Source organism: Mytilus edulis, chromosome 14 (genome assembly GCF_963676685.1).
Source record: "Mytilus edulis chromosome 14, xbMytEdul2.2, whole genome shotgun sequence".
Taxonomy (NCBI): domain Eukaryota; kingdom Metazoa; phylum Mollusca; class Bivalvia; order Mytilida; family Mytilidae; genus Mytilus; species Mytilus edulis.
Genome location: NC_092357.1, coordinates 7,510,156 through 7,582,244, shown reverse-complemented (window position 1 = coordinate 7,582,244; position 72,089 = coordinate 7,510,156). Strand labels below are relative to the sequence as shown.

The window sequence follows — 72,089 nt, the reverse complement described above, 5'->3', positions numbered from 1 at the left end:
TACTTTTGATAACTATTAGCGGTGCACACAAGATACAAAAATGTGCATGTGTGTTTTCCCCTTTGAATGGTTTTACATTACTAATTTTTGGGGCCCGTTATAGCTTGCTGTTTGGTGTGAGCCAAGGCTCCGTATTAAGGGCCGTATCTTGACCGATAATGGTTTACTTTTATAAATTGTTATTTGGATGGAGAGTTGTCTCATTGGCACTCATACCACATATTCCTATATCTATTTGAAGTTTGTGTATAGTGAATATTGAGGTACTAAAGATTAAATACTGCAATTATAACTTAAGATACTGTTTTACCACAAAATCTTGAACAATAGATAATTGAGTGTTTATACATAAAAAAGATGTCAAATTATAAACCGATTTCAGTAGAAAAGTGTTTTTTAAAGAATTTATCAGAGTCTTTCAAAGATCTGCCATCAATAGTATATACCAATGGAACGATACGTTCCAGGTCAAAGACAACACACACAATATGTTTTTACGCGTTTAATCGATCACATTAACGTTACTCAATAAGAATGATAAAATAAAAGACAACATAAAAAAACATAGTTTGAAACCTTCAAATTTCTCGTTTTAAATCAATATAAATTGCATGTAAGACAACGCAAATAACATAATTTAGGCATTCAAACTACCCGTCTTAACTTAATTTAATACGAAAAAAAAAAACAAATACAAAAACAAACAGCTATAGTGAAAATGTCCAGTATAACCGCATAACATAATCTTCATAGTTATCGACAGTACACAATATCCAATCAGCTTATATGGGGAAAAAAGTAAAATCAATAAAATACTGAACGAGGAAAATTCAAAACGGAAAGTCCCTAGTCCAATGGAAAAATCAAACGACATAACACATCAAACGAATGGACATCAACTGTCATACTCCTGACTTGGTACAGGCATTTTCAAATGTAGAAAATGTTGGATTGAATCTGGGTTTATAGCGCTAAACCTTTCACTTGTATGACAGTCGTATCAAATTCATTATATTTACAACGATGCGTGAACAAAACAGACATAATTGGAAGTCATACTTATGTGCCTTACACTCGTAAACAATTGTGACTGTACTTCGAGTAGAATATAGAAACAAAAAAGTTCAAATACTGATACTTTTAGGGGTTTTACTGTTAAATTATCTCAGTTCTAACATTTATTCATATTTGTAAGGGCGACGTCTACAACAAATGATTAAAAAACTCTTAAACATTCAAGTTCCTAAGCCACTCTTAAAAGTTAAAACACCAAAGTAACTACGCGACTCTTAAAACACCCAAGTAACTTTGTCACTCTTAAAACACACAAGTAACTACGCCACTCTTAAAACACCCAAGTACTACGCATTTTGAATTCCATGTCATTCTACTTTCATATTTTTTTTTACTAAAATGACAAAGTCAAATAGCTGATCTTTAAAATGAAAATATATGAAAAAGTGTCAATTAATCTTAAATCTGTTCGAAATATTGTAATGCAAAATTATGACAATAAATTGTGTTAAATAATTATTGATAGTTGTAACTTATCCTTCACTTAACCTTAAAATTATAGAGTTGTCATGCAGATAAAGAGATAAACAATTTTACTTTTATCCGATGTTTATAGTTTGAGAATGCTCATCACTAAGTATACATTCATTTTTGGTGAACTAAAGTATTGCACGGAATTTATATTATTTGCGCTCTAAATCATTTTATCATGCGGATGTAGAAAGGGTGGGGAGATTAAAAAACAGCACAGATAAACAATTCTACAAGTATTTTATAAATTCGATGGGCTGAGAGATTAAAAAACAGCACAGAGAAACAACCCTACGAGTCTTTTTTATAAATTAGTAGGGCGGAGAAATTAACAAACAGCACAGAGAAACAACGTACAAGTTATTTTTTTACAAATTAAAAAGACGGAAGAAACGTGACGAGGATAAATACCAATAGCTTATAAGGTAGGCGGTATTTGTTTTTTCTTGTAGTTTTGAAAACCATTTTGTAAAATAATTTGTCACTTTAGATTTCATATACAATTAATGGTTACTAGTTTGTAATGTTAAGATCATGTAAAATCTAGCCTAAAACTGTTATATATATTTTTTCTAAATTGTATACACTATAGAAAACTGACGGGCAATGGTCAGTTGAATTAATATCATCATTGATGAACAACAAAACCTTTCATTTAAAAAAAAAAGTATAATCTTGAGTGAGGTAGTCAAATCGAAATGCAAATGTCTTGACCAAAATTATGTGCAAATGCACCTATTTCATTATTTTCATTTTCTGTCAGGTATATTTTATTTGATGTATAATACATTGTATTTTCGTAAAAGTTTTGTAAAATGTAGAAAAACAGAATATTTTAGGTAATTTGTTGATTTTACAAATTCATTATTTAATGTATACTTTATAGAGCAAACTTCACGTACCTACGCAAATGGTTCAAAGAATTTCTTTATTTAAAAAGAAATCGTTTTATCCCATCACTTAATCACAAGATATGAAGATGGAGGCTATCATTCTAACAGATTTAACACGACACATAGACGGAAGCCAACATTTCAATATTCAAGAATGTCTTTTTTTTTTTATTATTAAAACAAATGTTGTTCATCTTTTAAAGTATCAAAACATGGAGATGATTTCAATATCTATTTTTTTTTTTTATCTTCACAAGATATGGAGACAAAGGCCATAATGTCAATATTGGTGCTACTTTTTGTGAGATACTCAAATGGTAAGTGTCACAAATAGAATTATAGTCAAACCTACTAGAAGTCAGACATGTTATAAATATCACCACGCCTTTGCAACAATGTCTTCATATGTCATGATTTTTTTGTTCCCATTCATATTTTACATCATTTTAAAGGTTCATCTGTTTATAAAGTCAGTTGACTGTTATTCAAATAGTGACCTTTACATACAGGTTTGACTGTAATGAGCCGGATAAGTGATTTAAGGATCATACAATAGATATAAGAAGGTGTGATATGAGTGTCAAAGAGACAACTATCCATCCAAGTCACAATTTATAAAAGTAAACCATTGTAGGTCAAGGTATGGTCTTCAACACGGAGCATTGGCATACAACTAACAGCAAGCTATAAAAGGCCCCAGAAATTACTTTCTTTGTAAAACCATTCAAACGGGAAAACCAATGATCTAATCTACATAAAAAACGAGAAACGATAAACACTTATGAACAAAAACAACTACTGAACATCAGATTCCTGACTTTTCATTGAGATATTGTTTACAGATTCTTTTTAGTCGCAGAAAGCTGGATGGTTTCCTAACTTCTACTAGCCAAAAATGATGAAGAAAACAAAACCATAACCAAACAAATACAATATATAAAGAAAATGATGAAAATAGACAAATGATCATGGTGTCAGTAGAGTTACATCTTTCCGCATGGAAAAACATTTTTAAAGCATGTCAAAATATATATGTTTTGTAGAATTATAGATTATGTTTAATCAGTGAAATGTGTATGACCATAATATACACATACAACTTCAAACAAATACTCTATAGAACAAGTAAAATGAAGTCTCGAATATATTCTATCAATATAAATTACAATCGAAAGTGGGTCAATGAAAATAGAATTTTGGTTATCCACAGTGGTAAAATTTCTGGCGAGCGTAGCTATTCATTATTTATTTATTTTTTAGATTTCATCAATATAATAATTTATTTCATTTTTATATTCTTATTTGTGTTTCCTAAATGTTAAACCCTACCAAGTGATATTTCTATATTTGGATGAAACGAAACATGATCATGATGAAAACAAGGTATAATTGTCAATGAAAAAATTGGCCAACAAAGACCCATCTACAAAGATGAAAGAAAAAACTACTGCTGTACCCCTATTTTTGACCTTTTTACCTATTGTGTCTGTTTCTTTTGTTCACGCATCGTCGTCAATATAATGGAATGTGATGCAACTGTCATATAAGTGTCCAACATGTTCTAAATCAGAAAATGCCTATGTAAGGAATATGACAGTTGTTACATATTCGTTTGATGTGTTTGGGCTTTTTATTTTGCCATTTGATTAAGGACGTTCTTTTTTGAATTTTCCTCGGAGTTCATTATTTTTGTAATTTTACTTTTTATTATCCTTTTCAGGTTCTGATTTCAAGAGAGTTTGTTATTATACAACATGGTCAAACCAACTTCAAGTAATATCAGGCAGATTTTACATCAAAGACATTGATCCGTTTCTGTGTACACATGCCGTATTTGCATTTGCTAAAGTTAATACAGATAAGCTTCGACTTGAAAGACTGCAAGTTGATGATGACAATGGGCTCCAGTATTCCGAAGCGAGAGGAAAACTTTACGATTTTACAAATATGAAACAAACAAATCCGAAATTAGTGACACTGCTTTCCATTGGTGGTGCAACGTCGTCGGAAGCTTTACATAATGTAGCGGAGACACCCGAACGACGAAAAACATTTGCTAAAAATTGTCTTATCTATTTACGTGACCGGAATTTTGATGGCTTTGATATTGATTGGGAATACCCTGGAGCATTTAAGGACAAATTTACAGAATTACTAAAGGTAAAACAATTATGATAAAGTTATAAGCATGAACTTTTCCCAATTGACCAATTAGCATAACTTTTAATACTGTTAATATGTTATTTAAGAAAAGTAAACATTTTTAATTTTTGAATCAATTTACTAGTAAAATTATGATTTTAAAGGAAATTATCTAATGTTGATTGTTTTGTATATCATCTGCTGTTGTGATTTTATATTGTTTGTATATTATTACTATCTGAATACTGATGTGTTCGAAGAAAGTCCATATTTTATCTTTTGGTGTATTTTCTGTTGAGTCAGTATAGTTTTTAACACTGTAATATTGTTCACACAAAGCAACGCTTTTCCGTTATAAAGAGACTATACTACTGTTGACTTTATTTAAGCAACCCCTTATTTTATTGATTTTGGATATTTTATAGTGTGTCTTTTTATGTTATGATATACACTATTGTTTTAGATAAGGGTGAAGATTTGGTACCTATAAAAAAGTTTAAACCAGATGCATTTGTTTGTACCTCTCCTAAGTCTGGAATCTGATGTTCATTAGTTGTCGTTTCTTGATAAGCGTTTCTAGTTTTTTGTATAGAGTATACCATTTGTTTTCCCGTTTGAATCCTTTTATACTAGTCATTTGTTTTAGCCTTTTATAGCTTGATGTTCGGTGTCAGCTAAGGTTGCGTGTCAAATATCGTACTTTGACGGCCGATAATGTTTTTTTTACAAATTGTGACTGAGATGGAGAGTTCTCTCATTAGCAATTATACCACATCTTCTTATATCTAATTATTTTTAAAACGTCAATAGGCAATGCGTTTGGAGTTTGAAAACGATGAAGCAATCAGAACAAAGAACAAGTCAAGATTGGTACTTTCTATAGCAGGGGCTGCAGGGAAACCCAACATTAAAGAATCCTACAATGTTACAGAAATTGTCAAGTATGTATTTACGCACTTATGGGAAGGCAAATAAAGGTAACCCCAAACTATTCTTAAGTCCATGAAAATGTACCATAGAAATACAGTGTTCCGAATACCAAACAACGCTTACAGTAATATGTGCAAAGTTACTATTATCAAATAAGAAGATAAGAAAGGGAAGACAAGACGGTCAACATATGGACTAAATAAAAAAGTATTGTATGAGGGTTTCCCTAAGCACACTTTTTTGTATGCATACAATGCCTATTCTTAAGTTTTTATTGACCTATATAATAATGCATTGCATTGGTTTTTAACATATGAGAATTATCAGATGTGGTATTATTGCCAATTAGGCAACCTTCTACAAGTGACGACATGACACAGAAAGTAACAAGTATAGGTCGATGTGAGGCCTTCAAGAATTGGCAAAACTAATACCGCATAGTAAGCTATAATAGGACATCCATTAACACATATATTATTCAAATGAGAGCATGAAATCTGCTTTGAACAATAAAGGCAATAGTGGTATATAGCTATTTAAAAGTTATTAATAGATTGAGAGAAACAGATCTTGGTTACAAACTAAAAACGAGGGAAACAAATCAACTATAAAAGGAAAACAACAATAGAAACACTGAAATAAAACAAAAACAAATCACAATGCAACATCCATAGATGCTATTTGTCAAAAATTGCCATATTCCTGACTTGGTTAAAACAAAGTACAATTAAAACTTGGGATTAAGTTTATAACGGTGTAATATGATTTATTTTCTAACCATTACAAGAATATGAATACAAAATTGTGTCACTTAGAGTGTAATTAGTAACACTCCACAAGAAGATGTGTTACTAATCAAACTGGACTCTTTCTTTGTGGAATTAACCAGTCTTTACTCTTCAATCCTGTCTATTCAACGGATAAGCAACACATACCTTATTAAAGATTTTGACTTTGATAGGACCCTATCAGGATCGAATCAACCACCTCCCGCGCTAATGTGTGCACGGTACCACTAAACCAGAAAGGCCTTCTATTTGTAGGGATTCAGCTTGAAGTACAATATTCATAAATCTGGATAACGTAAAACACACACTCGTTTTAGAAATACGCCATGACCTTTTCAAAGAAAACATATTATTGTTGAATTTTGCAAAATAACTTAAAATTTGTCGAAACAGTAGAAAACTAAAGTAGACATTGCTACAAATATTTGTTACAGACATAAGATGAAAAAATTGCAAACATAATTTCATGTTCTTTTATTAATTATTGAATATGTAATTTCATTATTTCATTTAGTCCATGAAGAGACAGACTCTAACATGTCTAACACAAATAAGTTTCTTTTTACAGATACGTAGATTTTATCAACGTTTTTGCGTTTGACTATTTTGGTTCTTGGAGTAAAGTATCAGGATTTACAGGTTCTCTATTCTCAAGATTATCAGATCCTACCTATAGTCCTGAATTGTCGCAAGTAAGTTTATACAAGTTAAGGTCGTACAACAGGGCATCTGTTCTCACCATATTAAAGTATCGCCTCTCACAGTTCTTATTGTTCAGTGTCAGGTTTTACAGACCTTATGTTTTCAGAGTATTCAGATTTGAACTATAATTCTTAGTTTGTTGTACTAATAGTTTGACTATACCAGAGCAGAGTATTCAGATCTCAACTATAATTCTTAGTTTGTTGTACTGATAGTTTGACTATACCAGAGCAGAGTATTCAGATCTCAACTATAAATCTTAGTTTGTTGTACTGATAGTTTGACTGTACCTCTGGTATCTTCGCCCCTTTGTTATATACAAATCTTGGCATAGTGTTGTTACATAGCAAATTATCAGTTCAATATTCAAGTGATTGCAAAAAAATAAATAAAAGAACACGGCCCATGCCTCTTTTTAATACGTAAATTGCTTCTAAATATTTGCTACATCTCGTTCGGCGTTGAACGTTCCTGTTTAAGGTAAATCCAGAGAAGCCCATTGCATCAATTTTATAACGTGTTATTTTGATATTTTTAAAGTACCGTGTCGATACCTCTGCTGGTGGACTATCAGGTTTTTTTATTGTTGTTTTTTTTTCATATACGTCCTAATCTTTTCATCAGAATACATTATTAGGTCTTTCCATTTTTCGTGGAAAGATCTTTTGTTTTTCTTCTGCCGTCTGAGATGCTTTTTTGTTTTACAAGTTGTACAGTAAAAGGGGTTTCAAAACTCACCCTGTGTGACCGAACACTTATTCTAATAGGAGTTATCTACCCGCGTCCCCCTTTTCTTTTTATCGCTATATCTCTAAAACGGTAAAAGATTTTAACAAACAGTTTTCACCAAATTGTTTGTCTACTCTTAAGAATGATATGGTTTATTTTGTCTGAAGTGATCGGAAGACACCTAATGGGAGTTATTCCCTTTGAAAATTTAGAGGTTTACAGTGTTTTCATATGAAGTGCTTTGTTCCTTTGAAGGAAATTGAGGTCAAGGTCATAGGTCAGGGTCATGTTATAAATTTTTAATTTTGCTTGTTATCGTTATTCAAAAGAAACTGTTACAGTTAATGATATGATGTGTTTGCCAAATTACTGTTTACAATAAGGCGCAACTTCAACCTATTTCAGTCGAAGTGTTTTGGTTAACACTTATAGGAGTTTTCTCCCCTTATGTATTTGAAATCAGTATTTCTCCACAACCATACAAGTGATTGACCTCAGGTCTTCCAATTTGAGTTCACTGACCCATGACCTTGAAATTGAAGTCAAAGTTGAAGGTCAAGGTCATTCTATATTTTTTTTTAATTTTGCTTGTTATCGTTATTCAAAAGAAACTGTTACAGGTAATGATATGATGTGTTTGCCAAATAACTGTTTACAATAAGGCACAACTTCAAGATTAAAAGACAAATTGAAAGAGTTGGTATTACTTTGCTTCATAAAAAAGAATGGCCAACGTAGATACAAGTATCTTGTCTTAGGGAAGGATAAATCATACTTTGTAAAGAATCACTCTGATTCAAACAAAAAATTCTCTGAAACCGATATTATCAAGATGCTTGATTTCTTGATTGACAACATATTTGTAACGTTTGGAGGACGTGTTTTTCAACAGACTGTCGGCATCCCAATGGGAACAAACTGTGCCCCTCTACTTGCCGACTTGTTTCTTTATTATTATGAGGCTGACTTCATGCAGGAACTTCTTAGTAAGAAAGATAAGAAGTAAGCAATATCCTTTAACTCTACTTTCCGCTATATTGATGACGTTCTTTCACTAAACAATTCAAAATTTGGTGACTATGTGGAACGCATCTATCCCATCGAGTTGGAGATAGAGGATACGACAGATACAGTTAAGTCGGCTTCATATCTTGACTTACATCTAGAAATTGACAATGAGAGTCGGTTGAAAACAAAACTTTACGACAAAAGAGATGATTTCAGCTTTCCAATTGTGAACTTTCCATTTCTAAGTAGCAACATTCCAGCAGCACCTGCATACGGGGTATATATCTCCTAATTTATACGATATTCCCGTGCTTGCATTTCCTATCATGATTTTCTTGATAGAGGGTTACTGCTCACAAGGAAGCTATTAAACCAAGAGTTCCAAATGGTAAAGTTGAAATCATCCCTTCGTAAATTTTACGGACGCCATCACGAGTTGGTTGACCGTTATGGAATAACCGTTTCACAAATGATATCGGATATGTTCCTTACGTCGCAACTACAATCCCCTTCCCTTTCATGAATGTGACCTACCGAATTAGACTATTTACCGGATTTGTAATCACATAAGCAACACGACTGGTGCCACATGTGGAGCAGGATCTACTCACCCTTCCGGAGCACCTGAGATCACCCCTAGTTTTTGGTGGGGTTCGTGTTGTTTATTCTTTAGTTTTCTATGTTGTGTCAAGTGTACTATTGTTTTTCTGTTTGTCTTTTTCATTTTTAGCCATGGCGTTGTCAGTTTGTTTTAGATTTATGAGTTTGACTGTCCCTTTGGTATCTTTCGTCCCTCTTTTTTCAACATTTGTCAGTCAAAGTGTTTTGGTTAACCCTTATAGGAGTTTTCTCCCCTTATGTATTTGAAATCATTATTTCTCCACAACCATACAAGTGATTGATCTCGGGCCTTCCGATTAAAGTTCACTGACCTTACCTGACCTATGACCTTGAAATTGAGGTCAAGGTCAAAGGTCAATTTGACGTTCTAGATTTTGACCTTTGCTTAAAATTCTTTCTTGTTCATTATAAAACAATTAAGTCTACTGCATGAACCTATTAATCTCATTCTTATTATCGAGATGAAAAGACCTTCAATTGCTCTCTGAAGAATTGGTTTTTAATTGTTATTGGCATTCATTTATTAATTTTGTTAACTATAATCAAATCACATAAAAGTATTTCTACTAGTAACTTTTCTTTAATTGTCTAACTTCATAACCAAACCAAGGCCACATGCAACTTCCTCGTTGTCAGATATAAAGAAACTTGTAATGGATTTAAAAACTGCATGTTGATTTATTTTATGACGCTGTTTACTGAAGGATTAAAGTAGCGACATAAACAGTCTACGAATCGTTTGATATTATGTTATATGATGTTATCTGATGGTCCCAACTGAGTATATGTAAACCAAAGAAAGATATATGTATATAAAACGTTTGAAATAATATCACTTACGAAAGAGGGGCGAAAGATACCGGAGGGGCATTCAAACTCATAGATCGAAAATAAATTAACAACACCATGGCTGAAATAGAAAAAAACAAAAAAACAAATAATAGTACACACGACACAACATAGAGAACTGAAGGCTCAGCAACAGGAACCCCACCAGGTACTCCGTAAGGGTATCAGAGACCAAGAATATGTAAGGAATTTTGAAACTAGCATACCGACAACGCAATGTCAAGAAACGATTATCAATGGAAAGTCAAACTATTCTATCTTGAAAATGCCAAAGAGTCAACAACCCCACTAAAGTGCAGTAAACAGTCGAAGGCCACCAATAGGTCTTCAACGTAGCGAAAAATTCCCTAGCTTCAGCTAGCTCCTAAATCAAATGGTTTACTAGACCAGTGAAAATGGACGTCATAGTAAACTCTAAGACATATATATGCAGTGGCGGATCCAGAAATTTTCATAAGTGGGGCCCACTGACTGACCTAAGAATGGGCCGGCTCCAGTCACGCTTCAGTGATTCCCTATATAAGCAACCAAATTTTTTCCCAAAAAGGGGGGCCCCGGACCCCCTGCCCCCTAAATCTGCCTCTGTTTTGAACTTAACTTAAATAGAAAACAAGACTTACAAAGGTAACTTGGACTGGCGCAAAATTGCGGCGGGGTTAAACATCTTTTGTAAGATCTCAACCTTTGCCCTGTGTAGAAAAAAGAAAAACATAGCAATACGCACAGTAATAAAATGATAAAATGTTTGAAGAATGCTTCTGTAAATGATTTATTGTTTCATCGGCTTTTCGAAACAGGAACAGGAAGTTCTTCAAACGTAAAAAAAGTAACTCCGGAAATTACAGTTCTTGTCTATTCGTTTGGTGTGTTTGGGCTTTTATATTGCCATTTGACTATTGACTTTCCTTTTTGAGTATTTCTCAGAGTTCAGTATTTTAGGGATTTTTTTCTTTTAAATAGATACATATAAAAAAGGCGATTAGGTAAGAGTTGTCACTTGTAAATTTCTTCCTTTCAAAATGTAACGTAAATTGTTTCAGTTAATTAATTTAATTTAATTGTGATTTACTTCTCTATCTTTCCAATAATTGAAGGTTCAATATATGTTTTTGATATATTAAAAAGTAATATTAGTTCAACTCTTTGTTAAAAAAACTCCATGTCGATTATCAGATAAAACAGACACCTGCTATTTTATATCATTAATAGCATGACTACTGAAAAAAGATATATGCATTTAAAACGAAGAACATTGATTTTTACAATTGTTTATGTAGAGCTGGACTATACAGTACTGGATGAAAAAAGGAGCACCACCAGAAAAGTTAGTGATGGGAACCACGGCAACAGCTTTAGCTTTAACACTGAAAAGTTCATCTAATCATAACATTGGAGCACCAGTGATAAACAGCACTATTGTAGGTCCAGTAAGGAAAATGAGGGGCCAGTTGTCTTATTCTGAGGTAATTAATCCTTGTTTGAATTTTACTGTTAATTTTAGCATCCATTCACATGTTATACCGTACAACAGTTCAACACAAACTCATATATACTCATTCAAGTACATTCCGTCATTGTGTTATTGTTCTATGGGATTTTTTTACTTTCTTTTCTTCCATTGTTGCTAATGTGCTTCGTCCATATTCCTTTTAATGCCTCCTTGGTACACATTTGTTTGTTTTTATAGTGATCAAGATTATGACACACGGTTGACTGCTGTATCCCTATTTCTGACATTTTAACTCTTTTGTCTGTTTGATTTGATTAGCCATCGTTGTCAACATAAAGGAATGTTATGCAACTGTCATACAAGAGATAGGTTGAGCTAGCTATAAAACCAGGTTCAATCCACAATTTTATACACAAGAAAATGCCTGTATCAAATCAGGCAGTTGACAGTCGTTTAGTGGGTTTGAGTGTTTGATTTTGCTATTTGATTAGACACTTGAAATTTGTTACATTTTCCTCAATGTTCAGTTTTTTTGTGGTTTTCCTTTTATGCACTCTATAAAAATCACTGAGTTCATCTTTTACCAAAATAAATAAATAAATAACTAGAGCCGTACACGTATCGATCGATATAAGTCTTTTCTGCGTGTAATATGCAGGAGTAACGGACCTATAATTCTGCACGTGAATGATTTGAAGATTATACCTGTTAAAATTTGAGACCAGACAACAAAATCATGACTACGTGAAACCTGTAACAACAAGATTGTTCTAAATAAGGTTATATTTGTAAAAAATGTCAAATTGTTAGGAAAGTTGTTGTTTCAGACGTTATCTGAAAAGGTGGATTGTTTTAATTTTAATTCATTGTGATTTTGAGTATTGGTATGTCAAAAACTTAGTATCAAGTATCAAAACTGTATTTGCCGAATTCAGTACCTTTGATATAAGTTTGTTACTGTCATAAACCTATGATTGCCTTAACACCCTGTTGATTTTTTTAACTTGTCATTATTCTTCAGCCAAAAGATGATGGGAGAGCAGAAGCAGCTATGAAATGAATGAATATGAAAATGAGACTAGAACTAAAACTGAAGTATGGAAATACCAGACATATTTTCTAAAAACAAAAATGACTTAAGTGTCTGTCGGTGTCTGTCTGTGTTGGTCCCAAATAATAACCTTATAATTCAGTGGTGATCGTTGGTTGATACCTGTCGTAATGTATTCTGGATATTGGTTCATTGACACTCTTACCATATATCTTCTTCTATCGACTTTGGTTTACTTTTGTCATGTCAAGACATTTATAACTTACCAAATGTTCATTATTAAAGTTCGCAAGGGGTCCTGTGGTTGCCAACATTACAATACAGTATAGGATGACAAAGATTTGTCTATACAAGCTTCACAGTCTATTAAAAAAAAAAATTAAAATCACAAAAATACTGAACTTAGAGGTATATCAATTCGGAAAGTCCATAATCACATGGCAAAATCAAATAACAAAACTCATCAAAAACAAATGATAATCAAGTATCCGTTAAAAACAGGTACCGTGTATTGATTTTGGCGAATATAAATACACACACATGTTATGAAGGTTTCGTTTCCGAGAAATACCGTTTGACACTTTAAGCCGAAAGATAAAAAGGTTATAGAAAACTAACATATATTATAACTGATATGTCTGAGAAAACAAATGTGTAGTGACTATTGGATTAATATTTATTGATAGATCGATTATACTTTGCTTTATCACACGGTCTATTTTACAGTTATGTGACAAAAGACTTAGTGGAATATGGGACGATGAGCAGAAATATACCTATGCATATTCTGGTAACCAGTGGTTTGCATATAATACCAAGAGAAGTATGATAGAAAAAGTAAAAATCCATTTTTAGATCACCTGGCCCGAAGGCGTCCGTCGCTCGTCGTCAGTCGACTTTTTCAAAAATCTTCTCCTCTAAAACTACTGGGCCAAATTAAGGTGGTAACTAACACTACAGGGAGATAACTCTGTAAAGTCAGCTAAACGTTTTAATTACGTTGTGTTGTAAAAGGAATATTAAGTTTTTCAATGATCAAAACTGTTGTTTGTCAAACTGCTATATAACCAGTGTAATTTTTCTGACGAAACGGTTGGTTCCAAATTTTTAAAATTTTTATATTTTTGTTTATTTACTTTGACAAAATTTTATGAAAATTAAACGAGCCAAACTAATTTTAGTGAAAGTGTTGGGTACAACGTTAAACTAAATTTTGCCACAATCATTATTTGGTATTTAGTTTTAAAAAAAGTGTTCGATGACACGACCAACCAACCAAGATGGTCGCCATGGCTAAAAATAGAACATAGGCGTAAAATGTAGATTTTGGCGTAGATCTCTGAAACCAAAGCATTCAGAGGAAATCTGACATGGGGGAAAACTTGCTTATCAGGCTAAGATCTATTTGCTATTTTTCAGGAAAGTTTGCCGTTATTTGGTTATTATCTTGAATATTACTATAGATAGAACTAAACTGTAAACAGCAATAACGTTCAGCAAAGTAAGACCTACAAATAAGTTAACGTGACCAAAATGGTCTGTTGACCCTTTAAGGAGTAATTGCCCTTTATAGTTAACTTTTAACAATTTTCATAAATTTTGTAAATTTTTTCAAATGTTTACATTATATTTTCCACAGTAACAACTGGGCAAGGTTAATAGACATAATTGTAAGCAGCAAGAATTTTATGTAAAGTAACATTTAGTAGCACATAACAATCACCAAAACACAATTGTGTCATGAAACTATATGTGTCCACATAGACCAAGGTGTGTGACCCCGGCTCTTTAGAGCCTCTAGTTATTGTCCAAGTTTATATACCAATGGATTTTCTATTATATTAGCAAGAGATAACGAAGGTTTTACTCTTAATATTTCACTTTTAATATATATATTTTTATTCGGCTCAAAACAGGATAGAAATGATCAGCAAAGTCTAGTTAACTTTTTGTTTCTAAGCATTGTACAAATCGAATTTATACACAATGTACGGTTATTATATATTTTGTAAAGTTAACACGAAATACTACGAAAGGAAAATTTGAGAAGACATATATGAAACAATTATTCAATAAAAAATAAACAAACGAATCAGGATAACAATGGTCACCGTACCGGACACTACAATAGACCACATTGCTACACACAATGCCTTATAAAAGCGTACAAATACAAAGAACAACGAACACACATTTATAAAGTGAAGACCACACTATCAAAAGTAAATAAAATTTCGAAGTTTGAAACACTATAGGATGTTAAGTGTTAGTGATTATGAGCATTCACTTTCCTAAATAGACCAGAAAACAGAAAATGAAGACTGATGCATAAAATCACTAATCTAGGTAGCTGATATAAAGAATAGGGTAAAACAAAATGGAATGGGAAATCCAAAATGATAAATGTTAAAAGATTTCAAAACATTTTGTGAAGTGAAATTTCTAGCCGGTTTTCTGAAAAAGACATTAATAACACGATTCATTAAGAATTTAGTATCATTTCATTTGTGATTGTTATTACATAAGATATTGTGTATATTGTAATAATATTTAAATTTATTACCTAGGTTAAATACGCCAAAGCTATGGGATTAGGAGGTATAATGTTTTGGACATATGACCTCGATGATTTCACTGGTAATCATTGTGGACAGGGAAAATTCCCTCTATTGAACGCTATAAAGGATGCTGCATCAAATACAGATAACCTCTACAGTACATATAATACAGAGTATAGTATAGTATACAACAAAAATGATGAAACAATCTTAGTCGTATTTGGCACAATGTTTTGGAATTTTGGGTCCTTGATGCTCTTCATCTTTGTACTTGTTTGGCTTTCTAACTATGTTAATCTGAGCGTCACTGATGAGTCTGACGTGTAAGTATAAGTCTGGTACTTTTGACATCTATTTTTATGAAAATAAAAATCACTGATTAATGTAGATCGATGTCATTCACCTTTGATGATTGTTTATAAACCACTGCGCCGTTGACGCTACTAATGTAGTTTTATAAACATCTGGGCCTTTGCGCCACTGATTTATTTATAAACCCAAAAGTCATCACTTGTATATTGACATGACATAACATAAGTTGTTTATTTATTGAAAATTTATGAAATACTGAATTATTAAAACACTATGGTTTATCTTCACCAAGGAACCGATTGTCTGAACCGTATTCAACACAATCTGGTGTACTTTTATGGTTTTCAATTGCTTCTCAACTTCGTATTTGATTTGGGAACTTTTATAAGTTTCGTGCAGCTGAAACGCGGGTTTTGCGTAATAATTAAACTCATCGTAGATACCAGGACTAAATTTTGTACATACGCCAGACGTGCGTTTCGTCTACAAAAGACTTATCAGTGACGCTCGAATCCAAAAAGGTTAAAAAGGCCAAATAAAGTACGAAGTTGTCTGCTAATTTTATTAATTTTTAAGTCATTTCATAATTCTAATAGAAAAGAAAATATACGTGGTATCCATCCATGATAAAAAATCAGTGAATGCCCAAAATACATTTATTTATATTCTAAATGGACGTATGAGATACAGTTTTTGAAGAAGAAACTACTTGTATGTTCACTGAGTTAATTGTGATTTTTAAAAACAAGGCAATTGTCTTGTTTCATAAGTATGTTTATTATTTCCATTTTTTTCTTCTTAAATTTTGATGTTTCATGAATCATGTATCATTTATGTATTCATTTTCATTGACGCTTGACAACAGACAACCATGATCATATTTTAAACAAGGTAAGATTAAACTACTAAATACTTACTACATTAATGACCAATAAGACTAAGAAAATAGAACACAAAGTTTTGTGAGTACATAAACATTACTTAAGTATATCACATATTTAACGCGATTGTCATACAAGTGAGATGTTGAGCTTTGAAACCTGGTTAAATTCACTATTTTCTACTCACAAAAACGCCCGTACCAAGTCAGAAATACGACAGTTGTTATCCATTCGTTTGTAGTATTTGAGCTTTTTATTTTTCCATTTGATTAGGACCTTTCCTTTTTGAATTTTCCTTTGAGTTCAGTATTTTAATGATTTTACTTTTTAATTACATTGATCATCATTCTAAAATGTTCCAACTTTTATTGATTAAATGTATATAATTTTACTTTCAATTTTTCCCCCAGGTTAAGGTCAACAGAAAAGTGATACCTCCATATTTATTATGTACAATACACAACACGAGGGATATGTACAAGTGACCCAACTAAAGAGAGCTGAAAACAGCTAAGGTCACTATGGGTCTCTAACACAGCGAGAAAACGCCGCACCTTGAAATGGACTTCACCTGGCGCCTAAACGAAAAAGTGTACTATTTCTGTGAAAATACTAATCTCAAAAACATAGAAATGAACTTAAATTAAAAAAAGATACAAGACTATAAAAGGACAGAGGCTCCTGACTGCGGAAAATGTACGAACATCATGACATATATTATCACCCGTCTGTGTGGATTATTAAGCAACTGTGGCATCGGATTAGAATGAAATAAAATTAAAGGAAAATTAAATTTTTACTTGATAATGAATTGATAACATATAGTACGGTAAAACTAGACAATACAGTTTGTTGTTGTGATTACATTATTATTATTGTGTTCGAGTTACTGCTAAAGAATGGCATTACGATCTTACTAGTGAGCTTGTTTAGAGTATCTATAACAATTGTTAGATCAAATTTATGAACATTCATTAGCCTTTTAAATATTTTTGAAAGAAAAATATCCGTTTTGTTTCAAATTCGTAATGTGAATAGACATACGGCAGTTATTATTGAATAAATTCAAAATTAATGTATAAAAATATATTTAGCCATAGGGCTCCAAAATTGATCATTCATCTGAGTAGGGTACACATTTGGCAGAACTTGTGCCATGTAATTGACTTACTAATTTCCCCCTATGAACACGAATCAAACAGTCTGTACACGGAAGCTATCTGTTTTGTTTTTCTAACTGTCTCAGGCGATAGAACCATATATATAAGAATATTTTCCTAAGAAAAACGAATCAAACAGTCCGTACACAGAAGTTATTTGTTTTGTTTTTCTAACGGTCTCAGGTGATAGAACCATATATTAGAATTGTTTCCTAAGAACACGAATAAAACAGTCTGTATACGGAAGATATCTATTTTGTTTTTCTAACTGTCTCAGGTGATGGAACCATAAATTAAAATTATTTCATAAGAACACGAATCAAACAGTCCGTACTCGAAACTTTCCTGTTTTGTTTTTCTAACTGTCTCAGGTGATAGAACCATATATTAGAATTGTGCATCTGTTATATTCCTTTCGGGTATGTTCAGTGGATTGATTTTTTCCTTTTCATTAAACATTTTTAAATGCATGATGATTAACATACAAAATGAAAATAACTAGAATTTATCCTACAATCAGCCAATTATTGTATATATAACAGGTACACAAACAAATGTTTTCTTAATTTGTACGTGTACAAATAAAGTGTTTCCCAGCTTCCATGTTGAGCAAGCGGTAATATGGATATTTATTGTGGCGTAGCAGCTAATTTTGGAAACTCCTCGCGGTTCCAGTTTAAACTATGTCGATTTCCTACATACTGAACTGCGAAAAAAATTAAAAAGGGAAAATACCTTACTCAATTAGCAAAATGAAAAGCTCAAACACAACAGACAATGAACAACATCTATGATATTCCTGACTTGGTACAGCAATTGTCGTATGTAGAAAATGGTGGAGTAAACCTGGTTTTATAGCTAACACAATGACGGGATGTTTAAGAACAGAGCCACGTGACATACAAGAAAGAAACACAAAAAGGCACCCACACAAAGCACATAAGCAAAAACAAAAGACAAGAATACAGAAATTATTATAGATTAATAACACATGGACCAGATGTATTTAAATAGTACAGAGCCACGTCATTTGCAACCAAGAAACACAATAAGGCATGCAACAAAGCATATTAGCAAACTTAAAAACAAGAATGCAAAAATAATCATAGAACAAAAAGACAAAAAAAGGATACTATTTCACGTACTAGTAATTAATATGATTAACAATGCCAATACCTAAAATATATATTTCATGACCATCGTGGATTATTTGTGGAGTTGATGCGAAATGTTTATCAACAAGTTCTTAGTACCTTCCAATGAACTTTGTTTTAGAAAAAAGACGAGAATATATCTTTTGGAGTTTAGTGTGACGTCCATTATCACTAAACAAGTTGAAGACTCATTGGTGGCCTTCAGTGTTTATCTGTTCTTTGGTCGTGTTGTTTTCTCTTTGACATATTACCCATTTCTATTCTCCATTTTATTTGACATACCCCTGGTTCATCAACTTTCTGCTCAAACCCTGGTAACATTTTACAAAGTCTAGATAGTTGCTGCATGCTCTTAAATACCGAATAAGTTGAGAAATGTATATCCCTTATTCAGAAGAAGTCGGTGGTATATTGCTACTGAAGCTATGTTAAGAAAAATGAACCCTTTGGCGAAGATACAAATAAGCATGCTTCATGTGCCCCCGTTTTAACCTTACTGAAATAATTTCAATACTGATATATGTAAACCTCTCCAAAATATATTAGTATATCTCTCGAGACTACAGAAAACATCAAGTTAAAAAATTAAAACAATTAACATCCCAGATATTTATTGTTAAAACATGTAAAAGGAGCAAGATTTTGATATCACGGTATTTGTTTAAGTATTACGGAATATTTGGTCCACAATCATCAATTCATGTTTATTGGCCTTTTTATCTTTTTTGAATCGAGCGTCACTGAAGAGACATTTGAAAACGAAACGTGCGTCTTACTAAAATTAAAATATTGATATCAACTCGAGTTAGTTAGTTTTGATGTAATGCAAGAGTTCTTATCAATAATTATCAAAGGTAACAGGACATTTCTAAAACAAATGACAATTGATATTCAAGTCAACACCATATTGCTTACTACTGGGCTGGTGATACCTTCGAGGACAAAACGTCCACTAGCAGTGGCATCGACCTAGTGGTACCGTGTAAATAGTAATCAAAGGCACCAGGATTATAATTTAATATAGAAGACGCGCGTTATAAAGCCAAACGCAATCTATTCCTGGGATACAAAAATCCTTAGTTTTTCTATGAATTCTATTAAAACAATTTAAGTTTTGTATACGGAAATTTAGAAAAAATGACCATATTATTGATATTTATGTCAACACCAAAAAGCTGACTACTGGGCTTGTGATACCCTCGGGAACGAAACGTCCACCAGCAGCTGCATCCACCTAGTGGTGTAAATAATTATAAGAGATACCAGGATTGTAATGTTATACATCAGAAGTGCGTTTCATCTACATAAGACTGAAGGTAGTATCATTCGATATTCAATTCTACAAATAACTTATAACATATCTATTTTAAGATAAAAAGTAAAATCACTAAAATAACGAACTCCGAGGAAAATTCCACAAAGAAAGTCTCTAATTAAATGGCAAAATCAAAAGAATGGATTACAACTGTCATACTCCTGACTGGGTATATGTATTTTCTCATGTAGGAAATGGTGGATCAAACTTGGTTTTATACCTTGCGAAACCTCTCACATATACATGATGAACTAGCACAAATTACAAAATCTTAGTTTCGTTTCATTTAATTATAACTGTGCCATGAAAATAAGAAATATTCAAGTTCAAAAGATCAATATTTATATCAATTATTTAGCAATGTTTAAAAAAAATTAAACACGTTAAAGAAGAGAAAATATTAAGATAAAAACACTAAATTTAAATATTATCATAAAAGAATTGTAGTTTTTCGTTTTTATTTAGGCTATATATTGTAAATTCGAAGAATGCTAAAACGGTGTTCGTCGCAAATGTGACATGTATATTTTCAGAAAATGCTACGGCAAATGAATTGAAATCAATTTTATGGCAAAGTTCGGAATATTATTTTAAATATGTTTAAGTATTTGTATCCTTATTATATCAAATTTCTAAAATATTTATCCTGAGATTTTTAAAATAGACAGTGGCTATTTTACCGGCTCCGGCAGAATAGAAATTTATATGGCGTTTTGATATTTTGCAAGTCTGCAAGTTTGTTACCCCGATTTTGTTTTTTGTCCATGGATTTTTGAGTTTGAACAGCGGTATACTACTGTTGCCTTTATTTAAATAAGATAAAAATAGAAGTAAAGAAATATAGAATAGAAAAAGGGTAACTTCAACAATAGTAAAATTATATCAAGTTGCAGATAAAATTCCGCAAAACCTTTAAGTATAGTTTACTTAAATATCACTATTAACAGTTATTACTTTTAATCTTCTAATGACAGTTTATATTTCGACGAACGGTTAGTACGGTATTTATAATCGGGGGAATAATATTTTATCGTTTAACGAATAACTGTGAAGTAAAAACAAGAAACTCAAAATATATCGATACGTTATAAGATACGTCTTATTCATGTTGTTATATATTGACTGTTCAAATAAATACACGCCTCAAACCAGATAACAGTATCACAAGTTTAAAACAAAACGCTGCAATTTTTAATACCGTTACCCAATCGATACTAGCACGTGTCTCCGAAACTTGAACCACTATTCAGTTTGTATATTGTGAACTGTTGATGTGATGTGTTAGTTTTCTCACTTGAATTGTATTACATTGTCTTATCGGGGCCTTTTATAGCTGCCTATATGCGGTATGGGCTTTGCTCATTGTTGAAGGCCGTACGGTGACCTATAATTGTTAATGTTTGTGTCATTTTGGTCTTTTGTGGATAGTTGTCTCATTGGCAATCATACCACATCTTCTTTTGTATAAAGATTAAATACCTGAAACAATACTTAATATATTGATTTGCCGAAAAATAAAGGACAACAGTGTCTATCCATACACAGCAAGTCAAATATAAAGTCCAATGTATCAGACAAATATCAGTAAAGCAAAATAAAAAGATAAACAAAATAAAATGATTTGAATACCGAAATCTAAAGGGAAATTCAAAACGGAAAATCCTTTATAAATGACAAAATATAAACCTTGAACATACCACACGAATGGAAAACAACTGTCGTGGTACAGGTATTGTCTTACGTAGAAAATGATGATTAAGCCGGATTTTAAAGCTAGTCAAACCTTTCTCTTGTATGACAGTCGCATATAATTGCTCTCATATCGACAGCAATATGTGATCAATACAAAGACTTAATAAAAGGTAAAATCGTAAAAAATGGGGATACAGCGTTCAACATTGTAATATCATTGAAATCAATATAACACAAATAACTGTTTCACCAACGAACTTCACATATCACTGACGAATTTCTTGACTGAGACAGACACACAAACAACCTTTTTTAAGCACTCTAATTGTCCCCTTTTCGTCAATTCAATGATTTAGAATATAACAGAAACATCTATAATTGAAATAATTATTTGAACCATATATATATATTATAAGCTAATGTTTGATGTTACCGATTACAAACATACAGTAATCAATGACCTTATAAGGAAGTCATACTGATATGTTTTACACTCTTACATTTGTTACTGCACTACCGGGTAGAATATAGAATCACAAAAATTCTAATACTGATACTTTATTGGCTTTTATGGACATTATCTCTATTCGAATATTTATTTATAGTTGTAAGGGTTATGTCTACAACAGATGATTAAAACACTCTTTACACACCCAAGTTACTACGTAATCCGAATTCAAGATTATTATACTTTCACCCTTTTTTACGACATGACAAAGCAAAATAACTGATCTCTAAAATGAAAATCATTTAAAAAAGCGCCAAAAGTGATAAATCTTTTCAAAATATTTTAATGTAAACTTATTAAAAAAAATTGTATCAAGCAATTATTGATAGTTGATATCTGTTACTTATCCTTCAATAAACCTCTAAATAATAGAGTTGTCATGTAGATAAAGAGATAGACAATTTTACTTTCATCCGATGTTTATAGTTTGAGAATGACATAACTAAATATACATTCATTTTGGGATTGATCTAAAGTATTGCACGGAATTTATAATTATTTGCTCTCTTAATCATTTTCTCATGCGGATATAGAAAGGCGGAGACATAACAGCACAATGAAACAGCACTACGAGTATTTTATAAATTAGAAGGGCGGAGAGATTAAAAAACAGCACAGAGAAACAACCCTACGAGTCTTTTTTTATAAATTAGTAGGGCGGAGAAATTAACAAACAGCACAGAGAAACAACGTACAAGTTATTTTTTTACAAATTAAAAAGACGGAAGAAACGTGACAAGGAGAAATACCAATAGCTTATAAGGTAGGCAGTATTATCTGTTTTTTCTTGTAGTTTTGAAAGCCATTTTGTAAAATAATTTGTCACTTTAGATTTCATATACAATGAATGGTTACTAGTTTGTAATGTTAAGATCATGTAAAATCTAGCCTAAAACTGTTATATATATATTTTTTCTAAATTGTATACACTATATAGAAAACTGACGGGCAATGGTCAGTTGAATTAATATCATCATTGATGAACAACAAAACCTTTCATTTTCAAAAATTATAATCTTGAGTGAGGTAGTCAAATCGATATGCAAATGTCTTGACCAAAATTATGTGCAAATGCACCTATTTCATTGTTTTCATTTTCTGTGAGGTATATTTTATTTGAAGTATAATACTTTGTAAATATATTTTCAAGTTTTGTAAAATGTAGAATAACAGAATATTTTAGGTAATTTGTTGATTTTACAAATTCATTATTTAATGTATATTTAATAGAGCAAGCGTCACGTACCTACGCAAATAATTCAAAGAATTTCTTTATTTAAAAAGAAATCGTTTTATCCCATCACTTAATCACAAGATATGAAGACAGAGGCTATCATTCTAAGAGGTTTAACACGACACGGAGACGGAAGTCAACATTTCAATATTTAAGAATGTCTTTTTTTCTCATGATTAAATACAAATGTTGTATTCATCTTTGAATGTATCAAAACATGGAGATGATTTCAATATCTAAAAATATTTTTCTCTTTACTTTGAATAGGGATTCACAAGATATGGAGACAAAGGCCATTATGTCAATATTGGTGTTACTTTTTGTGAGATACTCAAATGGTAAGTGTCTCAAATGGAATTATAGTCAAACCTACTAGAAGTCAAACATGTTATAAATATCACCACGCCTTTACAACAATGTCTTGCTATATATGTCATGATCTTTTTGTTCCCATTCATTTTTTACATCATTTTAAAGGTTCATCTGTCTATAAAGTCAGTTGACTGTTATTCCAATAGTGACCTTTACATACAGGTTTGACTGTAATGAGCCGGATAAGTGATTTAAGGATTATACAATAGATATAAGAAGGTGTGATATGAGTGCCAAAGAGACAACTCTCCATCCAAGTCACAATTTATAAAAGTAAACTATTATAGGTCAAGGTACGGTCTTCAACACGGAGCATTGGCATACAACTAAAAGCAAGCTATAAAGGGCCCCAGAAATTACTTTACTGTGTAAAACCATTCAAAAGGGAAAACCAATGATCTAATCTTCATAACAAACGAGAAACGATAAACACTTATGAACAAAAACAACTACTGAACATCAGATTCCTGACTTTTCATTGTGATATTGTTTACAGATTCTATTAAGTCGCAGAAAGCTGGATGGTTTCTTAAATTCTACTAGCCAAAAATGTTGAAGAAAACAAAACCATAACCAAACAAATATAAAGAAAATGATAAAAAGAGACGAATGATCATGGTGTCAGTAGAGTAACATCTTTCCGCATGGAAAATACATTTTTAAAGCATGTCAAAATATATATGTTTTGTAGAATTATAGATTATGTTTAATCAGTGAAATATGTATGACCATAATATACACATACAACTTTAAACAAATAGTCTATAGAACAGGTAAAATGAAGTCTCGAATATATTCTATCAATATAATTACAATCGAAAGTGGGTCAATGAAAATATAATTCTGGTTATCCAAAGTGGTAAAATTTCTGGCGAGCGCAGCTATTCATTCTTAATTTATTTTTTTATATTTCATCAATATAATAATTTATTTCATTTTTATATTCTTATTTGTGTTTCCTAAATGTGCAACCCTACCAAGTGTGTGATATGTCTATATTTGGATGAAACGAAACATGATCATTATGAAAACAAGGTATAATTGTCACTGGAAAAGTTGGCCAACAAAGACCCATCTACAAAGATGAAAAAGAACTACTGCTGTACCACTATTTTTGACCTTTTTACCTATTGTGTCTGCTTCTTTTGTTCACGCATCGTCTTCAATATAATGGAATGTGATGCGACTGTCATATAAGTGTCCAACATATTCTAAATCAGAAAATGCCTATACAAAATAAGGGATATGACAGTTGTTATATATTCGTTTGATGTATTTGAGCTTTTTATTTTGCCATTTGATGAAGGACTTTCCTTTTTGAATTATCCTCGAATTCATTATTTTTGTGATTTTACTTTTTATTATCCTTTTCAGGTTCTGATTTCAAGAGAGTTTGTTATTACACAACATGGTCAAACCAGCTTCAAGTAACATCAGGCAGATTTTACATCAAAGACATTGATCCGTTTCTGTGTACACATGCCGTATTTGCATTTGCTAAAGTTAATACAGATAAGCTTCGACTGGAAAGACTGCAAGTTGATGATGACAATGGGCTCGCGTATTCTAAAGCGGCAGGAAAACTTTACGATTTTACAAATATGAAACAAACAAATCCGAAATTAGTAACACTGCTTTCCATTGGTGGTGCAACGTCGTCGGAAGCTTTACATAATGTAGCGGAGACACCCGAACGACGAAAAACATTTGCTCAAAATTGTCGTATCTATTTACGTGACAGGAATTTTGATGGCTTTGATATTGATTGGGAATATCCTGGAGCATTTAAGGACAAGTTTACAGAATTATTAAAGGTAAAACAATTATAATTTTATAAGCATGAAGTTTTCCCCATTGGCATAACTTGTAATACTGTTAATATGTTATTTTAGAAAAGTTAACATTTGTAATTTTTTTAATCAATTTACTTGTAAAATTATGACTTTTAAAGGAAATTAACTATTGATGATTGTTTTGTTTATCATCTGCCGTTGTGATTTTATATTGTTTGTATATTATTACTATCTGAATACTAATGTTTTCGAAGAAATAGTCCATCATTTTTATCTTTTGGTTTATTTTCTGTTAAGTCAGTATGGTTTTTAACACAGTAATATTGTTCACACAAAGCAATGCTTTTCCGTTATAAAGAGACTATACTACTGTTGTCTTCATTTATGCACCTCTTATTTTATTGATTTTGTATTAACATTGTATCATAGATAAAAAAAAATATTGTTTAGTGTATGTTCACTAGTGTTAATATGTCTTTTGATTGAGTTACGCCATTTCATTTGATTTTTTATAGTGTGTCTTTTTATGTTATGATGTTACACTATTGTTTAAGATAAGGATGGAGGTTTGGTACCTATAAAAACATTTAAACCAGCTGCATTTGTTTGAACCTGTCTTAAGTCTGGAATCTGATGTTCATAAGTTGTCGTTTCTTGATAAGTGTTTCTCGTTTTTTGTATAGATTATACCGTTTGTTTTCCCGTTTGAATGCTTTTATACTTGTCATTTTTGTAAGCCTTTTATAGCTTACTGTTCGGTGTCAGCCAAGGTTACGTGTTAAAGACCATACTTTGACCTATAATGCTTTTTCTTTTACAAATTGTGACTGGGATGGAGAGTTCTCTCATTAGCACTTATACCACATCTTCTTATATCTAATTATTTTTAAACCGTATATAGGCAATGCGTTTGGAGTTTGAAAATGACAAAGCAATCAGAACAAAGAACAAGTCAAGATTGGTACTTTCTATAGCAGGGGCTGCAGGAGAAACCAACATTGACGAATCCTACAATGTTACAGAAATTGTCAAGTATGTATTTACGCACTTATGGGAAGGAAAATAAAGGTAACCTCAAACTATTCTTAAGTCCATGAAAATGTACCATAGAAATACAGTGTTACTAATACCAAACAACGCTTACAGTAATATGTGCAAAGTTACTAGTATCAAATAAGAAGATAAGAAAGGGAAGACAAGACTGTCAACATATGGACTAAATAAAAAAGTCTTGAATGAGGGGTTTCCCTAAGCACACTTTTTTGTATGCATACAATGCATATTCTTAAGTTTTTATTGACCTATATAATAATGCATTGCATTGGTTTTTTAACATATTAATAGATTGAGAGAAACAGATCTTGGTTACAAACTAAAAACGAGGGAAACAAATCAACTATAAAAGGAAAACAACAGAACAATAGAAGCACTGAAATATAACAAAAACAAATCACAATGCAACATCCATAGATGCTATTTGACAAAAATTGCCATATTCCAGACTTGGTTAAAACAAAGTACAATTAAAACTTGGGATTAAGTTTATAACGGTATAATATGATTTCTTTTCTAACCATTACAAGAATATAAATACAAAATTGTGTCACTTAAAGTGTAATAAAGGCAAAATTAGTAACACTCCACAAGAAGATGTGTAACTAATCGAGCTGGACTCTTTCTTTGTGAATTGACCAGTCTTTACTCTTCAATCCTGTCTAGACAACGGATAAGCAACACATACCTTATTAAAGATTTTGACTTTGATAGGACCCTACCAGGATCGAATCAACCACCTCTCGGGCTAATGTGTGCACGGTACCACTAAACCAGAAAGGCCTTCTATTTGTAGGGATCAAGCTTGAAGTACAATATTCATAAACCTGGATAACGTAACACACACACTCATTTTAGAAATATGCCATGACCTTTTCAAAGAAAACATATTATTATTGAATTTTGCAAAATAACTTAAAATTTGTCGAAACAGTAGAAAACTTAAGTAGACATTGCTACAAATATTTGTTATAGACATAAGATGAAAAAATTGCAAACATAATTTCATGTTCTATTATTAATTATTGAATATGTAATTTCATTATTTCATTTAGTCCATGAAGAGACAGACTCTAACATGTCTAACACAAATAAGTTTCTTTTTACAGATACGTAGATTTTATCAACGTTATGGCGTATGACTATTTTGGTACTTGGAGTAAAGTATCAGGATTTACAGGTTCTCTATTCTCAAGATTATCAGATCCGACCTATAGTCCTGAATTGTCGCAAGTAAGTTAATACAAGTTAAGGTCGTACAACATGGCATATGTTCTCATCATATTAAAGTATCGCCTCTCACAGTTCTTATTGTTCAGTGTCAGGTTTTACAGACCTTATGTTTTCAGAGATTTTTTAGATCTGAACTATAATTCTTAGTGTGTTGTACTGATAGTTTGACTGTACCAGAGCAGAGTATTCAGATCTCAACTATAATTTCTAGTTTGTTGTACTGATAGTTTGACTGTACCAGAGCAGAGTATTCAGATTTCAACTATAATTCTTAGTTTGTTGTACTGATAGTTTGACTGTACCAGAGCAGAGTATTCAGATCTCAACTATAATTCTTAGTTTGTTGTACTGATAGTTTGACTGTACCAGAGCAGAGTATTCAGATCTCAACTATAATTCTTAGTTTGTTGTACTGATATTTTGACTGTACCTCTGGTATCTTCGCCCCTTTTTTATATACAAATCTTGGCATAGTGTTGTTACATAGCAAATTATCAGTTCAATATTCAAGTGATTGCACAAAAAATACGGCACATATTCTTTTTAATACGTAAATTGCTTCTTAATATTTGCTACATCTCATTCGGCGTTGAACGTTCCTGTTTAAGGTAAATCCAGACAAGCCCATTGCATGAATTTTATAACATGTTATTTTGATATTTTTAAAATACCGTGTCGATACCTCTGCTGGTGGACTATCATGTTTTTATATACATCCTAATCTTTTCACTTTTCGTGGAAAGACCTTTTGTTTTTCTTCTGATTATTTTTTCTTTTTCTGCCGTCTGAGATGCTTTTTTGTTTTACAAGTTGTACAGTAATGGGGGTTTCAAACTCACCATGTGTGACCGATCACTTATTCTTATAGGAGTTATCTCCCCCTGTTCCCTTTTTTTATTGCTATATCTCTAAAACGGTAAAAGATTTAAACAAACTATTTTCACCAAATTGTTCGTCTACTCTAAAGAATGTTTTTGTTATATTTTGACTGGAGTGATCGGAAGACATCTAATGGGAGTTATTTCCCTTTGAAAATTTGAGATAGGCGATATGTTGGATAAATTCATACGGTAAACGTCGTAGAGCGATATTATTTCAAACGTTTTATATACATATATCTTTCTTTGGTATGAAATTGATTGGTTAATGCAGTAGACTTAATTGTTTTCTAATGAACATGTAAGAATTTTAAGCAAAGGTCAAAATCAAGAACGTCAAATTGACCTTCGACCTTGTCTCAATTTCAAGGTCATAGGTCAGTGAACTCAAATCGGAAGGCCCGAGGTCAATTACTTGTATGGTTGTGGAGAAATAATGGTTTCAAATACATAAGGGGGGAAAACTCCTATAAGGGTTACCAAAACACTTTGACTGACATAGGTTGAAGTTGCGCCTTATTGTAAACAGTTATTTGGCGAACACATCATATCTTTAACTGTAACAGTTTCTTTTGAATAACGATAACAACCAAAATTCAAAATGGATAGCCTGACCTTGACCTTCGACAGTCTTTTCTTATGAAGTCGTTGGTCCATTTGAAGGAAATTGAGGTCAAGGTCAAAGGTCAAGGTCATGTTATGAATTTTGAATTTTTGCTTGTTAAGTCTACTGCATTAACCAATCAATTTCATTCTTATTATCGAGGTTGAAATACCTTCAATTGTTCTCTGAAGAATTGGTTTTTAATTATTATTGGCATTCATTTATCAATTATGTTAACTATAATCAAATCTTTCAAAAGTATTTCTATTAGTAACTGTTCTTTAATTGTCTAACTATATAACCAAACCAAGGCCAACATGCCACTTCCTCGTTGTCAGATATAAAGAAACTTGTAATGAATTTAAAAACTGCATATTGATTTATTGTATGACGCTGTTTACCGAAGGATTAAAGTAGCGACATAAACAGTCTACGAATCGTTTGATATTATGTTATATGATGTTATATGATGGTCCCAACTGAGTATATGCATACCAAAGAAAGATATATGTATATAAAACGTTTGAAATAATATCGCTTACGAAAGAGGGGCGAAAGATACCAGAGGGACAGTCAAACTCATTGATCGAAAATAAACTGACAACGCAATGGCTGAAAAAAAAAAAAAAAAACCCCAAACAAACAAATAATACTACACAAAACACAACACAGAGAACTGACGACTAAGCAAAAGGAACCCCGCCAGGTGCTCCGAAGGGGTATCAGAGACCGAGAATATGTAAGGAATTTTTAAACTAGCATAGTGACAACGCAATGTCAAGAAACGATTATCAACGGAAAGTCAAACTATACTTTCTTGAAAATGCCAGTCAACAACCCCACTAAAGTGCAGTAAACAGCCGAAGGCCCCCAATACATAGCAAAATATTCCCGCACCCGGAGGTGGTTTTTCAGCTGGCTTCTAAATCAAATGGTTTACTAGACCAGTGAAAATGGACGTCATAATAAACTCTAAGACATATATATGAACTTAACTTAAATACAAAACAAGACTTACAAAGGCAACTTGGACTGGCGCAAAATTGCGGCGGGGTTAAAAATCTTTTGTAAGATCTCAACCCTTGCCCTGTGTAGAAAAAAGAAAAACAAAGCAATACGCACAGTAATAAAATGATAAAATGTTTGAAGAATGCTTCTGTAAATGATTATTGTTTTATCGGCTTTTTGAAACAGGAACAGAAAGTTTTTAAAAGGAAAAATAGTAAGTCCGGAAATTACAGTTCTTGTCTATTCGTTTGGTGTGTTTGGGCTTTTATACTGCCATTTGACTATTGACTTTCCTTTTTGAGTATTTCTCAGAGTTCAGTATTTTTTCTTTTAAATAGATACATATAAAAAAGGCGATTAGGTGAGAATTGGCACTTGTAAATTTCTTCCTTCAAAATGTAACGTATAAATTGCTTCAGTTTAATTAATTCAATTTAACTGTGATTTATTTCTCTATCTATACAATAATTGAAGGTTCAATATATGGTTTTGATATATGTTTTAAATATATTAAAGTTCAACTCTTTGATAAAAAAAACTCTATATCGATTATCAGATAAAACAGACACAAGTTAAGACATTTAAAAGTGTACTCAATAAGAGCATAGAGTTGTTAATTTCTGTGTCTTTCGGTCTCCTGTGGAGAGTTGTTTCATTGGCAATCATACCACATCTGCTGTTTTATACCATTAATAGCATGACTACATTTTTTGAATATATATATATATATATATATATATAAATCACCATCATTGATGGCGATCCGATGGATACATCTGTTGTAGGGTTGTCACTGACTCAGACGTACTTATGAATATAATTATTTTCTGTGACTGTATCTTACATTAATTTGTAGGATCCTTTACTATAGATAATTTAGCTGATCTGTAACAATAACATCTTCATGCCTTATATATCATGTACTGTAGTACGCCGCTAGATTAAAACTGACGTGGAAAGGTAACACATGCCCAACGAAAGCTCTTTTAATTGAGAGCCCAGGTGGTCGTGTGGTCTAGCGGGACGGCTGCAGTGCAGGCGATTTGGTGTCACGATATCACAGTAGCATGGGTTCGAATCCCGGCGAGGGAAGAACCAAAAATTTGCGAAAGCAAATTTACAGATCTAACATTGTTGGGTTGATGTTTAGACGAGTTGTATATACATTATGTACACAGCCATGTATCACCATCATTGATGGCGATCCGATGGATACATCTGTTGTAGGGTTGTCACTGACTCAGACGTACTTATGAATATAATTATTTTCTGTGACTGTATCTTACATTAATTTGTAGGATTCTTTACTATAGATAATTTAGCTGATCTGTAACAATAACATCTTCATGCCTTATATATCATGTACTGTAGTACGCCGCTAGATTAAAACTGACGTGGAAAGGTAACACATGCCCACCGAAAGCTCTTTTAATTGAGAGCCCAGGTGGTCGTGTGGTCTAGCGGGACGGCTGCAGTGCAGGCGATTTGGTGTCACGATATCACAGTAGCATGGGTTCGAATCCCGGCGAGGGAAGAACCAAAAATTTGCGAAAGCAAATTTACAGATCTAACATTGTTGGGTTGATGTTTAGACGAGTTGTATATAAATATAATATATATATATATATAAATATATATATGCATTTAAAACGAAGTACATTGGTTTTTACAATTTTTTTACTTAGAACTGGACTATACAGTACTGGATGAAAAAAGGAGCACCACCAGAAAAGTTAGTGATGGGAACCACGGCAACAGCTTTAGCTTTAACACTGAAAAGTTCATCTAATCATAACATTGGAGCACCAGTGATAAACAGCACTATTGTAGGTCCAGTAAGGAAAATGAGGGGCCAGTTGTCTTATTCTGAGGTAATTAATCCTTGTTAGAATATTACTGTTAATTTTAGCAACCATTCACATGTTATACCGCATACAGTTCAACACAAACTCATATATACTCATTCAAGTACATTCCGTCATTGTGTTATTGTTCTATGGGAATTTTTTCTTTCTTTTCTTCCATTGTTGCTAATGTGCTTCGTCCATATTCCTTTTCAAGCCTCCTTGGTACACATTTGTTCGTTTTTATAGTGATCAAGATTATAACACAAGGCTGACTGCTGTATCCTAACATGCCTAACTTTTGACATTTTTTACCTGTTATTTCTGTTTGTTTTGTTCACACATCGTTGTCAATAAAAAGGTCTTTTATACAAATGTCATGCAAGAGAAAGATTTAGCTAGCTATAAAACAACGTCCAATACAGCATCATTTACATAAGAAAATGTATGGTCGGACCAAGTCAGGAATATGACAGTTGTTATCCATTCGTTTGATGTGTTTGAGCTCTTGCTTTTGCCATTTAATTAGGGACTTTCCTTTTTGAATTTTTGTGAATCTTACTTGTTATCCACTCTATAAAATTTACTGAGTTCATCATTAAAGGAGTAGATTCAGTAAGACCCCTTTATGGCCCAAAAATAAAACAGTTTTACAAAATTGTTAGAATGTAAACTGGACCCCTCCGGGTGCGGGAATTTCTCGCTACATTGAAGACCTGTTGGTGACCTTCTGCTGTTGTTTTTTTCTATGGTCGGGTTGTTGTCTCTTTGACACATTCCCCATTTCCATTCTTATTTTTATTTAAGTTATTTATTGGAAAGAAGAATTCTTCTGCAATCAGATATGGTCTGTTTTTCACAATACAATGCACATATATCGGGTACTAGCATCATTAAGTCATGCTAAATTACTGAAATCTTCACAATTCTAGCATTTTAGTTAAATTTTTGACAGTTTCTGTCTTAAATGAAAGTGGCCACATTTGTGTTCATTCTTAATATTGAAAAGTAAGTTGTATGTAATGATAATACATAACATATATAAAGATTGAGGATGAACCTTCATTTTTGACATAAAAAAAACATCTAAAAAGTGACAGGTTTTGTCATATTAGATAGATTTTTCATATTAAAACTTTAATCGGAGAGTTTTTAATGACCAAATAAGTTAAAATCTTTCCCATAAACTAATTGAATCAACTGAAATAAAATACTAAAGCGTTTAAAAAGGGTCAAAAATCTTTCATTAGATGAACCTGAAATAAGAGGCCAAAATCGGCCCTTACTGGGGGCTTCTCCTTTTTTTTTTTTTATTTGAGCCGTATACGTGTCGATCGATATAAATCTATTTTGCGTGTACTATGCAGAATAGCGGACCTATATTCTACATCGGTCACGTCAGCATCAATCGATGGAATATACTCTTGAACGTATTGTCAATTCTAGCTTCACAATCTAATAATATAGTGCCCTGTAAGAAAACAAGTGCCGTGTATTGATTTGGTATATTAAGATCTTGGTGTCTATAAATACACATGCAAATATAAGGAAGGTTTTATTTCCGAGAAATACCGTTTGACACTTAAAGCCGAAAGATTAAAATTTATAAAAAATTTTTGAGATTGGATCAAGAGAGAAGATTATAAATAGTACAATAATTTTTTTTATATCTTATATATGTCTGACAAAGCAAATGTGTAGTGACTATTGGATTAATATTTATTGATAGATCGATAATACTTTGCTTTATCTCACGGTCTATTTTACAGTTATGTGACAAAAGACTTAGTGGAATATGGGACGATGAGCAGAAATATACTTATGCATATTCTGGTAACCAGTGGTTTGCATATAATACCAAGAGAAGTATGATAGAAAAAGTAAACACCTATTTTTATTGTCTAAGTTTATATTGATAAGTGGTTTTTGTAATACCAACTAGAGATAAGTTTTACTAATGACGTCTTTAAAAGTACAGTTTAGCCGAATGTTTAGGTCGTCATCTCCAAATTGATAAAATAATGGTTTTTATCCTAAATATTTCATTTGGAACAGTTATAGGTGTTGCCGGATATTAAAATCATCAAAAGAGGGACGAAAGATACCAGAGGGACAGGCAAACTCATAAATCGAAAATAAACTGACAACGCCATGGCTGAAATAGAAAAAAAACCCAAATAATAGTACACACGACACAACATAGAAAACTAAAGAATAAACAACACGAACCCCACCAAAAACTAGGGATGATCTCAGGTGCTCCGGAAGGGTAAGCAGATCCTGCCCCAAAACAATGTGCAATTATTCCATGTATCGTAAAGTGAACACATAAAATACTGCAAAAGGAATATTTGAGTAGATATTTAAGAAACAAATATCCAATAAAAACTAAGCATACGAATCAGAGATACTATTGTTGTTCATAATTATAGGAGTTACATGTGTCTGCATAATGGACACTACAGCAAGGCCGTACCTTGACCTATAATTTCTTACTTTTATAAATTGTTATTTGGATGGATAGTTGTCTGATTGGTACTCATACCACATCTTCCTATACCTAACTACAGCAAACCACACCACATCTTCCTATACCTAACTACAGCAAACCACACCACATCTTCCTATACCTAACTACAGCAAACCACACCACATCTTCCTATACCTAACTACAGCAAACCACACCACATCTTCCTATACCTAACTACAGCAAACCACACCACATCTTCCTATACCTAACTACAGCAAACCACACCACAACACAAAATTCCTCAAAAAAGGCGCAAACATACATAGAACAACGAACACACAAAAAATCTCGAAGTTTGATGATCTATGGCAAACTAATATACGATGTTAGGCGTGATCATGAACATCCCTTTTGTACCTAAATAGACAAGAAAACAGAAAATGAAAACTGATGCATAAACAAAAAAATCTAAGTAGCTGAAAAAAACCCGGAAAAGAATAAACTGGAAAGGATATCCAAAATGATAAACGTAAAAACATTTTGTGAAGTGAATCTTCAAACCGGTTTCCTGAAACTGAAATAAGACATTTATTATGACGAATAATTTTAAAAGTATACACCTTATTGCAATTCCCGCTTTACCCGAGAATCTGTCCTACTTAACTTTTGACGTCATACAACAATCATTTTTCCATTGTGGCGTCAGATTTTTTCTATTATGACGTCAAAATTTTACGGGAACCTTTGTGATGTCCGGTAATGGCAGACAAATAGCGATAAGGTGTATTTAGCATCATTTGTGATTATAATTAAAAATTGTTATATATTTTTGAATTTATCTTCTAGGTTAAATACGCCAAAGCAATGGGATTAGGAGGTATAATGTTTTGGACATATGATCTCGATGATTTTTCTGGTAAGCATTGCGGACAGAAAAAATTCCCTTTATTGAACGCAATAAAAGATGCTGCATCTAATACAAGTTTTACTAAAGCGCAGACTACGATAAAGACCACTACGATAGCACGAACTACGAAAGCACCAACTACCATCAAGACCACTACGATAGCGCCAACAACGATAGCGCGAACTACGAAAGCACCAACTAAAAAACCAAGCAATTCACAGGAAATAGTAGCAAAGATGAACGTAACTAGCTTAGACAACTCAACCGAATCTCAGAATACAAGAACAGAACCAACATATGTATCAACTGCTGCAACAACAGAAACAACACATGTAACTACTGAAGCAACAACAACAGAATTTATTACCACCACAATCCGAACAACACGCAGACCCGCGTTTATAGTGTATAATATAAATGAAGCATCACAGTCTAAAATTTGTAATGTTTTATGGTTGACGATGATTATTACTTCAATGTTTGTCTGTGGTGGAGATTAATTTTTCCTAAAGGGAAACAATGGGCAAATGCAATCATAGACGTTAAATATCCAACAATCAACCAATCATAGACGTTAAGTATCCCGCAATCAACCAATCATAGACGTTAAGTATCCCGCAATCAACCAATCATAGACGTTAAGTATCCAGCAATCAACCAATCATAGACGTTAAGTATCCAACAATCAACCAATGATAGACGTTAAGTAACCAACAATCAACAAATGAAATCGTGTTTCAGTTCTGTATCAAAAACATAAAAGACGTTATTTTCTCATGGAAACTTTAAATCTCAACTGTTAACAGCAAGCAAATGTGAACTGGTCAACAAGTAATACTGATTTTGTTTACATAATTGCCCGAATCTTTTTAAGTATTGTTTTGTTGCTTTTCACATTCAAATCCCTTTATAATTTTGTAATGTTTCAATATTTCAAATATATACCATATAAATTCTTCATGCATTTTAGTCATGTATAACTAAAAGGCCAACAAAGTTTGAAGGCAGTCTTTTTGGACAGCTTCCATTAGTGACAGCATACGTTCCGGGTTGAAATGTTTTAACAATAGAATTAAAACAACTTGAACATATTTAAAGACAATTCGGGCCAATTTAAAGACACCTTTGACCACTTTTTTTTTTAGACAATTCGGACCACTTTTAAAACAAATCAGGCCACTTCATATTTGTTTTTTGTTCTTTCCTCTCATCATGCCTTCGAAAAAATGTTGGTATAAATGAGATGATTAATACACTTGATCTTGTTTTATTAACTACGAAATTATGAATTACAATTTGCTTGTATCTGTGTGTAATTATTTGATATTGATATGCGGATTTTTGGAATACTATATATTAACTTTATTTCCTTCTTATCGAAGATTTTGCATGTATTAAACAATGTTTGTACAATAACTTTATGATCTCTTACAAGGTACAATGACGTTGCCAAAACAAAAGAATGTTTATAGATCATTAACATACTATATGACTCTTGTGGAGAGTTGTCTCATTTGCAATCATATCACATTATTTCAGTTATGATCGAGGACATGATTTAAAATCCAAAACGTCTACAAAGTTTGAAGAGATAAGACAAGCTACAAATATCGGTGAACCGAAATATCAGTATTATCAAAATAAGTAGACATGATCGACAATGGGACCAGAGTTCGAATTGTAGATAAAATCAATAATAGGGCACCAAACAGCACCACCAACAATCAGAAAGGAAAATATTCCTTTTACGCCTCAAATTTAGGAATACAAAAGTTGTGCGTAAATAAGAAAAAAAAATATGTGTAATGAGTAGTGATATCGGACATTTAATTTTTTTTAACAAGTGAACGAGCTTAAATAAAATTGAATTTGATGCGACTGTCATACAAGTGAGAGGTTAAGCGCTCGAAACCAGGTTCAATCCACCATTTTCTACATTTGAGAATGCCTGTACCAAGTCAGGAATATGATAGTTGTTGTCCATACGTTTGATTTATTTTATTATTTGATTCTGCCGTTTGATTAGTGACTTTCCGTTTTTGAATTTTTCCTCGGAGTTCAGTATTTTTGTTATTTACTTTTAACAATTTGTGGTGATATGGCAAGTAGAGGACCATAGTATAAATTTATAAAACTATGGAGCTTGTATATGTATTCGAATTATTAAATTTCCAAAGAACTTATTGTGTTAAAAAAGGGTATTTTTTTCTACGAGGTGCCGCACCACGAAAGGATTTCGGGAAATGCTAATTTAACTTCGTACCCCGAAAATTAAACCACATATATATATGTCAACATGTCTTAGCTTCGAATAAAGGCAACAGTAGTATGACCTGTTCAAAAGTCATAAATCGATAGAGAGAAAACATATTCGGCTTCACACTAAAACCGATGGAAATGCATCATATATAAGAACAAAACAGCGAAATAACAGAAACATTGAGTGTAACAACAATAAAGACAATGCAACATACATTGATACGAGCCATCATCTAAACCAAGTATCTATCAGGACATAAATGTTAATATTTATATCATAATGCTCTTATAATTCGTCCATTTAATCGTTAAAAAAGCAATTGTCTCAAGGTCAAAAATAAAAGAACCCCAACATTAATTGGTGTTCCACGATTTCACCAGTTGGTGCACAAGATTCTGGCGCTCAGCGTAGTTCAATGCATTACAAATACTCTTTCTCGAAATCGCATTCAACTTATTACAGTCTTTCAAGCATCGCAGCGATTGGTCTTTTATTCGTTTCTCACGATATGTATGTAATTTGTCCTGTCGCGTTCCTAAATATCTTGCAATTCTTTGATAATCTGTAACAACATGCGCAGACAAAAAATCTAGATCCTTGTCAGAAATACGCTTATCAGGAAATGGTATCTCTCCTTTGAAATAAAGCTGTTTTACATCAAAAGAATTGAGCTCGTCTGCTGCAAGTCTGTTTTCTATTGTAATTAAAGCGGATGTTAAATTTCCGAGATAACTCGAAGAGTCAGTTTTACTGTACCATTTCCATAAGGTCTGAAATTTAACCTCGTGAGTATTTTTGTAGTCACAGGAAATGGTGTCAAGGTCGTTGCTATCGACACCAAGATGTATTCCGAGAAATTTTATATCACTGGTTCCCAGTTTGCTTGATATGAAATCCAGTATCAATTCAGGAGTCTCTAAAATAAGAAAAAGATAGATGACACGGTCCTAAAAAAGTTAATTATACTACCAAACTGATTTTAATACTGGTCCCGCTTCCTCACTTTGCTTTTAAGATATGACTTTTCTTGGTTCATTCTCTTTTGGTAATTAATCTGTCAACACAATTTCAGTATACTTAATTTTGAAGGCATGTATCATTACCACAAAAAAGTAAAACAAACATACTATACTTTTAAACAGAAAAATTCAAAAAGAGGAAGCCCACAAAAACTGACAAATATAATCCACCCCAGTTTTTTCTGTACTTTTTTTTATAGCTTAAAAATAAGTTGAAATATCAAAACATTTTAATCATCGTCAGTATTCACTGTTGAGTCCATTCGTTAAAACTATGTTTGTGAAATAATGCGACTGTTTGAAGTGACCATATATTATGAGTTTTGCCCATTGTTGAAGGCTTTGGTGTGTCTATGGCAATCCTACCATATCTCCTTATTTTATACCTATAGATAATTCTGATCTTACCTTCTTCCATATTGACTCAACTGAAGAAAATCTGTAATATAAAATAGAATATGTACGACCATATAAAAAAGAAGATGTGGTATGATTGCCAATGAGACAACTATACACAAAAGATCAAAATGACACAGACATTAACAACTATAGGTCACCGTACGGCCTTCAACATGCACATTGTTAAAAAAAAAATAATATGGGCTTAAGATGTTGATTGAAAGTAAATATAAATTATACACATAATTTATATTTACCTAATATCTAAAAACAATAGCTAGTATTCTGAATCAATTATGTAGAATTTTACCGTTTAGAATTGTGAAAACTATGTGAAATTTCATTGTTTGTACACAACTAACCATTGAGGTAATTGTTGACCCGCAATTGCACAGAACTATTTTAATCACAATTAACGTCTATGAATACATTTTCTTGAAGATGCCTACGAAATCGTGGTAACATTTGGCAAGTGTTGAAACAAAGAGTTTTTAAATTTCGGGGGCAGTACGTCGACTGAGCATGCGCGAAAGCGTATAAGACTAGATTGAGTAGGATCAATAAAGGTCTACGAATTTGGCTAGTTTCTAAAACAAAAATGTCGTTTTCTGTAGTCCTCTGTAGTAAACAGATTTTTTTCAAAAACAAATTTAGGAAATGCAAAACAATTACATTTTAACGTCATATCATAAATATTTCCGACTTCGTATGATCATATATATGTACATCTATGATATGATTTTAGGGAACAGTCATTATTTATCAGCTGAGGGGGTTGGTGCAACTGTATGCAACATTTCTCCCTAGTTTTGAGCACAGGAAACAGTGAGTTGGAAAGGTTTCTGGACATGCATAATTAACGTTCTATAGTCATGATAGTGTTTAAATCATTTTGAGGTGATTCTTGAGATGAAATGTGATTGATTGGGATTAAAGTAACAGTCAGTATTGAAAGTTTATCTACCGGTTTACTGATAAAATTTGTAGAATTATAGGTTGCATTAGAATAAATTAATAAATAATTGGAATATACAATTTTCTTTTTTTTTGATATTTTTCTAAATGCACGTGTTAGATATTCCTTTTTGAGAAACAAAAAACAAGAAGAAAAGCTGTTTGTTATACTCAGAGTTTCTAAAAGCCGATAACTATGTAGCTTGTAATCATAACATCAACACAACTGGGGATATTTTTTTTTTAGGGAGGGGGTCAAACTTTTTAAAATTATGTTCTTAAGGAGGATCATTATGTAGTTTTATAAAATAATGGGGGGCGGGGGGGGGGGGGGGGGTGGTGTCCCAACATAAAATTGTATATCAAAATTTTGAACCGACCCCCTCAGCTGATAAATAATGACCATTCCCTAAAGAGGAGTTGCAATGAAATCAGGTCTTTCTTTAGTAGTATAGATACACAGGCGCGGATCCAGAAGGGGGGGGGGGGGTTCCGGGGGTTGGAACCCCCATTTTTTTTTGGACGATCAATGCATTTGAATGGGGACGTGAATTGGAACCCCCCCTTTTGTCCTGGGTTAGGAACCCCCCTTTTGAAAATGGCTGGATCCGCCCCTGGATACATGTATCTCATCAATTTAAATGAGTACTTGTTTGTTGTTCTCAATCCACCTGTCATTCAAGTCTGAATGTAGGATATATTTATTTTGATAGATTATTGCACTTTTTGTGGCACTACTTACATTCCGTCCCAAAATGAAACTAGTTTCAGACAGTACGAAAGTACTGTAATATGATTGCTGCCAGATAGGACTTTATAACCAGATATCTTCTTATAAGGTTGAAAATAATACTGAAATAATGCCTTTCCTTTGCTAGTATATCCAGAACATGAATATTTTGAAGGAAATGTAAGAAAATAAATTATTACCTTGTTTATACTTAATTAACTTCCTCGTTAAAATTCTTATATAATCGTGTATACGGAGAAGGACAGTTTAAATATCCGCGTATGTATAAAGTATTTACTTAAAGTTACAATGTAGCTTTTTACTAAGATTAGAAAACACAACTTAAAATTTCCTTATTATTCATTTGATCCGTTCGACATACATGAAGGGAAGTACCCATAATTTCATTAATTTCAGTGGCGGATCCAGAAATTTTCATAAGTGGGGGCCCACTGACTGACCTAAGAGGAGCCCGCTCCAGACACGCTTCAATGATTCCCTATATAAGCAACCAATTTTTTCCTCGCCCCTCCCTGGCCCCCCTAAATCCGCCTCTGAATTTATTATCTTAAACTACAAATTATGTGACCAAATAAACAATTAAACTTCACACATTTCCACGTCTTATGGTATCAGTTTTATGAAAGGCACTGGCTACGGTTAATGAAAATATAACAAAAGTTTTTACATTATTGTTACATTAGCGACTAAGTGCCGGCCGGAATGCAGGGTTGAACAAGGAACCAGAAATGCGTCTGATTAAAACATGCTCCAAAATAACATATAATGACTTTGTAGAAACTGTCATTGAAAAAAAAATTAAAACATAATAAAAAAGTATGCAATATTGTAATTATCAAATAAAAGTTTTAAAGTTTTATTCTATTATTACTTGTCCCATCGTACATTGCAGTGCGTTAATGTAACAATAACGCAATGTAACCGTAGACCCAAATTACATTCGTAATTAATCAGTTCCTTACCCAACCCTGAATTCCGGCAATTAATCTCCAATGTAACAATACCTTCTTATACTATTTTTACATTTCCATGTAACCGTAGCAAGTGCCTTTATGAAAATAAATAGCTCATTAACTTGAGTAACCTGTAGTAATATTTAAAAACAAAAATGGTTTTAGTCAATATGCTCAAAGAGGGGGGGGAGGGGGTCCTAAGATGCATGCAGTTTACTCAGATTAGCATTAAATAAACAAACAATGTATTGTTAGCAAGGTAAAGTAGAGGGAGGGTAGGACGGGTCCTGATCCCGAAATCCCGGGCTTAAAAACACGAGATCCCGAAATCCCGGACTTAAAAAACACGAAATCCCGAGGTCCCGAAATTCGAAGGAAGAATTCCCGGATCCCGAAAGGGTCAATCCCGAAATCTCGAGCTTAAAAACACCCGATCCCGGAGTCCCGATAAAGGTCCTATCCCCCCTCAAAGTACATGTAAGAGGGTAGTTATGAACATTGAAGGGTTTGGGTGTCAGACGACATAATCCTGTTGATAATTGTCGGAATAAACAATGCAAAATTCTTCATCAAACGTTTGATACATTTGTTCAACGCTATATGGCTGTGCACTCGAGTTTTAGTTTGTCGTGTGCACTATCTCGAAAGTAATATTCCGATTTGAAAGAAGTGTACACTAGGTTTCAGATTGTGCGCACGATACTTTAAGTCGTTTGCAAACGTTTTAAAGTCGTGACCAAGAGATTGAAAGTCGTGCGCACGAGCTTGAATGTAAGCTTGTGAGATGGTGTGTGCCAGTTTAAATTATATCCCAAACACGAAAACACTTATTTTGAATGACATCATAGAGGCTCCGTAACGCGCGGCACTTTACAGTTCCTTTGACCGAAGCGCTTTTCTGGTTTTATCCCCACCAGGAACTCTAACACATAAAAAATTGATACCCAGGGATGTATAAGTACTTAGAAACGATAGTAGCTTTAGAAAAAAATGGCATTTTAAAGGTGTTAATACCCTTATTATCTGTGTATGTATGAAAGCTTATTTGGGCCATTCTATGCTCTAGAAAAAAAATCTTATTCGTGGCCACGAGTTATATTTTTTTTTCTAGAGCATAGAATGACCCAAATAAGCTTTCATAGTCTATGCCCTTCTTTAAAAAAAAATCCGAAGACAAATCCGTATTTTCACAACGGAATAATGATGAAACAGTATAACATAAACACCGAACTCCAAAGTTAACTTAAAACAAGAAAGTCCATAAAAACTGTAAAATTCAAAAGTAACATTATCAACAATTAGAACGAATGGTACACAACTGTCATATTTCTAACTTGGTACAGGCATTTTTCTAAGATAATGGCGAGTTAAACCTTCGTTTTAGTTAGTGCAACATAAAACAAATGAAACAAGTATTTGTGCCTTTCACTGGCAACGTTGTGGGAAGTAGAACATAATAAATGTCGATCACGCATGTCAAAATATCGGAACAGAAGAATTTGTACATAAGTGATGTGACATTGAGAGATATGAGGCTCTAGATAGAGGTCTTTCATTTCTGTTTTCAATAATATTTTGGATAATTTTTCTCTACTCTTTATAGTCTACAACCCCATTAATCCCTATTTTTTATTTACCCTTTTTTTCTTTATTTGTTTTTTTTATGGTTGGTAATTTTTGTACATTTACCACTGTATTCTCTTTCCTGTTAACCCTTTCCATATCCTTAAATATAGACAGCTTTGGTTTTATGTAAGACTAGAAACAAATATTATCACGATTTTGGTTGAATAATATTGGATTATTGTCTATGTAACTGTTACCTCTGAAAGTAAACATATACTGAACAACAAAAGAAACTCACAACCACCGTTATTTTCAAGGTTATCATAATTTAATTACATGCTTTAAAAATTAGTTTATTAAATTTCGAAAAATAATTGATGGGGTCTCAGACAATTATTTAAAAAAAAATGGAAAATAAAACAATCAATCAAATTGAGAATCAATTGAAACCAATGGAAACATCCAAATAAGAGTGGGTAAAACCTGTAATCCTTTTGCAGGTTATTCGACAAACAATGTAAAACAAATATTCTCAGTTTAAAAACAACTTTTAGAGATTATGTCATTAGTTATTATAAAGCTTTTGTAATTAAGATTGACATCAAACAATATATATACAATGTAGACATAGTATTTTTTTATTATATTTCCGACTAATTGCACGTAGCCATGCCGATCGTACGATTCCTTCTTTTGGTAATTTATGTAGTTTTATTGTTCTACCAAAATCTCCCTTTGTCTCCGGACTTATTGTGACAGTCTTTGATGGAACTATAGTTAGGTTTCCCCATTTTCTTATTCTACCGGAAATGGTTTGACACCTAATAACAAGAAAGACAACTCCGACAACGAACGATAACTCTCGAAGCCGCAAACGGAGAATTCCATTTACAATTGAACAACATACACACAAGGCTTACCAAAGTCTTGCTAGTCATGCATCTGGAAATTAGCATGGAAAGACCTCGAATATCATCCATGTAAATAAATGATAAATTACCAAGAAAACGTATAGGTATATTTATTTGACTTATATTTCTCTTTTCATTTTTATTATTTTGCCATTATTTTTATATTCTGTTTACCCCATCCTGGCCCTCAGTAATGGACTTCTGGTTATACCTATACATTCTATAGTCTCCTTATCAAATCAGGCGACCTTATAAACCAGGGACAAACGTGCTACCAGTCAGTTTGTCACACAACCTTAGATATGCAGATATTACTTGCTATCGTTCTAGTCGTAGGTATGTATTGTTTGTTTGTATGTAGTTTCGTCCTGGACATCACCGGTATTTTTACTTTTCAGTTCATAAGGAAAATTATCCATTGCCAACAATTTTATGATCATTTTTTTATTTTTGAATATTTGAAAGTTCTAGTCAATAACAACGTCAACTATAATTTTCTCATGATAATTATTAGTATAAAACTTGCCAAACTCATGATTTCTTATAGCTATATTATTATATCTTTAAGAATGTGACATTTGTTGACCCTAGTTGTAATAAGTCATACGGGTTTCATGGGTAAATTTAGATTTGGTATTGACATAATTTTACGTGTTTGTATTTGTTTTATACGTTACAGTTATTGACCAAGCAAATCGGTATATACCATTTAATCTGCACGGCTCTGGTGACCCTAATTAACCCCAAATATTTTTTAATGTTTTGATAGCCTAGATCTATCTATAAAATAAAAAAATTATGTTTTAAGATGAAAAAGTACTAATATGTCATTTTCATAATTAATTTCTAGGCAAAGTATTTTCCATTAGTATTACCGTGAATGTATTTGTTATGCGAAGCCCGTGAATTAAGATTGTTATTTTCTAAACATTCAGTGGCAAATATTTCATAAATATTTCGGGCAAGTGCACATCAACAATTAATAGATATATATATCCCTTGTTTATATAAAGCCTATTGATTTGATAAGGAGACTATAGAATGTATAGTTATAACCAGAAGTCCATTACTGAGGATCAAGATGAGGGGTGGGATCTTTCAACAACTAAGTACTCAACCTTCACGTAACCATAATATGTAACTTCCCTGTTCGGTTTGGACGTGGAACATCCATATAAACCTGCCACTTCGAGACACCCAATGTCAACAGTTTGGGCGGAGCTACACCCAATGTCAACAGTTTGGGCGGAGCTACACCCAATGTCAACAGTTTGGGCGGAGCTCAATTAAATTACCTACTATAACTCGCGTAGATATTTCCCTCCTAAATCTGCATATTGCCGTGCTTGAAGACGCATATTTATTTTTATGAAGTGACAGATTAATAGAGCATTTGCTTCATTCTCCTATTACTGGCGTATTCGTAAAAAAAGTATATGAAGAAAGGATAAAAGAAGTCAAGTTGGTCCCGATAAAGATATTTTGTAATGCAATCAATTGTAATTTAGTTTCAATTGAGGTCGAGGCTAAATCCGTTTATTTCATACACATCTGCCCGATGCTTACACGTCGATCCGTGCACGTAACAAGATACATGAATAATGCAAATGCTCTAGTAGTAATGTTTTTTATTACAGCGACAGCAAGCGTTGATGCTGCGTGTCCTAGAGATTAAACTGAACTGAAAGAGTCATGTTGGTCCGTTAGTCATGAAAAATCAAAATAAACAGATTAATAGTAATGTTTTTTTATTACAGCGACAGCAAGCGTTGATGCTGCGTGTCCTAGAGATTAAACTGAACTGGAAGAGTCATGAGAGTCATGTTGGTCAATTAGTCATGACAAATCAAAATAAACAGATTAATAGTAATGTTTTTATTACAGCGACAGCAAGCGTTGATGCTGCGTGTCCTAGAGATTAAACTGAACTGGAAGAGTCATGAGAGTCATGTTGGTCCGTTAGTCATGAAAAATCAAAATAAACAGATTAATAGTAATGTTTTTTTATTACAGCGACAGCCAGCATAGATGCTGCGTGTCCTAGAGATTAAACTGAACTGGAAGAGTCATGAGAGTCATGTTGGTCCGTTAGTCATGAAAAATCAAAATAAACAGATTAATAGTAATGTTTTTATTACAGCGACAGCAAGCGTTGATGCTGCGTGTCCTAGAGATTAAACTGAACTGGAAGAGTCATGAGAGTCATGTTGGTCCGTTAGTCATGAAAAATCAAAATAAACAGATTAATAGTAATGTTTTTTTATTACAGCGACAGCCAGCATAGATGCTGCGTGTCCTAGAGATTAAACTGAACTGGAAGAGTCATGAGAGTCATGTTGGTCCGTTAGTCATGAAAAATCAAAATAAACAGATTAATAGTAATGTTTTTATTACAGCGACAGCAAGCGTTGATGCTGCGTGTCCTAGAGATTAAACTGAACTGGAAGAGTCATGAGAGTCATGTTGGTCCGTTAGTCATGAAAAATCAAAATAAACAGATTAATAGTAATGTTTTTTTATTACAGCGACAGCCAGCATAGATGCTGCGTGTCCTAGAGATTAAACTGAACTGGAAGAGTCATGAGAGTCATGTTGGTCCGTTAGTCATGAAAAATCAAAATAAACAGATTAATAGTAATGTTTTATTAAAGCGACAGCCAGCATAGATGCTGCGTGTCCTAGAGATTAAACTGAACTGGAAGAGTCATGAGAGTCATGTTGGTCCGTTAGTCATGAAAAATCAAAATAAACAGATTAATAGTAATGTTTTTTTATTACAGCGACAGCCAGCATAGATGCTGCGTGTCCTAGAGATTAAACTGAACTGGAAGAGTCATGAGAGTCATGTTGGTCCGTTAGTCATGAAAAATCAAAATAAACAGATTAATAGTAATGTTTTTATTACAGCGACAGCAAGCGTTGATGCTGCGTGTCCTAGAGATTAAACTGAACTGGAAGAGTCATGAGAGTCATGTTGGTCCGTTAGTCATGAAAAATCAAAATAAACAGATTAATAGTAATGTTTTTTTATTACAGCGACAGCCAGCATAGATGCTGCGTGTCCTAGAGATTAAACTGAACTGGAAGAGTCATGAGAGTCATGTTGGTCCGTTAGTCATGAAAAATCAAAATAAACAGATTAATAGTAATGTTTTTATTACAGCGACAGCAAGCGTTGATGCTGCGTGTCCTAGAGATTAAACTGAACTGGAAGAGTCATGAGAGTCATGTTGGTCCGTTAGTCATGAAAAATCAAAATAAACAGATTAATAGTAATGTTTTTTTATTACAGCGACAGCCAGCATAGATGCTGCGTGTCCTAGAGATTAAACTGAACTGGAAGAGTCATGAGAGTCATGTTGGTCCGTTAGTCATGAAAAATCAAAATAAACAGATTAATAGTAATGTTTTTATTACAGCGACAGCAAGCGTTGATGCTGCGTGTCCTAGAGATTAAACTGAACTGGAAGAGTCATGAGAGTCATGTTGGTCCGTTAGTCATGAAAAATCAAAATAAACAGATTAATAGTAATGTTTTTTTATTACAGCGACAGCCAGCATAGATGCTGCGTGTCCTAGAGATTAAACTGAACTGGAAGAGTCATGAGAGTCATGTTGGTCCGTTAGTCATGAAAAATCAAAATAAACAGATTAATAGTAATGTTTTATTAAAGCGACAGCCAGCATAGATGCTGCGTGTCCTAGAGATTGAACTGAACTGGAAGAGTCATGAGAGTCATGTTGGTCCGTTAGTCATGAAAAATCAAAATAAACAGATTAATAGTAATGTTTTTTGTATTAAAGCGACAGCCAGCATAGATGCTGCGTGTCTTAGAGATTGAACTGAACTGGAAGGGTCATGTTGGTTCGTTAGTCATGAAAAGTCAAAATAAACAGATTAATAGTAATGTTTTTATTACAGCGTTAATTCGTTAGTCATGAACAGACAAACTTATTGAAATATTTGTTATTACAGCTGCAGCCAGCGTAGACGCTGCATGTCCTAGAGATTGGACTGAATTGGAAGGATCATGTTGGTTCGTTAGTCATGAAAAGGCAAAATGGACGGATGCCAGTGTAAGTTTATCTTAAAATATCTGGCGAACTTGGCGAGCTTGGAAAGTTTGATTTTTAGAACAAATTTAAAATAGTCTTTTATATTGATAGGATACTGTTTTAGTGCTGTAAAAAAAAATCCACTCAAAAGTAAGATAGTACGTTCTAAACTTTCCGAAGAACATCCATTTTTGTTTATATTAGTATGTCAATCATTCTGTGTACATCTTGCTGTTATACCCGAAATCTTACTTTATATATTTATTTCAGTCTGTGTCATGTCTCATGTTTCACATTCATTTATTTTCCGGAAAGAAACCGGACTTATTCTTTGTATTACAATTTTCATAAACTTCCGTCAAGTCACGTTAATTTTCTCTTGGACAATCCTTCTGATGCCACGATCTTTTCACCATATAGATGTGCAACGGAATAAATACTATCTCACAGTATTGAATTTGATTTGTTAGTCCCTAACGATTTAGCACATAGGTTTAGCTGGACTGCGTCTAGGCAGTCACAGTCTGCCTGTCAATCATTCTATGGAGACTGCTGTTTCATGTGTCAGACAAATCTGACTATTATCCGTTTATTATAGTCCACCTATCAACCATTTCGCAGAGAACTTTCTGTTTTACACCAGGAACAAATCTGACTTTTTTTCATTTATTACAGTCTTCCTGTCAATCAGCCATGGAGAACTTGCTGTTATACCCGACAGACAAATCTTACTTTTATTCATTTATTTCAGTCTTCCTGTCAATCATTCCACGGAGAACTTGCTGTTATACCCGACAGACAAATCTTATCATCGTTGCTAAGTGGTTTATTATCACGTAAGTCATCTATTTGAGATTTTTTTTAACCTATTAACCGTTTGAGACTAAAGTTTTTGCTCAAATGAAACAGACTTTTAAGAACATTATTCTATGTTATGTAATAAATGTCCAATGTAGACATTTTACTAATGGTTCGGCTCATTATTGTAATTTTGATATAAAAGACAGTGGTGGATCTAGAAATTTTCACAAGTGGGGGCCCATTGACTGCCTAAGAGGGGCCCGCTCCAGTCAATCTTCAGTGATTCCCTATATGAGCAACCAATTGTTTCCCAAAAAAGGGGGACGGGCCCGCTTGGCCCCTCTAAATCCGACTCTGAAAGATCAGTGTACTAGTAGATTGATGAAAAGTGCATTAAATGTCCATTTTTGTAAATTGAAAAAAAAATTGTTAAATTGTGAATTTACAAACTAGGGAATATACCAAATGGTTTGTCAAATACTGGTTACGTAGTACATTGTAACTAGGGACTATAACAAATAGTTTGTCAAATACTTGTTTTTGATAATATCCAAATCATGATGTTCGGCAAATTGTTTTTCTTAGCTTTCTTTTAATCTTGCCCACTGATATGATTATTTACTCTTAATATGTTTTGTCATTCCGAAGCTTATTTACAACACGCAACTTCTTCTGTCTAACGCTATTCTATCTAATGTTGGAGCACACACACCTTCAGGTGAGTTTCCAGCCATTTTAAAAAGGGGGTCCCAGGACAAAAGACATGTCCCCGTTCAATTGCCTTGATTGTCCAAAAACAAAAGGGAGGTGGTTCCAACCCCCGGAACCTCCTTTTTCTGCCACTGACCTACTGAAAATATTTGTCTAGAAACAGTTATAAAAACAAGCTCTCCGGCAGTTCCATCTCCGATCCGTTTACTACCCTACACTAATGATGAAGTTGTATAAAGGAAAATAGTTCCGGAACGATAACGATCACTGTACGAAGTTTTTGTATATTTTTTTGTCATTGTATTGTATAACATTGTTTTTAATTGTACAATTGTTTGTTGTTATTGCTTGACCCTTGTGGGTGTAATTTTGCAATAAAGATTATATGATAACTGTAATAATTGTGCTTAATCTACAGATACTCACGGAGACAAGATTTGGATTGATGGGTCAGATATTATCAGGGAAGGAGACTGGTTGTGGAACTCAAACTTACAAGCCATAGATTTACACATGCTAGGACTATCTATTAGTGACAATGATAAGGACAAGAACTGCCTGTATATCGATAGAGACAACCATTACAACTGGAAGGCTGAAAACTGTGATTCGGATGCTTATTACATTTGTCAACACAGGTATATGTCCAAAACTTCTACAATTCAAACTTACCATTTCTCCATGCGTTCATCGTGTATCGTGCGTGTTGTATATACAAATTTTTAACGTGAGATTAACCAAATTGCACATACTTTGACAGTTTCCATCTACATTAATTTATGATCTAGACACAAGTTTCAATTTTGTGTTTATTTTGTAGATGTATCATAAAGTACTACTTTTGGTTTCAACAATTAAATTTTGAATCCATATAGATTCATAGAAAAATGGATAAGAACAGACCTTCAATTACTTGTAACATGTTTAATGTTTTATCATTTAATGTTTCTTTATATTATTATTTTTGTAGACCAACTGGATCATCAATATTGGGATAAATCATCGGATACAGAAGTCACCACTACTAAAAATGTATTAGATATTAAACTTTCTCTAATTCTTAACCGATTTATCCTTTTACTAACATATTAATTATTTTCGTTAAATCAATGTGTGGTTCGTTTGCTCATAGTTATTCCTTGTTCAAAATGCGATTATGACGTCAAATTTTCTTGCTTTCCTCTGAATTTCATATTGTGACGTCATAAAAAAAGACGACCATGCCTGATGACGTCGCTTAAAAAGAGCACATTTTTGTGCAGAACAATAGAGAAGAAGGAACAATAGACAACTTTCGAGTTCAATGCATTTCCGTCAAAAACTCTGGTTTTAGTGAACGTCATTTGTGCGTTTAGGGGCGTCGTCACTTCCATTCCAATGTTGAGCGAGTGGTTGGAAAACTATAATTCTATATTGTACGAATTATACGACAAATTTAATTCTCAAAATTGACAATCAGCATTGATGTCATTAGGTAATTGTCATTAAGTACCTACAGAACAACCATTATTTCTAGTTTATCCTGCACAATGACGATCACCAAGACGCTTGATGAACGTAAATAGTGCAGGGATACAGGCGACCCCCTCTATCTGGTAAATGACGTCATAAAAACGCGTATAATTGACGAGTTTTTTCCGGTGACGGATGAACTCGAAAGTGGTCTATTGATAAACATCTTCTGAAACAACAACTCATATCTTTATCTGTGAAAGGATAACGATTGTCTTAGCTTTGCTCATTGTTGAAGGCCGTACGGTGACCTATAGTTGTTAATTTCTGTGTCATTTGGTCTCGTGTGGAGAGCTGTCTAATTGGCAATCAACATCTTTTATTTTTATATTAGACACATTTAAAATTTTAGTTTGCAATGGTCTGGTCTTCAACTTCGTCGTTAATTTAGTCATCCGATTTTTTTTATACGAGCCTCTCTGATGAATCTTGTGTAACGGATTTTAAGCCTGAACTATTTTTCAAAATGACGGGAATGTCCTAATATAGTATAAAATGCCGTTTTGGAGTTGTGAAAACTGTTCATATGTATTATAACTAACATGGTATAATTTGTCGTGAAAGTTTCCAGAATTTGTATCATAAATATCAGTGTCTGATTGTACTATAAGGAGACCAGATAAAATACTACTTAATAGATGCATTTAATAATATTGTCAATATGACATACTTTCTGTAATAATCCATAACAATAATCCTTCCTGAACCGGAAATGAAGAAGAAAAAGAAAAATATTGTTATGATAAACAGAGTGTAAAGTGCTAAACCGAATCACAACAAATTAAATGAAAAGTAAGGGAGCTACCATTTGATTTTTTATTGGCTAGGATGAAAAATTGTGTCCTGCCCTTTTTTTTTTAGTTGTAATCTCTGTCCTGCCTTTTTATTTTTCAGTCTATTCGGTCCTGCCTTTATTTTTCTTAGCTTATCCTGACTTTTTTACAACAATTGTCATCCTGCCTTTGTTTTTGCCAAGTTACTCATCCTGCCTTTTTTTTTACTCAAAATCCTGTCCTGCCTTTTTTTCAAATTTCATCCTAGCCCCCCCCCCCCCCCCCCCCCATAAAAATGAAATGGTAGGTCCCTAAGTATTTCAACTTATTTAATAAAAAAACCAAAAATAGAACCTATATGAACACAAGGGACTTAAAATAAACAGCCGAATCAATCTTAGGTAGACTTTTGAAACGGGAATAATGGGGTATGTGTTTTCCTTCTAGTTGATGGCTGTACAGTGACCTATATGTCATTTGGTCTCTTATTTAGAATTGTCGCATTGGCAAGTGTTCTACAACTTCTAACTGTCATATTTTATCGTAGTTTCTTAACAATTTCTTAAACTTCTAACGGGGAAATATAGAAAACTCACAAGGAAGCTATTAAACCAAAGAGTACCAAATGGTGAAGATGAAATTTTACGGACGCCATCACAAGTTGGTTGACCATTACGAAATATTCGTGTCACAGATGTCGGATATGTTCCTTATGTCGTAACTATAATCCCGTTCCTTTTTCACGAATTTGACCAAATTAAACTATTTACCGGGTTTGTTATAACATAAGCAACACGAAATTGCCTTATGTTGAGCATGATCTGTTACCCTTCCAGAACACATGATATCATCCCCAGTGATGGTGTTCGTGTTGCCTAGTCTTTAGTTTTCTATGTCGTGTCTTGTGAACTATAATTTGTGTTTTTCTTTTAGTTTCTTTAACCATGGCGTTTTCAGTTCGTTTTTGATCAAAGAGTTTGTATGTGCCTCTGGTATTTTTCACCTCTCACTTATAAACCAGGATAATACCGTAGTACTCTCACAGGGGCGATTCCAGTGATTTTTAAAAGGGAGGATAACGAGAGGGTTTAAACCATATGTAACCATTCAAAGCATTGATCGTTCAAAAAAAGTTGGGGTTCCAACACCCGGTACATCCCCTCAGGATGCATACCGTTCCATTTATGAATGAATAATGGAATGGACTCTTGCGACCTTTCAACGCCTAATTATATACTGTACACACCACTAGAAAGCATGTTGATCGTGTTAATTAAAGATCAAAATGTATTTAATCTTTAATATATATAAGCCTATAAGAGTGGTTACAGAAAACATACATGACAAAATATGTCTGAACATTAACAAATGACTAAGAAGTAGCTAATTGAATGAATAATTAAATTGTTATTTTGAATAATGTAATGAACTACTACGAACCTTCAGCCTCTAGTTACAGATATACTTCATACGTCTTGCAAAAGCTAATCAATAGAGTTAAAAATGTGTATATTTGATATGTTCCGCAATGCATACTAGGGTAGTTACGGAGGATGTAAATGTCGAAATACTAAGCTTATCTATACAGGAACAGAATGGTTATAATCAAAATGTGTCGCAATGCATATTGAGAGGCAATTTATTACATTGTAACTAACGATATACAAAAATAAGCACCATTGGCAGGTTTTGTTAAGATTGTAATCAAATTCATTTTAAGATAACTGTAAATTAAAAATGCAACATTGTTGGTAAAGAATCGGTTCCCAGCAATGTTTATAAAATGGTGCTTAGTTCTACTACTTGAATATCTGATGCTGATGTGTTCCATTCATTCACTGTTCGTACTGACACCAGAAATAGTAATGACTTGTTGAATACACAAGACACAGAGTCTATTGATTAATCACTAAGATGACCTCCGGCATATATTCCTGCAATATCCAAAGCATACGTTGCTACCTACAAAACTGAAAAAATTGAAACATTGAATCTTACATTCCTTAGTAGTATCTTTTTCTGAAAGAAACAATATTTTACTTTGACCTTTCTTGACATATTATTGACAGTATGAGCTTAAAACACTTTTCCTGTCTATGCTGGATTTGAATTATTCTATATAACGTATGAAAAAGTCAAAATCCTATATACATGTGTATCATGTATAATATGTAATCAACATGTCTGTCAACAATAATTTCAGGGTAATAATTTTTAGAAACTTGTAAAACATAAATTGTTACGTGCATGTATTTATTTCTCTTTAAAGTGACCCTGCGTAAAAAATGATATGAACATGTTTTTTCTTGAGAGATATATATATATATATATATATATGAGTCTGACTCTCTATATATATATATATATTTATATATCAGTAATAAAACATGAATACCGATTATGTGTGTTACGCACGCTAAAGAATATCTCGAGGACGATGAAATGTAAATGCCTTCTCAAATCAAACGAATTACTGCATAAGAGTATCCACCATGCATTTCCACTGCACTAGCACTATCACCGAACAGTAAAATAGAATGATATTATAGATAGATATAAATTTGCCGGTAGAGTTATCACCGGAATAATCTGCTATATATATGACTGTCATACAAATAAAATTTGATTTGTAACAACAAAACAGATTATAATGATCAGAAATAAACTCATCATAGATACTAAGATTGAAATTTTATATTGCGCAGACGCACGTTTCGTCTACAAAAGACTCATCAGTTGAGCTCGAATGAAAAAAAAGTTAAAAAGGCCAAGTAAAGTACGAAGTTGAAGAGCATTGAGGACCAACAATTCCTAAAGTTTTGCCAAATACAGCTAAGGTAAGTTATTCCTGAGATAGAAAAGCAATGATTGTCTCAAAATTATATCACAACAATACTAACAATAATGTTACGGTGAGATTGATTTCCCTGTCTTTTATTTATCATCCAAACAATAACTCGTCTCAGAAAAAAATGTATCTTTGTACCTTAACCTAACTTTCAGGTATAGATATATCACTTTTTCTCAGACCGGTGTCTGTGACTTTCCACCAGAACTTGCGATCATCCGATGTTCAGTATTTGAGTACTGTGATTTTGTTATGCAATGCGTTTATTTTCTGAAACAGGTGCCCGTGAATTTCCAGCTGACCTGTGATTTTGTGATACAATACTATTGTACGTTTCGGAATGAGGTTGCAAATTCTAAACATATTTTCTGAAAGTGTTCTGCTCTACTTTGAAAAAAAAAGAGGGACGAAAGATACCAAAGGGACAGTCAAACTCATAAATCTAAAACAAACTGACAACGCCATGGCTAAAAATGGAAAAGACAAACAGAAAAACAATAGTACACATGACACAACATAGAAAACTAAAGAATAAACAACACGAACCCCACCAAAAACTAAGGGTGATCTCAGGTGCTCCGGAAGGGTAAGCAGATCCTGCTCCACATGTGGCACCCGTCGTGTTGCTGTTTCAATGTTCGGGAGTAATTTTAAACCAAAAGCATAAATTGATATCTTGATATTCAAAGGTATACCGCACCTGATGTGTTTTTTTTATGAGTATTTTATAGCCATTTTAATTATTATTTAGTTATCATTAACATCATTATCCAATGGTTATTATAAATAATTAATAAGCGAATTAATGTTGGAGTATGAAAAAAAATAAAAAATAAAACTAGATGAGTAAGTTTCAAACAAAACGTTGAATGTCACTGATATATTTCTGAACAGATTTAAAAATAGCAATATTCATATCATATGAAAATAATCTGTTTCCAAAAAGTAGTAATTCAATATTTATGTCAACATTATCAACAATGGAGTAAATGGAATCAAGAAGGATCTGTCTTACATCATTATACTTAGGACAATTAAAAAAGAAATGTTGGTTATCCTCAACAGGATGACTACATTTTGTGCAAAAAGTGTTCTCGGATAAGAACTGATTAAACAAATGAGATTTAAGGTTGCTAGCATTATTTCTGAGTTGACAATGACTTATATTAAGTTTCCTTATCCCATAGTTGAAAGGTTTAAATATATCATCAGTCCTATAAAACTTATCCAGTCCACTTTTAAATATACCCAAACAAGATGATTTTTTTAAAACTCAAAGGAAGACTATTCCAAAGTCTTATAGTGGAAGGAATGAAACTATTAAAATAGGAGCTAGTTCTAGCAAGAGGCGGGTGAAAAGTGTTATTTTCATTCCTCAAAGTATAAGGGGTTTATCTGGGAAGATATGACTGGACTAACTCATATAAGTATGCAGGTGTCATCCCATTTAATATTTTGTAGAATAGTATAAGCTTATGTTTATTACGTCTATTCTCCAGAGTTTCTAAACCTAATTCAATATAAAGTTTTTGTCTTGAGGAATTACGTCGTAATCCTGTAATAATTCTAGCAGCTTCTATCTGAATATTTTCAAGAAGCTCAGTCTCATGCTGGGAGCAATTGGCCCAAACAACATCACTATATTCTTATATAGGTCTAATAAAAGCATAATAAATACGTATAAGTGAACTCCTATCTAATAAGTGTTTAACTTGACGAAGCACAGAAAGACTAGAGCATGCTTTTTTATAAATAATATCAATATGCGTGTGCCATGAAGCTGATGACTGAAATGTTATCCCAAGATGACAGTGAATATTTATTTCCTCAACATCTTCGCCATTTATCCCACAAAATACAGGTGGGTGCTCCCTTTCAAATCTAGTAAATACAATATTTTTAGTTTTCTTAGAGTTAAATTGAACAGCCCATGATTTTGCCCAATTTGAGATAACATCCAAGTCATCAGTCAAAGAAGCAGCCGCTACAGCATGATCATCATCTACTATGACAAATAAAGAGGTGTCATCTGCAAAAAGTCTAATATCATTAGCAATGTCATTTACTATATCATTTATATAAATAAGAAACAGAAAGGGTCCCAAAACTGATCCCTGGGGGACACCTGCATGTATACTTTTTAGAGTTGACGAAAAGTCCTTTATGCCAAACTTTATCGAAAGCTCTAGATACATCACAAAATACAAACCTTACATCCTTACCACTATCCATATTACTAATAATTTTATGATATATTTCGATTAATTGATTAACAATAGAATCACCTGGTTGGAATCCAGATTGAAACTTTGACAAACAGTTATTACTCCTCATATAATTATACAAATGTTTAAATACAACTTTTTCCATAATCTTACAAACAATACTAGTAACAGATATTTGACGATAGTTATGAGCTGAATGTAGACTACCTTTCCCTTTAAAAATAGGATTAACATGTGCAATTTTCCATAACAGTGGAACCTGTTTAAATGATAGAGACATATTAAATAACTTAGTTATTGGTTTAGAAATAAAGCTAGCAACCTCTTTTAAAATTCTAGGACTGATACCATCAGGTCCAGCTGGTTTATTAACATTCAAAATTTTTAACTGGTCTAAAATTTCTTTCTCAGTGATTTTGTTTAAATGACATGGAGGAGGCTCATTATTATCAGGAATTAGGCATTAGTCTTCAATCCTAGGTTTTAAGCTTAAATCCTGAAAAATGTGTGCAGGCATTAAGCTTAATGCCTAAAATATAAATTCGAGTAAATAAAAGACATTTATACATTTAAATAAATATATACTTGTTACATAATAACATTATGAGAACTGGGAACTGTTTATTGAAACTGTCATAAGATCGGTCTTTTAATCCTATAAGATATTTTCAGGACAGAAATTATGATGAAGTTACAAGGACTGACTTACGACATTTCTCAGAACGCACATCAAAGCTAACTGAGGATTATCTTAGCTAGGATATCCTAACCGTTATCCTAAGTATTAGCGTAAAAGAAAATATCAAATGAAAAATTTGAAATATTGTATGAAATTTAACCAACAACTTTAATGTAAAACCGATTAATTATTAGAAAATGATTATTAGTTTTAGATTAAAGCTAATGAATAATTTTCTAAGTTATAATTGTATATTTAAACCGTTTGAAACAGAACATAAGTAAAAAAAAAATATAACTAAATTTTATATAAGAATTGAACTAACTAAATAAATTGTAAATAGTTGAAATTAAATATAGAATTGGCGAAATCATTATACATTTTGAGTGAGTTGAATTCGAAGTGTCACAGTTTCATACTTGAAAGTTCAAAGTCAAATCTCTTGCATCTTTCATATAAATACTGAGTTTTTTTAACTATTTTATTCTATTCCTGCAAAACATATACGTTTGAATATGAACAAAAGAACAAAAAATCGAATTTTACCGATGTAAAACTACAGGGCCCAGTTTCATCCTAAATATAAAAAAGATGTGGTGTGATTGCCAATGAGACAACTCTCCACAAGAGACAGAGAAAAGAATCACTAATCAAATATGTTATTTATATTAAAAAGGAGGGACGAAAGATACCAAAGGGACAGTCAAACTTATAAATCTAAAACCATCTGACAACGCCATGACTAAAAATGAAAAGACAAACAATAGTACACATGACACAACATAGAAAACTAAAGAATAAACAACACGAACCCCACCAAAATCTAGGGGTGATCTCAAGTGCTCGGAAGGGTAAGTAGATCCTGCTCCACATGTGGCACCCGTCGTCTTGCTTCTGTGATAACAAATCCGGTAAAAAGTCTAATTCTGTAGGTCACATTCGCGAAAGGGAAGGGGATTGTAATTACGACGTAAAGAACATATCCGATATCATTTGTGTAACGGTTATTCCACAACGATCAACCAACTCGTTATGGCGTCCGTACAATTTACGAAGGGATGATTTCAACTTCACCATTTGGAACTCATTTTAAAACACATCAAATAATAATCTAAAAAATATGAAAACTTGATAGAAATATGTGTTAAAATCATTTTGTTATTATAAGTTGGGGAACTGTTAACAACATAAATTTACTTATTCAATAAAAAAAAATTAGAAAATGGTGTGAGCATAAAATCATATCTTAATTTTGTTTACTTTTGACCAGTTCAAACCAGCTCGACTTGTGAAGTGTACAAATTTTCAAATGAATATTACAATTATTCTATAGAATTTCCTCCCTTTTTAATTGAATAAAATAAATTTTTAAAATCTTTTTTATAATTAATAATACAACAGAAACATGAAAAAGTATGAATTAATTCACTTTTTAACTGCTTATTTATTAAATAAAACTTAAAACATTGAAGATATGTCAAGCGAGTGTTTATTTTTACATGTAATACTAGGAATATAATGGAGAAACGACTTTATATCAAGAATAAATATCGAAATATGCATATATTCCAGAGTCTAATTATTGCCTAAAATTACGATTGGCAATAGGATGAATAATCATCATCAGATTTCCGGAAATAAGCTTAATGCCTGAAAATTTCAGGCAATAACTTAATGCCTAGACGTTGGCTTATTGCCTAGGATTTAAGTTTTATGCCTAATTTCACTTATTGCTGCTAACATATATATATATTTCTCACGAAAAAACACTTCCATATCATTTCTCTCTGTTCTTCAAAAAATATTTTCATGAACATTTATTGCTAAAACTTTTATGTAATAGAGGGACAAAAGATATCAGAGGGACAGTCAAACTCATAGATCGAAAATAAACTGACGACGCCATGACTAAAAGTATGAACGACAACCAAACAAACAACAGTACACATGACACAACATAGAAAACTAAAGAATAAGCAACACAAACCCCACCAAAAGCTAGGGGTGATATGATGTGCGCCGGAAGGGTAAGCAGATCTTGCTCCACATGTGGCACCCGTCGTATTGATTAAGTGATAACAAATCCGGTAAATAGTCTAATTCAGTAGGTCACATTCGTGAAAGGAAAGGGATTAAAGTTTCGACGTAAGGAACATATCCGATATCATTTGTGAAACGGTTATTCCATAACGGTCAACAAACTCGTGATGGCGTCCGTAAAATTTACGAAGGGATGATTTCATCTTCACCATTCGGAACTCTTGGTTTAATAGCTTCTTTGTGAGCAGCAACCATCTATCAAGAAAATCATTATCGGCAATGCAATCCCGGGAATATCGTATCAAATGGGAGATATATACCCAGTTTGCAGGTGCTGCTGGAATGTTGCGACCTATAAATGGAAAGTTCACATTAAGAAAGCTGAAATCATCTCTTTTGTCGTTAAGTTTTGTTTTCAACCTACCCTCTTGAATTCAGGAATGATTTTGGTTTAGGTGTCCGCAATAAATAAAATATGGTAAGCATGCAAAAATGTTCTTTAATGTGTATCTTTTGTCCCTCTTCTATGTTATAAATGGCGCATAGATAATAATGGATAATTATGCCATATGTTGTTACCATGAGTACATAATGCTGAGCTTTCATTTTCCCTATAAAATATTTTTTAGAGAATTGTAAAAAAAAGTACACAAAGCTAATGCTGCTGTCAAATTAAAAAAAATGCGTTAAAGTTAAAAAGATAGACAATTTCAAACAAGTTCTGCTATAGCATGTTAAGGGTAGGCTGGGATGACAGCGGACAATTTACTAATATCACTAAAAATCAATTGTAAAGTGACAGAAATTTTACCTGGTCACCTAGGGACGAATGGAAGAATTATCGCAAGGCTTTATTAACTTTTGCTATAGGCTTGCATTATTGTAATTCAAGAAAAGCAATTATTTTTGTGGAATGTTAGTAAGAAATTGAAAATGTTGACTGTCTGTTATACACAGGGTAACTTTTAAAAGAAATAAATACATGTACCTAACACTATACCTTTTATTGAAAGCTAATTACAAAAAGTTGTTTCTAAAGAATTAGTACCGTGTATTCATTTTCACACAAAAAGACTTTGTAACAGGAATCGATTTGGATCAAATAATATACATGCTACACATGTATATAATCTTTTTACTAAATACTATTACAAACAGATATTTTCAGAAAACTCTTTTTCCAATAAGACAACAATAACGTATGACTTAAATTTATTACATTGGACATTATATAGAATATTTGAGATCCACCAAAATCCAGCATAGACAGGTGACATGCTTTAATCTAGTACTGTCAATGATATATCAAGTGGGTTCATGGAAAAAATGGTTTCTTTCCGAAAAATGTAAGAATTAATGTTTCAATTGTTTTGTTTTGTAGGTAAATAACGTATGCTTTGAATGTAGCATGATAAAATACCGGATATACCGGCGGTTAACGTCATGTTAGTGACTTATCAAAAGTGTCAGTACGTACAATAAAAGAATGGAACACATTACCATCAGGAATTCAAGCAGTAGAACTGAACATCTATAAACATTGCTGTGCAATGCTGGGAACTTATCTTTGTCGGATTAAACTTTTCAACAGTTTTGCATTTTTAAAACACAGTTTACTTGAAATGGTCTCGCATAGCTTTTGACGACTATCCGTAACAAAACCTGACAATGGTGACCCTTTTTTAATATTATTAGTTTAAATGTAATAAATTGTCCCTCTAATGGGCATTGCGGCACATATTTATTACAACCATTTTGTGCTTAATCGATAAGCTTTCGAATGGTGTATAAGGTTTCTCTAAACTAAGTGACGGGTCATATATATAGATTCCTGCACTGCAACAAGTGTATTACGATATTTCCCCACTCGAGACACTTAAATTTTATTATTTAAAGCGCGAGGCTTACTGAGCTTTTTAAATAACTAAAGTTTACCTGTCGAGAGTGGAGAAATATCGTAATACACGAGTTATAGTGTCGGAATCTGTTTCTCTGATGATTTTTATCATTCTTTTTCAAAGATTTTAAGAAAATTGTGTTCTTTATATGCGACGTCAACAGGCAAGGTCGCCTTTTTCATGACGTCACAATAGGAAAATTCAGAAGAAAACAAAACATTTTGACGTCACAATTAAATTTCGACTAATCATTTGCCAAGAACAGATTTTTCACTAGTGAGGAGAAGTATTTTTCACACACCGGTCAGGAAATGTAAAAATAACACAAAAATTTAAGAAAAGCTATTTCATGTATTTCTTATTGTTAATGAGTATTTGGACCTTTATGTCCTGCATAACTCATCTAATATGCATTGCAGAACATGATTACTACCTTTTGTTCCTTTATTGGTAAGATACATCTGTAATTAGAGGCTAAAGGATTGCAATAGTCCTGAATTAAATGAAGGCAACAGTAGTATACGGTTCTAAAGTCATAAATCGATTTAGAGAAAACCAATCCGGCTTACAAACTGAAACCGAAGGAAAAATATCAACTATAAGAAGAAAACAACGAAATAACAGAAATACACAAGTGCAACAAAAAAGCAAACGACAATGCAAAACGTACTATAAGATAAAATAACATTATTAAAAATATCCATTCCATAATACAAAATTGGCTATTTTTAATGTTCACGCGTATTTTGGCATTTAAATTCTCCGTTACACCGCTAATTGGCATTGCGAAACCTATTGATTATTTACATTTTTGCTCCTCTGTCGACATTTTCAAATGTGTTCACAGTTTCTCTATAATCCGGGGTTGATAGGTCATATCAGTCCATTCCATAATTAAAGTTATTTCCCCATTTTCCAGCGTATTTTGAGATTAAGGTCATCCGTAAATTAACTCATCTTATATGCTTTACGGAACATATGAACTATATATACATTTAAATCCTCTGTTAAAAACCTTTTAAATGACGCATAAGGTATATCTATAATTGGAGGCTGAAAGTTTGCAGCCAGTCCATTTCCTTATTCCAAATATCCATTCCTTGAAATTAAAAGCAGAAATCAGTCTATTTCATATTTCAAAATACCTATTCCATTATTCAAAATTGACTATTTATCATGTTCACCGCGTATTTAGGTATTAAGGTTCTCAGTAACCTCTCTAATAGGCATTGCGACACATATTGACAATGCTAAAACTCTATAATTGTTACCAAAATAACGTAAAAGCTTATAACTATTGCAAGTCACCGTATAGCCTAAATAAATGACACAACCTATACAGTTCAATCGGCTATAAAAGGCCTTAAACGACATATTTTTAACAATTCAATCGCGGCCTGACTTGTGCACAAAGCAATTAATGAAAAGCTTGGTCTAATAAAAATCATACTGTATCCTTAAAACTAAAAAAGTATAGTTTAGACCATGTACAAGTTAAACAAATGTAGGCAAATATATGACAGATTGAAAAGAAATTTTGACTCTACACTTATAACGGAAAATATATTGTAAGCGAGAGAGATCATTCATTGCAAAAGAAAAAAAAATGTAGCACACAAATCTTTAAATTAAACTTGAGCACAAATAAGTATAAAAAATGTAAATTCCAAGACAACGCCAAACGAAGAAAATCCATGAAAACTGATTTAATCAAACGCTATCAATTACAGAAACAAGACAAAACAACTGCCATATCCCTGTCTTAACAAAAACAACTGCCATATCCCTGTCTTAACAAATACAACTGCCATATCCCTGTCTTAACAAATACAACTGCCATATCCCTGTCTTAACAAATACAACTGCCATATTCCTGTCTTAACAAAAACAACTGCCATATCCCTGTCTCAACAAAAACAACTGCTATATCCCTTTCTTAACAAAAACAACTGCCATATCCCTGTCTTAACAAATACAACTGCCATATCCCTGTCTTAACAAAAACAACTGTCATATCCCTGTCTTAACAAATACAACTGCCATATCCCTGTCTTTACAAAAAAAACTGCCATATCCTGTCTTAACAAAAACAACTGTTATATCCCTGTCTTAACAAATACAACTGCCATATCCCTGTCTTAACAAAAACAACTGCCATATCCCTGTCTTAACAAAAACAACTGCCATATCCCTGTCTTAACAAAAACAACTGCCATATTCCTGTCTTAACAAAAACAACTGCCATTTCCCTGTCTTTACAAAAATAACTGCCATATCCCTGTCTTAACAAATACAACTGCCATATCCCTGTCTTAACAAAAACAACTGTCATATCCCTGTCTTAACAAATACAACTGCCATATCCCTGTCTTAACAAAAACAACTGCCATATCCCTGTCTTAACAAAAACAACTGCCATATCCCTGTCTTAACAAAAACAACTGCCATATCCCTGTCTTAACAAATACAACTGCCATATTCCTGTCTTAACAAAAACAACTGCCATATCCCTGTCTTTACAAAAACAACTGTCATATCCCTGTCTTAACAAATACAACTGCCATATCCCTGTCTTAACAAAAACAACTGCCATATCCCTGTCTTAACAAAAACAACTGCCATATCCCTGTCTTAACAAAAACAACTGCCATATTCCTGTCTTAACAAAAACAACTGCCATTTCCCTGTCTTTACAAAAACAACTGCCATACCCCTGTCTTAACAAATACAACTGCCATATCCCTGTCTTAATAAAAACAACTGTCATATCCCTGTCTTAACAAATACAACTGCCATATCCCTGTCTTAACAAAAACAACTGCCATATCCCTGTCTTAACAAAAACAACTGCCATATCCCTGTCTTAACAAAAACAACTGCCATATCCCTGTCTTAACAAATACAACTGCCATATTCCTGTCTTAACAAAAACAACTGCCATATCCCTGTCTTTACAAAAACAACTGCCATATCCCTGTCTTAACAAATACAACTGCCATATCCCTGTCTTAACAAAAACAACTGCCATATCCCTGTCTTTACAAAAACAACTGCCATATCCCTGTCTTTACAAAAACAACTGTCATATCCCTGTCTTAACAAATACAATTGCTATATCCCTGTCTTAACAAAAACAACTGCCATATCCTTGTCTTAACAAATACAATTGCTATATCCCTGTCTTTGTATTTGGTTTAGGTATTTTGCTAAATAAAAGTGAATTTATAGATAGCTAGAAACCTCCCACTTGTATGTTTCGTCATATTGTCAAACATGGGCAAACGATCGAAACAGGTAAAATAGGTTATTTTGACAATAACTTGGATCCAGCCGCCAAATCTTTGTACACTTACATCGCAGACCTATCACATATCTTATTCAATTGTTATTCAATCACGATAGAAAAACACCATCAATAATCAATTTAAAAAAGGATTTATTTTTTTTTAAATGCAAAGTATTGTTTGCCGATGAGACAGCTCTTCAGCAGAGACCAAATGATGTAGAAATAAGAAACCATGGGTTATCATACGGCCATCAGCGATGAGATAAAATCATTCCACATAGTACGCTATGTTATATCCCGTAATGACAAAAGTAAAGCAATTAAATTGCGAGAAAAATAACAGAATAATAAATGAAAACATATATGACATACAGCAACAAACGAAACCATTCAACTACTGGCTCCTGACTTGGGAAAGGCTTGCAAAGTATGTGTGTGTAGGCGGGAGGGTAAACATGTTTGTGCTTATTACGTTAAATATTTCTTTATAGTATTCAGTTGTCGACCAACTGTATCATCAACATTGGGATAGATGAATTTGTCGTATACAAGGATCGCTACTAGAACAAATGTATAATATTTTAAAGTACATTCCTGTGAAACTAAAGATTGTTGATCTATACATAAAAATAGATTTGTAGTGGAAAGTCATTAGCAATGCCACCACATCTCATAACTTTTATGCTGTAATAATTTTCTGAAGACACTACAACTCAAATCTTTACCTGTCGAAAGCCGTATTTTTGCTTGCAACGGTCATCGACTTCCTCTTTGGTTTGGCCATCTTACATTTGTAATCAATTGGCCCTAATAAGTCTTATCTGACGAATTACAAGACAAAAATAGTATAGCGATGGTCGGAGGGTATAAATACAGTTAGTATACAATGTCGACAAGGAATGGTAAAAACTAACTTGTAACCATTTTTATGAAGGTTTCGGGGATTTCAAAAATACATGTCAGTTTCTTGATGCACTATATAAAACCATATAAAACACTACTTGATAGGTGTAATTTATAATATCGTGCAAAATATAAAAGACATACTTCTGTATCAATATACTTTACTTGAGCCAAAAATTAATTTTGTATAATTAGAAAAATATTGTTATAGTATACAGTATAATAGGTCATACTGAAAAGCTGAATACCCAAGGAGAGTAGCGGATTCTACCGAGGACTGCCGAATGCCAGTTCAATGAGTAGGAACTATTTCAACCCTTACCATATTTGGTCCAAAAATTAGAACGTATACAAACAAAACAGACCTAAGTTTAACAGTCGAATTAATCTAAGGTCAAATTTGTCTGAGTAAGATAGAATCTTAGTTTCTTAATAGATTTTGTTTTAATTTAAACGGGGAAATAAAGTAAAATAACAAAAACGCTGAACTCCAAGGAAAAAAGGAACGGAAAGTCCCTTATCAAATGGTAAAATCATAAGCTGAAACACATGAAACCAATGGAAATCAACTGTCATATTCCAGACTTGAGAAGACATTTTTTTGTGTCGAAAATTGGGGATTGACACTCATTTTACAGCTAGCTTAACCTCTATGTGTACGACAGTCGCAATAATTGTATTACATTGACAATAATATGTGAACAAAACAAACATAAGGGTGAAAACGTCAAAAACTAGAAGTACACCAGTCAACATTGTGTTACTATCGTATTTACTAAAACAAGACCTTGAGAAGTGTGTTAAAATCAAGACAGTATCAAACACACAACACCATTTTTATGAATAAATAAATTTGAAATAATAAATCCTTTTCACTGATTCAATTTTTTATAATATTAATATAATATAATATAATATAATTTAAAATAATATAAATTAGATTTGCTGTTATATAAAATAAATTGTCTGTAAATGTTCAAAAACGCCACAATTGAGGAAATCGTCATAAGCACCACTATTGAGCAAATCTTCATAAACGCCACTATTGAGTAAATCGTCAGCAATGCCAAAATTGAGCAAATCTTCAAATATGAGATAAGCGACCATTGTAATTCTGTAAAAGAAGAAATTGTTGGTTTAATGGGGAAAATTATGTAACAAAGTGATAATTGAATAATAATTCCTTAATCACATTCGTATCATAGTTGTAATACTTCACGAAATTGAGTGGCTGTACTTTTACGCAAATGTTATGCAGTATAATGCAAATTACCACAAAACTTTAAAATATCATTTAACTTTATAAAAGAGATGTCAAGCAGGGAAAAAAGTTGAGAAAAAGAGAAATTCATATCAATTACATCAAATACTTGTTTTATATATATATTATTTTAAATACTTTTCCATTGTTCCGCCATGGAAGAGGCCAATTTATAAAAAAAATTACCCAATTGTATCATTGCGATTGTTTCAATTCTGTTGAAGTGAATGCTTAGCATATCACTGTAGACACTAACTATCAATGGAAATAACACTATCACAACATTTGAAAAACCCCACTGTTTGATATGTATGTTGTCGTTTGTTTTTGTACATTATTGAGTAGATCATTTTATCTATTGCTCCGTGGTATTCCTCTTTTAGCTGATGTATTTTCTTCGTTTTTAGTTTGTAATCCGAATTCGTTTTTGCTTAATCAATGTATTGGTGTTGAAAAACGATATACTTTTATTGCCTTTATCAAATCTGTAGACCCGATAGGTAACGGATAAGTACAACTATGATCAGACGGCGCTCTGTCGTTAGTTTAAACATATTTATTTAAAGTGGATTGGGAAACACGTTATATTAATTCCTTTCCACTTTGCGTTCTGTCGTTAGGCAGTATACCCAATGCTAATGAAGCTTCATTTCGACTTTTCAGATAAAAAAATATTAGTGCATTATAAATGGATGGTCAGATACGCTAAATACTATGCCTTGTGTAGGGAGAATACAACTCTGTTTGCGACGAAGAACCCTAGCAACAATTATTTAAAGTATTTATATTTGTGTTTCACAAGACAAAATGTATCCCGTATAAAATACTCTTTACATATATAATGGTTACTTTTATAAATTGTGACATGGATGGAGAGTTGTCTCATTGGCACTAATACCACATCTTCTTATATAAATCTTTCCCTGTGACAGACCAAATTTCCCGCCCTGAATTGTAATCGACTATATGACCTTACCTGTCCGTTTGAAGTATATGCATTTCTCTGTCCTTTCTGTCTGTGACCATTTTTAGAAATTTTACTTTGACCAGAAACTACAATAAAATAATTAAACATGTTGTGATATATATTTTTTTAAACGTACACAAATATCGTCACATTTTTGATATATAAATTCTAGCTACTAGTGACACTCAAATGTGGTGATGATGTCAATTATCTGCTTTAATGGATTACACTGTGTAATTAAAATGAGTTTTTGGACAAACATTGCCTTATTCTTGATTTTTGTTCATGGTTGAAGCAGATTACGTTGGCCAAGATTTCGCACCAGGTTTATTTTTACGTTGTGCATTTCTTAATAATTTGCCCCCATCGGTTGTAAATTTCTTTTTAGTGGGTGAACTTTGAAGTCGTGTTGATATTGATCTGTTCTATTGGAGATCAATGTTATAAAGGTTTTTCTTTTTTTTTTTACTTTAAATTTGATCTCAATTCTTTATTTGGTCAAAATTCAATTATGACATCGTTTTTCAAGTTTTCCTCTGAACAATATACTGCTTCGTCACGAAACATGCCATCGTGCCGAATACAAAAAACGTAACAGAAAAAAACCCCACATCTTCTCAGAGGTCTTACACAGTTGTCTTATCAAATATCGTCTAAGAACTATAACAGAAACATATTATACCACCGACTCTCGTCCAATACAAATACATTTTTCATATCTATATATAGTTTATATTTTTAATATCATAAATACCCGGCAAACCTCAGGCTTTCAAATATTGAAATTTTCCGAAGGAGTAACATTGTATACGATTTGTTGCATTGGTTGAATAATTCAAACGACAGACATTTTGCAGGTTGGCCACAATCATATGCATATCACGGAATATAAGGAATTCCTAATCTAACGGCAAATTTTCAATGCCGTAATTTCCTATCCCACTATAGCGCAATTAAGTTGGATAGATCGATGGAAGGAGTGATATCAAATATCCATGGCAATTATAACATCCATTTTGTGGTGATATCATGTTGGTGTGATATGAATTTTCTATAACGTCATAACAGATAGATTATCAAATCCGCTTTTGGGAATTTTCGTTTTTTTAATGATCTTCAAATTAGTATTTTATTCGGTTTTACACAAGATTTGATTCAAGTGCTACTAAATGAAACTGATGCAGACGAAACGCGCAACTAAATTATAAGCCTTGTATCTTTGGCGAGTTTTCATAATCCTCTACAAGGAAATATTATTCTGCCTCCGACCCGGACAGACAATGATCGTAATTCTCAAAGTTCATATTTCTCTGCCAAGAAATAGTTTCTACATCTGATCCGAAAAGACGATGATCTTACTTCTAAATTTTCCAGTCTTTGGTTTGGCGCAACAGACGATAAAAAAAAATGGCACCAACTAGATATACCTCAAAGGCAGTGAAATTCAGGTTTGTATACAATTCTCTAAAACGTGATTAACTTACAATTTGACTTTTTGCCAAGATATGATGTTCTATCATTATCTTCGTGGGACTCAAAAGATCCATTATCCCAATATCCTCCAAAGGTTTGCAAATATTTTTTTCCAAAACTGTCGAAGCGTGTGGCCACATTATTAGCGAAAAATCGTTCTTCATCTATAGCAGCAGGTCTACAAAATAAAACAATCGTACATTAACATGATTAACATGATATAAAAAAAAAACCATGGAAAATAAAATAACGAATTTATCAAATAGCTAAATCAAAAGCTCAAACACATCAAACATGTCAAACGAATCGAAACAAATATTATATTCCTGACCTTAGTACAGGAATTTCCATCAGTAGACAATGGTGGATTAGACCTTGATATATTGCTTGATATCAAATAACTCAATAAATTACTATATTGCCCTTATTGTATTCAAAATGTTGTATACTTTGCAACAATAAAAACACATGGTTTTAGCTTATATTAATGAAAAACAAAAGTCAGAAAAACATTAATACAAGATGTAGTCTGATTGTCAAAGTTGAAATTAATGGTTGTAAGCAGTTAAGGCAATCGTACGGCCTTCAACAATAAGAAAAATATGTACCGTAGTTTCGGCTATAAGACCCAAGTTAATTATATAATTCGAAGAAAGCTTTGAAGTGTCTGTGATACAAATTACAAAAAATCAAATTACAAAATAACAGAAAAGACCGAACTCCAAAAAAAAATTCAAATCGGAAAGTCCCTAATCAAATGTTAAATTCAAAACGAATGTAAAACTGCTATCAGTGATAGTTCGTTTAAAATATATACCATTCGGATAGAGTATAAAAGGCATCCCTTTGTGTGTAAGCCAATACTTGGTCATGTTTATGAATATTAAGAGTCCGACGCATAAAATCACTTTGCTAATACAATCAATTTCCAGTGGTTTTTTAAGGTCGCATCCGAGAAGTCAGAAAATATTACACTCTGAATGATACTGCAATAGTTATCAAAGGTACCAGGATTATAATTTAATACGCCATACGCGCGTTTCACCTATATAAGACTCATCAGTGACGCTCTGATCAAAATAGTTATAAAGCCAAACAAGTACAAAGTTTAAGAGCATTGAGAACCAAAAATTCTTAAAAGAATATAACTACGGCGCCTGCAATATCTACCATTTTTTTGTGGGGTTCTCGTTGCTTAGTCTTTAGTAGTGTTTATTTGAATTGTCGTACTTTTTTGTCTGTCGTTTTTTTTTAATCCATGGCGTGGTTAGCTTATTTTTGACTAATGAGTTTGATTGTACATTTGGATTTGGTATCTTTTGCCTTTCTTGAAAATTCACAAAATTTAAAATCTATCAAGCACATTTTCCCATTTAATGAACCCACAATTATGGACAATTTTACCGAAATTGACTTTAAGTTACCAACAAAATTATTATTTAAGGGATAATAGCTTCATAAATTTTAAAGGAAGATGCCAAAAAAATACATTTTTGTTTTAATAGTAGTATCACAGGTATTTTTATGTGAAATTTGTGATTTCATTAAAAAAAGAAACAGCGCCAGTTTTAACCCTTCGTGAACCTTCTCCTTTTTCCATTTCATGTACCCACCTGTCCTGGTCCTCTTCTATATATTTTGTTTGTCGTTTACTGTGTCTCTTACAACACATACATAAAAGTATAGTAAACACGAGAAGTAAGAAAGCCATTGGTATACCAACTGCTAATCCTAGTATCAAACTGTAGTCTACAAAATAAATAATTGCATGTTATAATTAATTGAATATTTGATAAACTACATTATTAGGGTTCGTGTCGCTCAATATTTAGGTTTTTTATATTATGTTTTGATTATTGTTGTTTGTGTGTTTGTATTTTTGTTTTTTTCAATGGCGTTGTCATTTCATTTTTGACTTATGATTATAATATAAAAAAGAAGATGTGGTATGATTTCCAATCAGACAACTATCCACAAAAGACCAAAATGACACATACATTAACAACTATAGGTTACGGTATATAATTTCTCTTTTGTATCTTTCGCTTCACTTTTATAAGTGTTTGCAAATATTTGTTTTCTTTCCCTTTCCTGTTTATACCGTTTTATAGTTAAAAACAACATGTTGAATCTTTAAGTTTCTTTCCACCTATGTAACA

At 32.7% G+C, this 72,089-nt stretch overlaps 3 protein-coding genes and 2 long non-coding RNA genes across 5 annotated transcripts; 3 read left to right on the top strand and 2 right to left on the bottom strand.

The window, feature by feature from the left end:
• Positions 1–2,697: 2,697 nt before the first annotated feature.
• LOC139503952 (chitotriosidase-1-like) lies at positions 2,698–17,452 on the top strand. Its single transcript, XM_071293995.1, has 8 exons — positions 2,698–2,755; positions 4,159–4,598; positions 5,391–5,521; positions 6,867–6,990; positions 11,485–11,670; positions 13,435–13,545; positions 15,276–15,423; positions 16,870–17,452. Exons 1-8 carry the CDS (start codon positions 2,698–2,700, stop codon positions 16,872–16,874), a joined length of 1,203 nt encoding a protein of 400 aa, XP_071150096.1. The 3' UTR covers positions 16,875–17,452.
• Positions 17,453–22,695: 5,243 nt separating this feature from the next.
• LOC139503951 (chitinase-3-like protein 1) lies at positions 22,696–36,640 on the top strand. Its single transcript, XM_071293993.1, has 8 exons — positions 22,696–23,051; positions 23,790–23,860; positions 25,269–25,708; positions 26,589–26,719; positions 27,850–27,973; positions 32,149–32,334; positions 34,077–34,187; positions 35,624–36,640. The coding sequence occupies exons 2-8, from the start codon at positions 23,803–23,805 to the stop codon at positions 36,182–36,184; spliced, it is 1,611 nt and encodes a 536-aa protein (XP_071150094.1). The 5' UTR covers positions 22,696–23,051; positions 23,790–23,802; the 3' UTR covers positions 36,185–36,640.
• A 1,515-nt stretch (positions 36,641–38,155) lies between these two features.
• On the bottom strand, positions 38,156–41,318 carry LOC139504519 (uncharacterized). The gene is made up of 3 exons (XR_011659248.1): positions 41,247–41,318; positions 39,372–39,402; positions 38,156–38,860 (listed from the first exon to the last, which is right to left on the bottom strand). It is a non-coding gene; the product is annotated as an uncharacterized lncRNA (long non-coding RNA).
• Positions 41,319–44,715: 3,397 nt separating this feature from the next.
• Positions 44,716–51,129, top strand: LOC139503065 (perlucin-like protein). Its single transcript, XM_071292738.1, has 5 exons — positions 44,716–44,833; positions 48,474–48,574; positions 49,305–49,389; positions 50,484–50,703; positions 51,036–51,129. The coding sequence occupies exons 1-5, from the start codon at positions 44,800–44,802 to the stop codon at positions 51,061–51,063; spliced, it is 468 nt and encodes a 155-aa protein (XP_071148839.1). The 5' UTR covers positions 44,716–44,799; the 3' UTR covers positions 51,064–51,129.
• Positions 51,130–67,177: 16,048 nt separating this feature from the next.
• LOC139504494 (uncharacterized) lies at positions 67,178–70,076 on the bottom strand. The gene is made up of 3 exons (XR_011659239.1): positions 69,942–70,076; positions 68,467–68,543; positions 67,178–67,343 (listed from the first exon to the last, which is right to left on the bottom strand). It is a non-coding gene; the product is annotated as an uncharacterized lncRNA (long non-coding RNA).
• Positions 70,077–72,089: the final 2,013 nt, after the last annotated feature.

Coding starts and splice junctions, on each gene's coding strand:
- LOC139503952 (XM_071293995.1), top strand. CDS start 2,698: ATGGAGACAAAGGCCATAATGTCAATATTGGTGCTACTTTTTGTGAGA. Junction 2,756..4,158: donor TTTTGTGAGATACTCAAATG/GTAAGTGTCACA, acceptor TATCCTTTTCAG/GTTCTGATTTCAAGAGAGTT. Junction 11,671..13,434: donor GCCAGTTGTCTTATTCTGAG/GTAATTAATCCT, acceptor TCTATTTTACAG/TTATGTGACAAAAGACTTAG.
- LOC139503951 (XM_071293993.1), top strand. CDS start 23,803: ATGGAGACAAAGGCCATTATGTCAATATTGGTGTTACTTTTTGTGAGA. Junction 26,720..27,849: donor AATGTTACAGAAATTGTCAA/GTATGTATTTAC, acceptor TTCTTTTTACAG/ATACGTAGATTTTATCAACG. Junction 34,188..35,623: donor AGAGAAGTATGATAGAAAAA/GTAAACACCTAT, acceptor TTTATCTTCTAG/GTTAAATACGCCAAAGCAAT.
- LOC139503065 (XM_071292738.1), top strand. CDS start 44,800: ATGCAGATATTACTTGCTATCGTTCTAGTCGTAG. Junction 44,834..48,473: donor TGCTATCGTTCTAGTCGTAG/GTATGTATTGTT, acceptor TTGTTATTACAG/CTGCAGCCAGCGTAGACGCT. Junction 48,575..49,304: donor CAAAATGGACGGATGCCAGT/GTAAGTTTATCT, acceptor CATTTATTTCAG/TCTTCCTGTCAATCATTCCA.